The following is a 72,089-nucleotide window of genomic DNA, read 5'->3' on the forward strand; positions in this document are numbered from 1 at the left end:
AGATTTGACCTGAGGAGGGAATACCATACACACTCAATTGGGTATCTTACCCCACACGAAAGAAGGAGGAAGAAGATAAAAAAGGGGGGACGATAGAAGGGAGGGCACATAAGGGAAAGAGGCAATCAAAAGCAAACACTTTTGAAAAGGGACAGGGTCAAGGGAGAAAATTGGATAAAGGGGGATAGGATAGGAAGGAGCAAAATATAGTTAGTCTTTCACAACATGAGTATTGTGGAAGGGTTTTGCATAATGATACACATGTGGCGTATGTTGAATTGCTTGCCTTCTTAGGGAGGGTGGGTGGGGAGGGAAAAGGGGAGAGAATTTGGAACTCAAAGCTTTAAAAGCAGATGTTCAAGAAAAAGTTTTTGCATGCAACTAGGAAATAAGATATACAGGCAATGGGGCATAAACATCTATTTTGCCCTACAAGAGAGTAAGGGAAAAAGGGATAGGTGGAGTGGGGTGACAGAGGGGAGGGCTGACTGGGGAATGAGGCAATCAGAATATATGCCATTTTGGAGTGCGGGGGAGGGTAGAAATGGGGAGAAAATTTGTAATTTAAACTCTTGTGAAAATTAATGCTGAGAACTAAAAATATTAAATAAATAATGAAGCAAAAAAATAAAGTTTGCATACTTTAGAATGTGTATTAAATTTATAAAAACCCTCAAGACCAAAGAAAGGTATTCAAAGAAAATAACAATAATAACTGTACATAAAGGGCAACTAGGAAACGTAGTGAATAGGACACCAAGTTTGGAGTCAAGTAGATCTGAGTTCAAATTTGGCTTCAGGCATTTAATGGCTGTGTGAATCTGAGCAAGTCACTTTACTCCTATTTGCCTCTGTTCTCCATGTATAAAATGCAGATGCACCAGAGAAGGAAATGGCAAGTCACTTCAGTATCTTTGCCCAGAAAACCCCATGGACAAAATTTATGGGATGACATAAAGTCAGCCATGACTAAACAACAACTCTACATAAGCATCTGGACTTGAGATTTTATCAACAACCAAGGTGGAATCTCCCTCCATTAATGTAGATAACAACTGATCCGTAACTTCACCTCTTAGAGGGTTGCCTAGAGCACGGAGAGGTCATAACTTGAACATTTCCACCCATTTGGTATGTACTAGAGGTGGGACATGAACATGGGTTTTTCCTGAATCCAAAGCCAACCTTCTCTATTTACTCCTTTATCTTTCGTGTGTAATTCCATATTTACTAGCCAGGGCAGATCTTTGAGATCTTTCCTGACTTTGTCTTGCCCCCACAGTATTCTTTACTGGAACATTACTGTGCCTGCAATGCCAAAAATGGCCAGTGATTCCACTGGGTATTGAAGGCTTTTGGTCTTTAAGGTGCCTGAAAGGGCAAAATAAAAGTATTAGCAAGAACAGAGATACTAAATCAGGTGATGAGGAATGACCAAAATACATCCTAGGTTGATAATTTTCTTAATTTTGATGGCCTTCAATTTTCTTCTTCTTGCCCTTGTTTTCACCCTGAAACCAGAGGGAAGAGGGAATTCTGCAATCATCCCAAGACCAGTATGCTGCCACACTTGATAAGCTTCATTAGTTTTTAAAAATTTTGACCCCTATTAACTAAGGAACAGTGACTCTTCCAGTTACCCATTAATCACTCACAAAACTAATTAGAATATAGATGTCCTAACACTATTTTCAGCAATTCCTTGTGTTGGAAGGTTAGCATTTGAATTTTGAGGGGTACACTCATTGAAAGAATATGGGTGACAATACTCTGGGCAAGCCATTGAACCTTGCCCCCCTCTTTGTAACCCAGACAGATAGATGGTGGTGCTTCTCTGATAACTATGTATTGCTGTGGATAGACTAGTTGGTGTTAGTTGATCTGTTTATAATGTATGTTTGTAATTTCTGTTTGTATTTTGCCCTAATGTTTGGGGGGCTGATCTTTTCTCCCTGAACTAAGTGAATGATATATGTATGTTTAATTAAAGTGAGATTGTTAACCCCTTAAAGTTGCCTTCCTTAGAAAGGCAGACCAAAGAACCTGTGTTGGCAGCCCTTCTGTGTGATGTTGCTCTTGGCCTTACATAGCCACAGTAGCTGCTAGCTACACTGTTGTTACACAAGGACAAAGCTTGTTGTGATTAGAGAAGCTTTGCTAGCAAGCAATGGCAACTTTTTAAAATAAGAAAAAAAGTGCAAGGAGAGTAGATTTGTTATTTCAGAATTTAAAAAAAATTCTCAAGCTCTATGTGGAGGGGAAGCAAGTAGGGAATGGGTAGGACTGTGTGAGTGCATTAATTCAATCGAACACTCATGATCTCAATGTTGAATTATGGAATTTTTGAGCGGAAAGGATCTTTGTGCTGTTCAATATACGGATTACAAATTTGACAGGATCTGAGGAATTATGATAGAAGCCAATAAATCCACATGTATGACAAATACTGTCATTTTTATTTTGATCAAGCTGCAAGAAAATACACTACAAAATGCTTTTGTTTGTATGTGTGGGGGGTGATCTGTGACAGTTTAAAGGGATATTCATGTTTGAACATGGGGGAAACACTGATGTCATCTAAATCTCCATTTTACAGATGAAGAAACTGAGGCTGAGTGACATGCCCAAGACTGCACAATTAAGTCAGTAACTTAACTGTTGGCAACGGTACACTGAAAACACAGCTAAAGAGGAAGCTGCAGGAGATGAGATTTCAAAAATGCTAGTAAAATATTAAACAGACTAATGGGGCTTGTTACCAAAAAAACTTCAACATCAATTGAATCCTAGCATGCATATTCATACAATACAAAGCTCTGTACCCCTCGAGAGGACAGATCAAGTGGATCTGCTTGCCACTAAGAAGAGGATTCCAGCTCAGGGTGCTCCAGTGGTTCCATCAATGCATGTATTCTCTTCAGTCATGCAGACTGCAACTCATTTAAGCCTCCTTTTCTATTTAACGTAACTCTTGACAATATTTTCTCATATGTTCACCTTAGATCGTCTACTGAAAGTTTCTGTGGGGGCCTTTCTTGTGTTCTTTTGATATCATGAAGATACCAAAGGAGCATGTGGGCTTTCCATTAATTTTGCTTTGCTGTCGCAATGATCATTCATCTCTTCAGTGATAATTCTTCTTTGTTATGTGTTGTAACAGTCGCTATGTCTCTCCACTGCTTTTTGTGTGATTCCCAACTTCGCTTCTATAGAAGCTGTGGCACTCTCTGACTTTCAGTCATATTACACCATCAGGAGAATATCAGTGTCCAAAAGTTGGATTTTGTTTCATAGGGAAAGTTGGAGTTGTTAAAAAGAACTGTGTATTTTCCCAAAAGCAGTCCAACCTGTTCTCATGCAGTTCAACGGGCCCAGCTTATTTTCCATTTTCAGAGTCTGTCCAAGATATGACTAGATACTGGTGGGTAAGCTCTACACAAGCTCAACTTCATGTTATAGTCTGGAGAGCAGGTATTCTTTATCAACTTGGCGTTTTTCTGGGTGGATAATTGGGCCACATATCTAAGTGATTATGGATCTCACTCTACTTTGCATCTGCTGTTCTGCCTTATTTCAACGCAACAGAACAAGCTCATCACTCCCAAACTCATCACCATGCTGTTACCTCAAGCCTTGATTGACACCACCTCCCACAGCTGGAGTAGCACACTCCTCCCAATGCCGTCCTTTATAGAGAGCATAAACTAGACTCTCAATTCATTCTCCTTTGCACCTGCTGCTCTCTCTAGTATCTTTTTTTAAGATAAAGCAATATAATCTCCAAATTGTGCCACTTGACAAAGGCACTTGGTTATATGGACATAACCTTGTGTGTGTGTGTGTGTGTGTGTGTATGTATGTGTGTGTGTGCATGTGCACACACACTAGCCAAAACCTGTTGACCGATCAATAAAAATCACCTATAGTAGGATGATTTCCTATGCTGCGCTCCTAATATGCGCCATATATTTCAGTGAACATATGCATATATTAATCTCCTTTGTACTGTACTGTTGAATTAATGACTAGAGTCTTCTTTTAAATTAGACCTGCCAGTGGAGATAGGAAAACAAATATGCCACCTCAGAGGTGCATTCACTTTGGGCCAATTAGTGGCCAGGCACTCTAAAGACTTAGCTAATAGCAGGAAGTTCCTTTCTGTAGTGGTGATAATCCCTGCATATGGAGTCTTTTTAAAGTTGACTTCTGTAAGTCTGCATCCAAGGTAAGAGGAAGTCAGGCAGTTCTACATAAAAACACAAGACAGGAAACTATCTTGGCCTGCCGTGCTTTTTCTTTCCTTTGTACTAGGAAATTTTCTCTGAAATGCTCTCACAATTCAGGAAGTGCTTTTATCTCCTAACTTTCATCTGCTCTAGACCAACCAGTCTTAATGCCAACATCCAAAAGTTAGGGATGTGACTAAGGGCCACAAATCTTGAAAGTCAAGGCCCTACAATCAGGCTTTGAATCTGACTATACAGTTCCCTCCTTCCTTCCTCACCTCCCTAATTCCTTCTGCCCAGTTCTTCCTTCTTCATTGCCTCCTTTTGGACTTTCCCCTGGTCATAGTGAGCTCAACTTCCAAGGGCCTGGGAGCAGGGCCCAATTTGTCCCTCAGAAGGGCAGGTTTCCCAGGTGAAACAAAGGTAAAAGGAGTTGGCTTCCAAGATTCGCTTTGCTGATGATAAACTGAGAATGATGGCCAAAAAGAAAGCTCAGTGTCCAGCACTACAGGGAAATGCCACACTAACTGCTAGGCCACATTCTCAGAGAACTTCAGAGAAAGGTTATATCTTTCTTCTCTCAAGAGAAAGAAGGTGAGAAGAAATGGGTTAAAAAAGTATTATTTTTTCCATAGAGGAGGTTTTTAAGGAAAATCCCTTAAGCTAAAATCTAAGTACAAAATGTTGACTTTTTTCCTCTCTCTTACTTTTAGTTTTCTTTTAAAAATGGTATCCCTGGAAATATGTTTTATGTGTTTGCACATGTATAACCTATATCATATTGCTTGCCATCTTGGGGAGGGGAGAGAGGAGGAAGGGAAGGAGAAAAATTTGGAACTCTAAATTTTATAAGAAATGAATGTTGGAGATGGTTTTTACATGTAATTGGAAAAAATAAAATACTACCTACATTACAAAAGTGGGCTGCAGGCTTTTTCTATATCCAAGTAACATTTGGATGAGCCTCTTTATGCCTTTATTTCCTCAAACTCACCGAGCTCTTCCGAGCACCTTCTCTGTGACTCCTGATGCCATCCCTGATCCGGATGTTTCAAGAACTAGGTCCATCTTGTTATCCAGGCCTCAAAAAGGGTTAAACCAGTTCAGTGAGAAACTGCCTCCAAAAGCTGCTTTCATCCCTTCCCAACTGAGGGTCCTCTCCCGAGTAAATCTCTTCTTCATTTGTGAGCCTCTCAATGCCTATTTCCTCAGTACAGACGGAACATACCTGGGTCCCAAACATTACTGATGTGAAGGTCCCCATCCATTCAGTAGGGCTCAGGTGGGCTTAGGTGGGAAAGTCTGATTATATCTTTGTTTGTAAGTAGGCCTATAGCCCCTACTTACTAGGTGTTAAGCTAATGGATGTGGGTGTGAAGCCCTCAGGGCCCTAAGGGGTGTTGCTAAAACCAGAGCCAATGGTATATTCTAGTCAATCAGATAACAGATAGAACTGTATAAAAAGAGTTCAGAACTGGGAACAGCAGGATTGGGAGCAGCAGAACTGGGAGCACCTGAGTGGAGAGTGGCAGGATTCAGAAGCAAAGAGCCAGCATCAAGAGAGAGAGAGAGAGAGAGAGAGAGAGAGAGAGAGAGAGAGAAATACGAGGAGCTGAGAGTGCTGAATGAGAGAGAGTTGCAGAGATTAAGGAACTTGAAGTCAAGAGAGCTGCAGGAGAGAGTGCTGAGTGGAAAGTTAGGATTCTTGAGTGATCTTTTTATAGGAAGACCCTAGCATGGAGGGGAAGCTACAGTATGGCTTCATTCTTTGTTATAATATTTTGTTATAATTTCCTTGTTACTATAGTGAGGTGGGCTTATTGGTTTTGGAATATTATTGCTACAATATCAAATTGGGGGCATTGGTCCTTGAATCTGATCCTCTGGAGTCTAAATAAATGTTATACTTCCTCTACCTTCTACCTAGATAACTCCTTATACTTCACGATTCTGAACCACTCAGGCATGTCCATGGCCCTCTCCGAGGTCATGAATTTTGCCTTACTGCTATAGAAGTGAGAAAAAGGGGCTTCTAAGCACAACAGGAGGAGGCAATTCACTACGGAGGGAGGGGCAAAAGAGAGGCATTCTATACAGTCCACGGGAAATGAAATCCCACCACTTGAGGGCACGAAGGGGAATGAGTGCTGTATACGCTGGAAACAGAAGGAAGTACTTCTGGTTACTCTCTGTCACATAGTTATTAACCCAAAGACAGTGATGATCCATCTTTCAATATATCTCTTACATTGTAGTGACCAGCTCTGTCAGGTTTGATGCTACAGCACTTTGGATGCCTGTATGCCACTCGTCCTGGATTCACCTGTAAACTTTTGATGATTTTTGGTGGCATTTCCTTTGGGCACTGTACCTGGATCCAACAGCATAACCTGGAAATGAGAAGCCAGAGCCAGGAAAGCAAGAATCTTGAATGCTATTCCAAAATATGGTTTTTTGATGGAATCAGCATGACAAGGGGGAACACAAAATCTGTCTATAGCAGCTGGGAGATGACAGTGCATGCAATACCAAAGCCATCAGAGATAACCCATATCCTCCCCAGAGAACCCTGTAGAGGAGGAAGGATATAATTCTCTGGGTGGAGGTATTCAGGTTTCCTCTCAATATCTCTGAAGTGCTGGAGTAGAGAAAATATCATAGATTTTTATGTCCATACTTGCATCCAGACTCAAGGGCCGAGAGCGGGAGGGGCCTATTGGGCTTCCAGGCAGCAAAGGCAGTGGCAGCAGCCCTAGTAGCAGCAAGATCAGCCCTCTGTCTAGTTTCAATTCCACATAACAAGATGCCCCTGTACTAGGTACCCCCTGGTGTCTCCCTCCTCCAGCTTCTATTTTCCTGTCTTATTTCATATGTTGTCTTTCCCTTTAGATTGTAAGCTCCCTGAGGGCAGGGGCCATGATGGTCTTTTTCTTTATTAATTGTATATCCAGACTTTGGCACAATGCCTGTCACATAAGAGACACATCATAAATGTTTTTATTTTATTTTATTTGGATTGGACTGAATTGATGAGATTCAGTAATGATTTGGAGCTTGGTCCAAAAAGCAGATTATTGTGTACAAATATAAGCAACTTGAACACCTCTCTACTTAAGTGAAATCCCCCTTTGATTTCAAAATCTATGTTGGGTCTGCTCCGTGATAGTAGCGAATACCTTTGTCAAACATATTTCTCTCTGTTTAATGCCTCACTTGCTATTAATTACTATAGGGCTGGTTGAGGAAAATAATTTGGAATTGTGCCCAAGAAGAGACTAAATTATGCATACCCTCTGTCCCAGAAATACCACTACTAGGCCTTCACCCCAAAGAGATTTTAAAGAGCAACAAAAGATCCATATGTATAAAAATATTTATAATAGCTCTTTTATATCAAAGAACTGGAGGTGGCCCATCAATTGGGAAATGGTTAAAGAAATTGTGGTGTATAAATGTAATGGAATACCACTATGCTATAAGAAATGAATGGAATAGCTTCAGCTAGGTGATACATATGAATTCGTGCAGAGCATAGTGAGCAAAACCAAGAGAACAATTTATATAATTACAACAACATTGTAAATACAAAAAACTTGAAAAGACAGATAACTTCGATGAATCCTATGACCAATCATGATTCTAGGAGAATAATGGTGACGCATGCCACTTACTTTCTGACAAAAAAGTGATAGAATCAAGATGCAAATTGATATGTATATTTTTGTACATAGTCAATAGGGGAAAATATTTTCTTGACTATGCATATTTATTACACCAGTTGTGTTTTACTCTTTTTCTTCTTCCCAATGGGGGATAGGGAGAAAACTGGAAGGAAAATGCTAATTAATTATAAAAATTAAATTAAATTTTAAAATTTTTTAAAAGAACAAGAAGTCTGTTGAACAAGGTTATTTTTTCATATCTTTAATCTTGTATGATTTTGACATTCATGAAAGACACATTATTAAATGAAATTTTTAAGGCAGGGGTTCTTAATTAGGAACTGTTTCAGCAGTCTGGTGAAGCCTGTAAATCTCTTCTCATAAAAATGTTTTTAGATGCACGAAATTAAATACATACTATTACAAAGATAAACAAATGTTATTGAAATAAAAATGTAATGTTTCTAATCCCAGTTCACAGACCACCTGAAATGTGTCCATGGACCTGCGAACCATAGGTTAAGAATTTCTGGTTTAAAATGACTTTTTTCTTCTTAATCATCTCCCTTTTATAGACAACAAAAAATAAATGCACCAATATTTTTAATCTGTACATCTTTTAGGGAGATGTTAGATAGAAGACATATGAAATGCCACATAAAGGCTATTTCTAATATCCTTATCAAGGATGTTTTGGAAGTATAGGTCCAACGTTGTTGTCTTTGCTCCATAAATCCCAGTGAGTTCCTGTTGTAGGTGGGGTAAACTATCAATTCCTTCATTTAGCTCTTAATGCCCTTCACAATCTGCTCCCAACTGATCTCTTCTGCTATATTGTACATCAAACCCTTGCCGACCCCTTCTACAGCTATACAGAAAAATCATCTTTCTTTCCATTTCTCACACATGGCGCTCCCTCTCTTTGCCTTTAAGCTGGTCATCTCCCATTCCCGGCAATAAAATTCTTTCTCACCTCAGCCTCGTGGAATATTTCTTTTCCTTTAAGATTTAGCCAAACACCACCTTCTAAATGAAGTCTTTCTCCATCCTCTCTCTGCTGCTGTCCTCTCTCTTAAACTACCTTGTAGTGAACTATTTTGTATTTGTTACTATTTATCTTATTCATATTTATTCTGTACATAGTTACTGTATATGTATGTATGTGTATACATGCGCTCATGTGCACGCGCACACACACATGCACACACACACACATGCACACACACACGTACATGCACACAGACACTCTCTACTTAAGTGAAATCCCCCTTTGATTTCAAAATCTATGTTGGGTCTCCTCCGTGATAGTAGCGAATACCTTTGTCAAACATATTTCTCTCTGTTTAATGCCTCACTTGCTATTAATTACTATAGGGCTGGTTGAGGAAAATAATTTGGAATTGTGCCCAAGAAGAGACTAAATTATGCATACCCTCTGTCCCAGAAATACCACTACTAGGCCTTCACCCCAAAGAGATTTTAAAGAGCAACAAAAGATCCATATGTATAAAAATATTTATAATAGCTCTTTTATGTCAAAGAACTGGAGGTGGCCCATCAATTGGGAAATGGTTAAAGAAATTGTGGTGTATAAATGTAATGGAATACCACTATGCTATAAGAAATGAATGGAATAGCTTCAGCTAGGTGATACACACACACACATGTTTTTCCTGTTCTACTTACTGCTAGGGATTGTTTTATTCTCTGTATTTATGTTACCAGCACCCAGCAGAGTGTCCAACACAGAGTAAATATTGAATAACAGCTTAAGGATTGACTGCTTGACAGACGATAACCATCAACATTTTACATGCAAATGAAAGTAGGCTTATTAATAACTGCTTACTGGTGTTTATTTAGTCACTGATGAAATGTATATAGTCAGTGTCAATGTCTTTTCCTTCATACATTTCCCATTTATTTTTGGAGGGGGGAAGGCAGGGCAATTGGGGTTAAGTGACTTGCCCAAGGTGACACAGCTAGTAAGTGTCAAGTGTCTGAGGTCAGATTTCCCATTTTTTATTGTAGTCTGACCATAGAATAGACAGCAGATACAGGAATGACTTTCACATCAGGAATGAGCCATTTCCTGTCCATTAAAATACAATCAACTTAATTTTTGTTTTAGCATTTGGTGCTCACAAAGTCAAGTGCCTCCTGATTATTTTCTTAAAGAAAGTTTTTATGAGGTATAGGAATGAGGCTCCGGAATCACATTTTTAAGCATATTTTTTCATGGTCTTTGCCTATGTCCACTGCTTGGCCCATTTGCTTCAAAGTCACTGAGTGTTAAAGTATATGTTGATGTAATTTAAGGGTTTTACCAAGGTGTTCCTAGAATTTCTCAACTTCCTCATCATTTATAATAGGTGTTGGTGCATAAGCTGAAATTATTTTCATGAAGATCTTTTTATAAAGATTTACCATGAACACTGAAATGTGAAATAACCAAATGTTCCATAGAATGAAGATTCTCAGTGATTAGATGAGTGATAGAAGCATTCAGCCTGTGAGCATCCGTCCATTTAGGTGAAACTTTCTTGTCTTCTGGTTTTGCTTATAGTGAAATGGTAGTTCCTCCAGTAATGTGTCATTGGCAAATGACATATATAGTATGCCAATAGCTGTTATTGTTTTTTGTTGGTCTCAAAGTCGTGGTTCTTGGCACTCTCAGGAAAATATAAGCAATTAAAGTACTACAACAATGGAATTGGTTACCTGGGCCCAGGCATTAATGGAAAAATTGCGTAGTAATTTTGCAGAGATGCTACAGCATGAAATGCAGTGCTTGATGAGAGAATGGCTTTTAACTATGGGATTATAAAATTCTAAATATATGCATATATGGTTAGAAAATTTATGATCGAGACCAAACAAAAGATAGAGAGAATCACAGGACATAAAACAGATAATTTTGATTACATGAATTTTAAAAGTTTTGCATAAAAAAAATCAATGCAGCCAAAATTTGAAGGAAAGTAAGAAAAATGGGAGAAAAATTCATAGAAAGTTGTTTCCCAAAAGTCCCAATTTCTTAAATATATAAGGAACTAAGTCGAATTTATATTTTAAAAAAGGCATTTCCCAATCAATAAAAGGTTAAAAGACATAAACAGGCAGTTTTCATAAGAAGAAATCAAAGCTATCAATAGCCATATGAAAAAATCACTAATTAGAGAAATGAAAACTTAAACAACTCTGAGATACCACTTCGCCCCTATCAGATTAGCTAACACGACAGAAAAAGAGAATGACAAAATGACAAGTGCTGGAGAGGACATGGGAAAATAGGATCACAAATGCACTGTTAGTGGAGGGGTGAATTGGTCCAATGATTCTGGAGACAAATTTGGAACTACATCCAAAGGGTTATGACACTGTCCGTACTCTCTGACCCAGCAATACCGCTACTGAATCTGTATCCCAAGGAGAGAGAAGAAAATGAAAAGGAGCTCTCTATATACAATATACTCATGGCAGCTCTTTCTGTGGTGGCAAAGTATTGGAAATTGAGGGGAGGCCCATCAACTGGGTACTGGCTGAACAAGTTGTGGTACATGATTGTGATAGAAAACTACTGTGAAATAAGAAATGACCAGGGGAATGATTTCAGAAAAGTCTGGGAAGACTTATATAAGTTGATACAGAGTGAAGTGGGGAGAAGAAGAGAACATCATACATAGTACAGCAATATTGTAACAACGGTCAACCGTGAAAGACTTAGCTACTCTGATCAATACAATGGTTCAAGACAATTTCAAAGTTTTCCTGACGAAAAAGTGCTGTCCACTTCTAGGGTGAGAATTGATGTGCTCTGAGTGCAGATTGAAGCATACTTTTTTCACTTTCTTTTTCTTTTTTTTCAACATGGCAAATATGGAAATGTTTTACATGGCTTCACATGCATAATGGATATCATATCACTTGCCTTCTCAGTGAGTTGGAGAGGGACCGAAGAGAGAAAAAAGAGAGAGGATTTAGAACTCAGTTTTTTAAAATGGATATTAAGATTAATTAATTCAGTTCTTCAGGGTAAAGGGGGGAAAATTCATGATAAACATACAATTTTAAATTGAATGGACAGCTTAAATTCTTATAATGGATAACCATCCTTAAGACCAAATCTTTGTTTAACTTTAATTTTTAAACAACCAGGTGACACTGCCACACAAGCAACCAATTGAAAATGCAGAAAGTAGAATTTAAAGGAGTCTAAGACTAGTTGCTTATAATATTGTTTGGGTTAATGTTTATCTACTGGAATGTCAATTAAGAACTATACATGCATTTTAAATGTGTTAATGATATGGGATTTCCAACCAAATTGTTGTTTTGATTTAGGTTAATGAATGTTTGACTATAAGGTGAATTATTAAGTAAAGACAAATTCTAATAGTACTTGAATGTTATATTTATGTGGTTGACACAACTGCTACACTTTAGTGGTTTATGTGTGTGTTTTTAAAAACAGGAAAAGAAGGTAGAGAAAGCCAAATGACCAGTAATTTTCCTTAATTGACATTTGAAAGCAACTATAGATTTAAAAGCAGTTGTTAATATTAAACTGTCCTCTGCAACCATGAAGTACACCTTCTCTAATTCCTTTTTCTCTTGGCTCAGTGCTATAACCTCTGCCTTCTACTTTGATAAGGATGTGATCTATGAGGTATGCGACCTAATGAGTCTTCTCATTCCTTAATCCTGAACCACATTAAAAAAATAGTTTTCACCATTCTTGCCTATGCCCAACATGACTTTTAAATCATTAAATATAAAAATCTATGTTAATTTGAAGGGTCTTATCCATGTCTTCATAGAATTTCCCTAATTTCATTCCCCGAAATAAATAGTACATAATCTATGTAGATATATCCCAGCTCTCAAACAGTTAAGCATTTAAGATTCTATTTTTCTTTCTGATAAAATCCATTCTTCAGAAATTTCTTTACTAGCATTTTGAGAATCTCAACTCACATTTTCGAATCTTCTGCTCTGAATCTAGCCCCTTATTTCATGTCTCCTTCTTTCAGCAGGTAATGAAGCTCCTGCCTCTTTCTTTCCTCTCTATTTCCATACCTCACCATTATCCAGATACTGTCTCTTTCAGCTTTCTAAGCCTAAAAAAGACATTAAACTTTAGCTAATTGCCCCCAGAAGAGTAGATTACATTAAGTGAAAGCTTTCTGACACTTAGGGCTGTTTGAACACTATACCAGATTTTTAGGACAAATTGTGGAATCTCCTTTTCTTTGTAACAGGTATTTAGGAAAGCTAGTCTTTTCTTTAGCATTTCCCTGTGTTTTTCTACCCTGAAGGTGGCAACAGAGGAAGAGTACATACAGTTTGTGTGATCTCAGCAGATTAATGGAACCACACATGCCAAATTCTTTTGTCATCTCACTTCAGTGGCACATTTAAAAAAATATATCTGCTTTGTGGAATCAATACTGGACTAAGTTGCAGGGAAGAACACATAGGCATTCCAGGTATGCCAGAGAGATACATACAGCATGGGCAGAAAAGAAAGATCATGGAATGAATTTGTGGGGACACTGAACTAACAGCTTTAGGTGATGGTAGTTACATCAGAGAGACCTAGACTCCAGAGTTCATCTGGCAATTGGCTGAGCAGTAACTTTCTGAATCTAACACTCAGAGTGGGATAACTATTCTTTAGGGAATGATATCCTCCCTGTTCCCTATTTAAGACTACGATTCTGGGTTTGGGATGGGTCTGAAAATGCTCCTTTGCCAATGGCCTTTGGATGGTTAACTTGAAACCGTGAACTGACATCTTAAGGGGAAGATCACATCTTAAGGAGAAAGACTCCTCCTGCTAAGGAGTCCCAAGTTCAGGTCTTGCAAGTAGTGGCAATTCACCAAGTGCATAGCTTCAGTTTTGTAGAATTTTAATTCTCAGTCCATTTGGCAAATATGTTCTAATCTAAAATCTGACCATATATTCCTTTAAGTCACTTAAAGTAAGGAAGGAGGTAAGAATCTTAATGGGAAATGAAGGTAAAGATCATTTTAAAGCAGTGATCAAATCTTATGTGAGAATAACCTTTACGTTTTAAACCCTGGATTGAGCTGAGAGGAACGCAGTCACTGGGAGGCTGGGTGTACTTCTTGGGACTTATTCAGAGATCGAAGCAAGAACCTACATTTGACCATATGTGGAAAGAGGCCTTGGCTAGTTCTACATGACTTAGAAGCTTATTCAGAGACCACGGTCTTGGGAGACACATAGACATTGCTGCTTGCCCACTTGTCTTTTCCTCCTTCTACATTTATGTATGAGATAGGAACTTCTATAGTGAAGAAAACCACTTACCTAGTACCCTTTCAGTTGGAGATTAAAAAGACAGCTCTGACTGGGTTACAACTTTTTTTCTAGGTAAAGAGGGGAAAGTGAGATGACTTTATGGTGCTCCACCAAAGTGTTATAATTCTATGGTCGTGTCTACACAAGAAAAGTGTCAAATGGAAGCCCTGTTCATTTTACTCTTCCTATATTTCTGGCATTCAGCAGTTCTTCACTACTTCTACCACAACCACTCCAGTTCAAATCCTCATATCTCCTCATACAAACAGCTCAAAAATCACCCACTAACCAGTCTTTCCGGCTGCTGTCTAGTCCTTATTAAAATCACCCAAGGAATCCTGAGAGTCAGGATGACAAGGCAGAGCTATCAAGCTGACACTAGTAAGGTTGCTTCTAATAGGAAGAAATCCAATAGAGATAAATATGAAGTCTTGCATTTGGGTACAAAAATAGCAGCTTTGCAATTATAAAATGGTGGGCCCATGGTTAGCCAGCAGTAGTTCTGAAAAAGAATGAAGGGGGTGGGTTTTAGTGGAATGCAAATTTAAGAGCAATCAGTGGTGTGATGGGGTCACAGAAAAAACTAATGCAATCTTGGGTTATATTAGGAGGGACATAGCTTCCCGGAATAGTGAGATAATAGTCTCACTATGCTTTACTCTCATCAGAACTCATGTGGAGAGGCAGCTAGGTGGGGCAGTGAGTAGAGCACTGGCCCTGGAGTCAGGAGGACCTGAGTTCAAATCTGGCCTCAGACACTTGACACATTCACTAGCCGTGTGACTTTGGGCAAGTCACTTAACCCCAATAGCCCTGCTTTCCCCCCTCAAAAAAAAATCCTCATGTGGAGTATCATGTTCAGTTCTCGGTGCCATAGTTTAAGGACATTGAAGAGATGGAGATTTTTCAGAGGACAATCAGGAATGTGAAAGGTCTTGATTCTGTATTTGAGAAGGATCGGCTCAATCCACCAAGCAGTGTAACCCAGAGAAAAGAGGATTCAGGGGGAACACGATGGCTGTGTTAAAGTATCTGAAGGGCTGCTATATGAAGGAGAGGTTAGGTTTGTGCTGTTTGGCCCCAGAAGTCAGAACCAAGAGCAAAGCGTGGGAGTCGCTAAGAGGCTAATTTAGGTTTGACATCAGGAAAGATATTAATTAGAGCCTCTGCCAAGTGGAACGGTTTGCCTTAAGAGGTGGGGACTTCCTACTCCTCTGAGGTTTTTAGGTACAGGACAGGCAGCCATCTGTAGGCACTTTACAACGGGCATTCTTTTCCTACGTGTTTGAACAGGCAGCTGCTGAGGTCTCTCCTGACTCTTAAACTCTGTGATTCTACAATCTTAATGAAATTCTTTGATTGTGGTGGTTTTTTTTCAGTCACGTCCATCTTCATGGCCTCTTTGTTGGCACAGATCTTGGAGAGTTTTGCCATTTCCTTCTCGAGCTCTTTTTACAGACGAGGAAACTGAAGCAAAGAGTGTTAAGCAACTTGCCCAAGGTCACACAGCTAATAAGTGACTGAGGCCAGATTTGAACTCAGATTTCCCTCTCTCCAGGCCTGGCGCTCTATCCACTGTGCCACCTGGCTGCCCCATGTTACTCTTCCAGTAAAAATAGTCTTCAGTCACTTCCAATGTCCAATGAATAAAGTATCAATTGCTTACCCTGGCAGCCAGTTCTGTCTGCAGTATGGCTCCAACCTGTCTTCCCAGCCTTATCTCACACTAATCCCTTCCAGGAACTCTATGTTCTAACTAAACAAGATTATTCTCCACCTCCCATTCACTTCCTGCCCTCTCCCACCTCTCTGCCAATTTTGCCCTCCCTTATCATCTTCATTTTTCTTTCTCAGAGTCTCTACTTCTTTAGAAATATTGTCTTGTTTTCTAAATTTGTGCTATGTTTGAAAAATTCTGTGTTGAGACCTATAATTTCATTCCTAGTATAATGAGGCAGCTAAGTGGTATAGTGGAGAGATCATTGGGCATGGAGATTTGAGTTTAAATCCATTGTCAGACACTTACTAGCTGTGTGACCCAGGGCAAATAAATCACTTAACCTCTGCCTCAGTTTCCTCAGCTGCAAAATGTAGATAATAATAGTCCTTACTTCCCATGATTGTTGTAAAGATCAAATGAGATAATATTTGTAAAGCACTTAGTATAGCTCCTGGTACACAGTAGGTACTTAATAAGTGCTTATTTCCTTCCTTCCTGTAATGAGGGACAGTTCCCACATGGAAAAGGCTGTTGGGTTTCCTTCTAGAACAACATTATGACATGTAATTGAAGTGTCCTGTACCTGATTTGGAGCATGCACAGATATTATATAAATGGTTCTTTTCTGCTAACCACATGATGGAGAGACAGACTGCCTAAGTGGCAGGGACTGGGGTGCATTAAAAAAACCCCACACCAAAAAACCTAACCAGCCAAAGTAAATCTCTTGGCTCTGGATCAATCCTGCCTGGCTAGGTTCTAGTGAGGAGGCAAAAACTAAACTCTGAGCAGAGAGAGAGGATCCAGGACTTGATTTCCCTCCTGGAGTCATGTAGCCCTGTTGTTATTCTGTCTCAGTTGTTTCTATTTGTTCCTGCTTTTAGGCAAAGGAGATTAGAGATAGCCAGGATTGTGTGAGCTTCACAAGATCATATGAGTGAGCTATCAAGAATTCAGGAGCAGAGTCCATTCCGGGGTTTGCTGGAAGCCAGACGGTAAGAAACAAAGTCCTGAGCAACCTGCCCCTCTCAGTCTAAGAGTAGCAGAGATGCCAACTTGTCCAAATATCAGCAATGCAGACTTAGGAAATGAACTCAGTGGGGCAAACGCTAGATAGATACTGAGTTAAGTCTAAGCCCATCCTACCTATGGGCTGAAGGGGTAGATGAAAGTATGTACCCTCAGGTGTTGGGGAGGGAGGAATGTTGCTACTTATGTTCTTGCCAGTCTTCACAATAAACAGCCCTGTGTAAAAGCTAATTGATATTAACTGGTTAGATGGCACTGGGGCACTAAACACTGGTCATTAACAGTGGGAGGCAGGAACAGAATAAGTAGTTAAGGCCATAGGATTAGAGGAAGTCATTCCACTGCTCTCCCTCAAGGGCAATCCCTACTTTGAAGGAGAGATATAGCCAGCCAGACTCTGGAAGAGTGAGTTCAGAGTCTGTCTCGCTACACTAATTATGGTATTGAAAAATTGTGTTTCTCTTTCGTATCATTCTGGAGTATCAAGATATTGGCCGGTGGTCTCTGGGGATATCACAGAACTTTTCATTTGGGGAATTTTAAATCATTTTCCTCTTCAGTAAAATAATTATTCCTAGTGTGCTGAGTTCTCTTTGAGTTTTTATTCATTCTTCCTTCTGTCTTTATGATCCTTTCTTTTGGTTTGCCTATTTGTGAGCTGTGTTTTTCACTTGGGCTTTATCCCACAGGCCTTTAGCCTTTCAGCCTTTCTCTTATATTCCCAGTAGCTTCCTATTGGTTTTCCTTCCAGCCCACCTTCTCCAACTGCATAGACACCTGGGCATCCTTAACAACTTGCTAAGAAATAAGGAGACAGGCCAGGGTCTCATCTAAAGTCAATTCCAGCAGGTCCCGAGTGGTCCCAACTAAGCTGTCGGTTTCCTTTTCTTCCCAGAGAACTCTTTCCCCTCTAAGCTATCTCCTTAGCTCCTTGGATTTATCTCATCATCTCACATCATTATCTTCTGCGTCCAGGAATCTCCATGATAGAAAACTGGGAAATCCTTGACATCGGTTGTATTTCTTGTATCTATCTGTGAATCTCTGGAGCTTTGCCCGTAGTAGGCACTTAATCATTGTCTGTTGAACTGAATTTTCCAGATAACTTAATGCTAAAAATGACTCTCTTAAGGAATTCAGATCCCTTGATTGGTCGATTGATTGTATTCACTGAATTCTTTAAAATATGTCAAATTCTCTTCACGTCTCCTATGTGTTGGCTTGAGAATCTACGTTAGTATTTATAAATCAGGATAACTTAGCTGTTCGGTTATTCTTAGAACAATGTGGCTGTTACCATGTACAATTTTCTCTTGGTTCTGCTCACTTCATTTTTCGTTATTTCATGCGTTTTTCCATGTTTGTCTAAAATCAACCAAGTCATCATTTCTTACAGCACAGTAATATTTCATCACAATCATGTACCACAACTTGTTTAGCCATTCCCCAATTGATGGGCATTCCCTCAATTCCCAGTTCTTTACCACCACAAAGAGAGCTGCTATAAATATTTTAGAAGTTATAGGTTCTTTTCCTCTTCCTGCAGATCAGCTTGGGAAACAGACCCAATTGTTTTGCTGGGTCAAAGAGTATACTGGCATACTGGCCATGATTCCAGATTGCTATAAATACTCAAATCAGTTCTAAGAACCTACATAGGAAGATGCTATCCACCACCAGAGAAAGAACTGAAAAAGAAGTACACATAGTATAGTTTTACATATATTTATAAATCCGCATCAAATGGTGGCCTTCTCTACTGTGGGGTGGGAGGGGAGGCAGTTTAGAACTTAAAATGTAACAAAAACATTAAATAAAAAATAATCTGGGGAAAAATAAAAAGAAAGCATCTGTTAGCTGGTCCAACTTCAACTCATGTATTTCCTGAGTGCTTATTCAATTTAATTCAGCAAATGTTTAAGTAACATGTTAAGTAACTAGTAAACAGCAAGACAGTGGACATTTTCATTGTTGTACTAGGCCCTATGATACACACTCATAAACAAAGAGTGGTAGAAATGGAATGAACATCATTATAGGTGGGCTAGAAGGGCAGAATGACAAGTAAAACCGATAATAATAGCTTATTGCCCTTTTTCTACCAAGGGGCCTAAGCTCTTGGCTCATGTCAATCAGGTTCAGCCATGTAGGAGCTTGATCTTAAAGAGAGGGGATAGGCTTCTCTCCCTGCCCCCCCCAACCTCCTACGCTCCTTTTGGTACAACCCCATAGTTGAACACTAGAGAAATATTTAATCAAAGCTTAGATTTGGCTCTTGCCTAGGATCTCCCCAACAAGGACTTTAAAAGTTTCATCTAAATGTTATTCAATGTACAAGGTAAATTAGGTAAAGGACTGCTATATATTTCCCTAACCAGAAAATAAAAATGTATAAAGCATAAACAGCCCCAGAACCCTCATTAAAAAGACCTAAAAGAAGAAACACCAGATAAAACACTAAAGAGCCCTTAACTAAATGCAGAAATACATGAAGTACTCAACAAAACCCATCACCTTTACTATACTCTGCTAGGGGAAAAGCCTCCCAGAAGACTTATGGGATTAGGGACTATTTCAATCTCACCAAAGTATGGACCATTTTAGCAATAACTTCATCAAGGTCCATATGTCTGCAGGACAGTCAAGTAATCATGTTTCATCATCTTGGTAGTAGTCATCTCTTCAGAGAAGGGCACAGTTGCCAAAAACACCTCTTGCTGCCAACCAGCACTCAAGAATTCCTGACATCCTGAGGTAGCCTCCAAGACTAGAAACAATTATCTTAACAGCACTGTTCCATCATCTGTATTCAGAGAAAGAAACATGAAGTGGAAGAGGCAGTCAGGGATTTGTCGATGAGCATAGGCAGGTGCCCAGGTTCTCTGCCATATGCATGCAGTCTATGCAGCCCATTGCTATAGTGGAGAGAGAAGAGAGATCCCCTCCCTGTCTTTAATGGAAGTCCAAGAGAAGCTGCTTGGATCCCAAGTGATGAACCCAAAGGAAGCAGGGGATGGAGGGTGGGGTGGGAGAAGACACAGAATCACTCTTCTTAAAGTCTAATGAGTAAGAGGGTTTTTCTGCTCAGTTACCAGTCATCTTCAACACAGTTCACCGTGATGGGATCTCAAGGACCAATCAAGAATTCTTGGTTATACAGGTCTTTTTCAATAAGGAACCAGAGTATGTATGTCACTAGGAGTGGACCTACCATAGGACCCAAGAGACTAAGCCACAGATTCATAGGATGGCCTCCATGTGTCCCATTCAAACAGGTGGAGGAATTGGGAAGGGGAGGAGAAAGAATAAAATATAAACCATAATCCTTGTCACTAAGGAACCTAGAATCTTTTCTGATAAGTCAGTCAGTCACTAAATAAAGGCTTATTAAGCAGCTACTTTATGCAGAATACTGGGGAAGGGAAATGAATAAGGATTTATTTAGTACCTCTGATATGCCAGGCACTCCTGCTCACAACAAAGGTAGGTGCTATGACTTTCCCCATTTTACAGTTGAGGAAAATGAGGCAAATAGCTCTTAGTCACACAGTTAGTAAGTGTGAAGTCATATTGAGCTTAGGTCTTCTTGACTTTAGGCCCAACATACTCCATCCATGGCCCACCTAGCACCCTAATTGAACTGTGTTGGTAATGATGCAAGGTTTGGGTATGATATACACTCTGTCCTCATGAAACTTCTGTTAGGAATCTGCTAGCTCAGCTATCCTTGGCAATATATAACTTATCAGCTGACACCCAATTAGCTTCTTGCTATTTGGAATAGATGGCCCAACTTAGATTCAGTCACACCAAAAAATCCTAGAAAGTGGGCTCCAAGACAGACAAAATAATACATAGAGGAGGCAGTTTTCTCCCTTTGAACAGGATAGTACTTTGATTTTAAAGGCAGCTGGTGGCTAAGTAGATAGAGTACTGGGCCTAGAGTCAGGAAGACCTGAGCTCAAATCCAATCTCAGATACTTCCTAGCTGTATGACCTTGGGCAAGTCATTTAACCTCTGATTACCTCACAAAACAGACCCACTGGATCCACTGGAGAAGGAAATGGCAAACCACTCCGGCATCTTTGCCAAGAAAAATCCCAAATGGAGTCACACGGGGTTAGGCTTGACTGAACAACAACATTTTGATTCAAAACTGATTTGTCTCTCTGAAAGGGACATTTGTTTTGTCCTTCAGAGCTGGTAAAGCAAATAATCTCCAGGACAACTTTGCCCCTAGTTCTTAAGAGGGGAGAGCTGAGCAGGCTTGGGTTCTAATAAGAGGCATGGCTTGAAGCAGGTGACCTAACATGAATAGAAGTGGTAGAAGGGGTGTTAAGACACAGGTCCTTTTAAGTTGCTTCTTTTTCCTCACAGCTCCTAATGGCTGAGTAAGAAAGCAGAAATTTCTGGGGATTATTCTCTTGTTCTCTTTTCTACCTAGCAGACAGAACAGAGTATTTCAGTTGTGCTTTTTCTATATTACTCCTTTTCTCCTAAGGACGAAACAGCAGGGAGCATCATAATTCTTGACTTTCCCTGAAGTCGATAGTAGATTGAAGTTTATTCTTGTAAAGGAATGACCATCAGTCATAAGAGGTAAGAGAGTCATGTAGCTTTGTGTCAAGGTAGGCCCAATGAGAATTATTCATTGCCATTCTGTTAGCAGAAATAATTCTCATATTTTTAGAATTACTGTTAAGAATTCTAATTTTGTCATGCAAATTATATGACCCATGTATTTGTATGTGTATGCTGTACTAGGAATGCCCATTTATAGGCTTGATAAGTGTGACTAAATGTCTTTTTAAAGCAAGATTGTCTATTTCTTTAATAGTTCAGTCCACCTAGTTTTCCTTTCAAGAAAATCTCTAGGTGGCAAGAATACTATTTCTTAACAGATTAGAAAGCATGAAGTTTTTCCAGTATCTGCATGTGCCCTCCATCCATCTTTCTGCCAGATTCTTACTGTCTCCAGGAGAGTATATATACTCCAGTGCTCATTATAGATCAGTGGTAGAGATAATTGACAATCTCCGTCTTTGAGCTGGGTGACCAGCTGTAGACATAGATGACTATTATACTCAACGTTTCGTGATAAGTGTGTTGTAGAATTGCTCAGCCATACACTAATGTGTAAGGTTTGAGAATATTGATGCATTTGATAAAAGAATCTATTGGGAAGGAGAGCCAATTTTAAAAAGGAGTTCAAAAGACTATAAATCTCAAGTTAGAAATGACCTCAGTGGTCATTTAGTTCAACCTCTTCGTTTTACAGGTAAGGAAACTGAGCCCCATAGACATTAAGTGACTTGCTCAAGGTCACAAAGGCATTAACAGGCAGAACTGGGATTCAACCTCAGGTCTAGTGATTCCAGGGCAGCTAAGTGGTGCAGTAGATAAGAGTGCCTGGCCTGGAGTCAAAAAGAGCTGAGTTCAAAGCTGGCCTCAGACACTAGGTCTGTGACCCTGGGCAAATCATTTAATCCTGTTTGCCTTAGTTTTCTCATTGGTAAAATGAGTGAAAGAGATGGTAAGCTACCCCAGTATCTTTGCCAAGAAAACCCCAAATGGGATCCCAAAGAACGAGGACTGAACGACCAGCCACTCCAAGATCAACGCTCTTAAGTCCAGAGCTCATTCCACTTCATCACATTGCCGACAAATGGTTAAATCTTCCTAAGATCTCACCAGATCTTCCTAAGAAATCCATGATTAGAAATGACCTTGAGTCACTATAGGAGATTTATAGGAGAACATAGGTAAGAATTTCAAGGAATGAAAGACATGAAAAGGATATGATTTGTGTAATTGTACGAAATCAACTCTTTCGAAATACTAAAATAAAGACATAAAAACAAAATCCACCATACAGAATGAAATGATTGGCATGTCAAGAAAGGTTGGGATATGACACCAAGAAGATGATTTCTTCAGGGAGAAATCAGTATATCTGACAACATGCTAAAGGTGAACATGTTTTGAATGATTTGGAAAGTGTTTTCTTTGTTAAGGGCCCCTTAAGCTGTTTTAGTATGCATATGCACACATTTCCTGTGTAAAACATTTTATGTGTGTGTAAAGGAATATTTAACAGGTTACTTGGGAAAGCTCACATCGATCTCAGTTCAGGAAAATAATCTTCACTGTTAGGGGGCGAAGGCAGGATAAATGGTCTGACTAGCTGACTTCTACCAGTTCTCCACGTTTAAGGGTCCTAGCATTTAATATTCTTTAAGTATTATCCTTTGTTTCTGTGTATGGATAACAATAAAGAAGCAAATAGTTCCAAATACCAGGCTATGCTTTCCTTTTATAGATATGATCCTACAGAAAATCGAAGGAGGTAGTAAAAAATATTTTATACAAAGCAATTACAGGGATGGAGTGAGAGATTGAATGGGTCTTTTTCATCACTGACATGTATGATTCCAGGAAAAAAAACAAGTAAAATGCAAATGAAAGCATATTAAACAACAATCTCTGTGAAACAATGGTTTCTTATCCCCCAAAATATTATATTTAAAAATTGCTAAATGTATCTTTGTTCACTAAGCACTTTAATTAACATCTATAACATGGTGATTATATTATTCACTGTTTAAATGCTTAATTTGCAATCTGGAATCATGGGCATTTTCTGATAAAGACATATTTTCATTTGTTACATTTGTATTTTTAGTGGAAGATAAAAATAAGAAGATGTTTATATGGTAATAGGATACTAGATTCATAATAAACACAAGTTTTGGTTCTTTCCTCTCTCCTTAGGATTTAAAACATAGTAACGCACTATTTAAAAAAACATAAATTGAACTGCTTTTCATGCGGAGAGGTTTGTAGTACTGTACCTGCCATCTGCTGGAAGTATTTGGGAGGTACATTTCCTGAAGAGCCTGTCAACTTCCATAGCTATCAGGTAGAAGGGAATGCTATCAGTGCTCACTGAAAGTCAGGTCACCCATTGACTTTGACTTCCCGGACTATGGCCAAAGAAACTCTCGAGAGTAGATGCCTAAATACAGCACCAAGACGCATACCTTTATTCAATCAGGAGAAGTCCAGCATGAGGATACTTTTCTTGATTGCAGAGAGATATGATGGAAATAATGATTCCTGGAAACTTTTTTAAGGTACCTGAACAAGCTTCAAAAATTCCTTGATGCACTTATCAAAAGGAGTTGTCCATGAAGAAACCTGCTGTGCTTGTTCTTACCTTTATCTGTGCATAGATTTGCTTTTATGGATGTGGGGATGTGTGCGTTTGCGTGTATACATGTACGTATACATATATAGGCTTTACAGAGTTTTTTAAAAAATCGCTTTCACTTCCCAGTACTCCCACCCATTCTCCCCTCCCTTGTGTAAAAGAAGTTCCATTAACAAGCCGACACATTGGATACGTTTGAGGTAAGGTACATTTCATCTCACACCTCATTTCTATCGAACATTTCCATGTTTAGTGGGTCTGTGTGAGTGAAAGACAAACAAGTGTGCGTATGGTAGCACCGGGTAGGATGATCAGAGGCTAAAGTTGAAATATCGAGTTACAAACAACAATGAAATTGTGGTAGGTAGTTCTTTAATTGCAGCCTTATGTGGCTTTATTTAATCTTTCCATACTTATTCTGTTATAGGCCAGAACTGTGGGCTGTCACCCAATGTGTATTTTTCCCAGAAAAGGACAGTTCTACTTCAGAAAGCAAGTCAAGTGAGCTTTTTCTCCTAAAGCATTTTATCAAAAGGCGTCATATCGTTAAGTTAGTTTACATAGTGATGTAATATATAATAATATAACAACCACAACATAAACAATATTTCTTTCCTACTTAAAGGCTCTAAAGGTTATTGTCGTGGCTACTTGGCCCTCAGTTACTTGGGAGATGGTCTTTCAGAGTTGCTGTGGCCAAAGGACCTCTCTATTTGAGACCAAATGGATGATGACTTTGACTTTAGCTGGGCTGGTTCTCAAACAGACATGGAGACTCTCCAGTTTTCCAAAGCTTGCGCTTTCCCCACCCACTGAGAATCTGGGGTCCCTCCCACACCACAGTGAGGTGCTGGAAGCAAGACTTTATTGGAAGAAAAATAATCACAGCGAACATTTATGTACGAGCTTCATTGAGTCTTCTGTATGTATAATTTTTCATAGAAGCTTGATATCCCTCAGCAGTGACAACAAAAATCAAATCAGAAAAAAGAAAGGAGCAAAGTTTGCCCTAAAACTTGAGTCTTTCACTAGAATGAACTAACAACAAACAAGCATGCTCCTTTGTCTTGTTTCTTGATCCAGGCCTGCCCAAACAGGCCTCCACCTTTTTTTACTTTTTTCTTCTTTTATTTTCATATAATCCTAGTCCTTATGCAGACATTTCTTTTTTACTTTGTAATTTACAAAGCACCTTAGATGCTAATTATCTCATTTAATAATGAATCCATAGGCTCCTTCACTTCTGCTATTAAAACACACTCAGGTCTCTTGTTCCTAAGAAACAAAAACATAAAACTTTCCTTGATTTTGCTATTCTTTCCAGACACTGTCAAGCAATCAAGAAGCATTTATTAAGTGCCTCTGTACCCTGAAGTAGCTTACACTTTACTTCTCGGATGAAACATGTTCACAGATAAACAAATGCAGGATATAGACAAAACAAATGCCCATTTAGTGAAGGAATTTGGAACTAAAGAATCAGAAAAGGCCTGTTTTCTTAAAATAATATTTTATTGACAAGGCTTGTTTTTATATCAGCTGCATTTCCCAATGTTTCCCTCCTTCTCCTGATACCAAAGAGTCATTCCTTATAATAAAGAATTAAAAGGAGGGAGGGGAGAAGTATTGACACTAACCAATATATTGAAAACATCTGACAAAATACGTATTGTTACACATGACACTTATTGCCTCTCTCCCACCCCAACCTCCAGGAAGGAGAGTGGTGCCCTTTTATCTCTTCTCGGAGCTCGAGCTTGGGTATTATAATTCACAACAGTCGCTTTGTTGTTATTCTTTCATTTAAATTGTTGTGGTCATAGCATATATTGTTTTTCCTAGTTTTGCTTAGTTCATTTTGCATCACTTCATATAAATCTCCCTATGCTTCTCTGTATTCATCATAGTCATCTTTTCCCACAGCACAGAAATATCCCATTACATGTATGTACCACTGTAACAACAGTGCTACTTGCTGCTACTGTGGCTGTGTAAGGCCAATAACACCAGCGCACAGGAGGGCTGCTCGCACAGGTTCTTTGATCTGCTTTTCTAAGGAAAGCAAGTTAAAGGGGTTTACAATCTCACTTTAATCAAACATACATATATCATTCATTTAATTCAGGGGGATAAGTCAACACCCTGAGCTTCAGAGCAAATACAAACAGAAATTACAAACAGAGAAAATATAAACAGAGCAAATAACACAAATCAACAGACAGGCTTCTAGCTGTCTGACCGAAGCTATACATACATAGTTACCAGAGAGAGAGAAGCACCAACATCTGAGTTTTCAAAGACAGAGGGCTTCTTAATGGCTACCCAGAATTTCCACACCAACACTCTTCCAATGAATGAGCCCCCAAACAAAATGATAATCTTGGAGTATATATACACTTCTTCAGGGTCAGAGCTCTTCACACCTCTCAAGGATTTCACACCTCTTTTGAGCTAACTAGCAAAAAGGTATGGGTCTTCCTACACACAAAGGCAAGACTCAATCAAAGGCACTTGATTGCCTTAGTGCTGAGAAGCACTCCAAAACAAAAGACAGCAAAAAGTCCCACTTTGCTTGCTATTACAACCACATTTGGCTTATCTATTGCTCCATCAATGGCCATCTACTTTGTCAGGCCTATTGGAGAAAATGGCACTCTATCTGAGCCTTGAAGGAAGTGAGGAACTAGGTTTTCCATGAGGTGGCAATGAGAAGGAAGAACGTTCCAGATACAACTTTCTAGCCTGTACAAATGCACAAAAGTAGGCCCGTTTGCTGGCAATGCAGAATATGTGATAGGGAGTACCATAGAAAGGTACCTGAAGACAAATTGTGAGTTTGCATTTGTCTTGGATGTGATAGGGAGCCATAGGAGTTTCTTCAAGAGAAATAACATGATAAGAGCAGCTTAGCAGAGAATGGAATGGTGAAGAAAGAGCCTGGATACAGGGAGGCCCATTAAGGAATCATTGTAACAGTACAATGAAGTAGTAGAAAAGTTCATACCACAATACCTGTTGTCATACTATGGTACTTCAATGTTGATGCTCCTTTAAACATCCTAACCTCCAAGTTCCTCAATCTATCAACTCCCTTGACCTATTTCTGTGCTCTACCTCTGCCACACACTTTTGTTGCTGGGATTTCCCTCAACATTGATATTTTTCTGTGAAATGCCCAAAGGGCTGGTGAACTTGTTTAATATCTGAAATGAGGTGATAGCAGTGGTTATGGAATGAAATAGCAAAACAGAGCTATTTTGAGGAAACGGAGGGAAAACAAAGAGAATTAAATGACTTTCTGAGATTACATAAGTACAAAATAGAAAAGCTAGACTTTGAGCTTTGGTCATCTAATTCTAAACCCAACTCTGGTTTGACTAAACCAAAGCATTAATGATTGGAGAAGAAATAGAGACATCATGTGCACATGCATACATGTTCAAAGATTTTAGCATGGGACTCCTAGAAGAAGCTTTCTGTAATCACTGCCTCTACTTTCTTACCACCTACTTATTTCCCAGTCCTTTGTAATCTCGTTTCTGTCACTAGCACTTAACTGAAATGAATGTCTCCAAGCTCAGCAATGATGGATGCCTTTATTGCTAAACCCAGTATCATTTTAAAAATTCCTTTTTGACCTCTCTGCAGCATTTAACATTGTCAACCACCCTTTGCTTCTGGATTAATTCTCCTCCCTGTGTTTTCATGAAACTTCTCTGTCATCTATTTTCTTCCTACCTATGACTGAACTCATAACTCTTCATAAACTCGCTAAAGACAAAGAGGAATCATTTGCATCTTAAGGACCCTATTTTGCTTTCTAGACTCAAAATGAGCCAACTATTATAACAGGGTTTTACAAATACTAACATGGAACTGTGGTTCACTAACAAGAGTGAAATATTAAATATGAAATATTAAAGAGTCAGTAAAAATTAAAAAGCCACTTAAAATGGATCAGAGGCTTATCTGAGCGGCATCTTCTATTTGGTTTCCACATTTTGAGATGTGAAAGAATTGGCAAATATCCAAAGAAAGGCACTGATTAAAAGAATGGTAAACTAAGCCCATGAGTTAGAGTTGGTATTATTTAAGCTAGAGTGACCAATTCCTTAACTACTTCCAAAAGAAAAGGCATTTACTAACTAGTATGGTGTGGAGTTGGATTAGAGTATGTGTCATAGAGCATGCATTAAGATGCACTGCATTTTTCTAGCCAGTCCTATGCCTTGGCTCTGCCATGAAGCAATTGAGTATTTTAGGACTGAGGACTCTTTATTGGTCCTTGGTTCTGTTACAATGACAAGGGATGCCTCCATCAAGGAGGCTGTCTACTGAGTCAAGGAATCCATATAATGAATGTTGAAGAGAGTGACCCAACCTTCTAGCTCTTTGTCTTTCTCTTCTCCCCTGCCCAGAGAGTTAGAACTCTTTGAGCCTTTCCCTAGGAAGGTAGGTGCCTTCACTGTCCTGGTAGAAAAGGGGAACTTTGAGCACATGACAGCTAACATACATGTGTTGGCTTAGACCAATAGTGTCAAACTCTAATGGAAATTGGGGATACTAAACCAAACATAAAGATCCTTGTGAGACACATTTTGACTTAGAAAACCACAAATTAGCATCATATATACTTTATCGTAATTTTATTAATTTTGTTAAATATTTTCTAATAACATTATAATCTGGTTCAGGCCTCACACAGGGCTGTTGTATGCTGCAATGAGACCTACAGGCTGTATATTTGATACACCTTGTTTAGATATTTCTGAGCCTTGATCTTAAAGCCCTACTGGCCTTTTTGCTATATGTTTCTTTCCTAAGCATAGATGAAAGACCACTGATTCTGAGATAAACACTTTCAGCTGTGGAGAAAATCTTGAGTTTGAGAAATTAGGAGAACCTATGTTGTCTGTAGGTATTGGTGGAATTTTGGGAGAAGACTAAGGATCAATAACTCCAGCCCTTGAAGAAAATAAGCTTTGATAAGAGGAGTACAATGACTGACCTTGATGGCCTGTAAAATAAAGCTCCCCAGTACTTGGAATTGTTTGGATAATGAAGAATCAAAAAATGCTTCAAGTTATGCTATTTTAAGAATCAACCTCAGACTTCTGGGTCACATGACCAATGTGTGGAAAGAACTAGATGTTCTCTCTAATCACTCCAACCTCTCCCAAACAGAAATTATGTACCAAAGATCAAGCAATTTAAGCTGTGTCCATGGTCTAAGATGCTCATAATCCAAAAGAAGATTAGAAAAATATAACCATGAACTGACACACACCCTGAGCTTATCTAGCCCCACCTTCCTACCCTCATGGCAGCAAAACTTCACTATCCAAACAAGGACACAACACATGGGCTTACAACAAAACCCAACCCCAGTCCTTCCTCTTTCTAGTGCCGTGGAGATCGAGGTTCTAGACTGTGGAATTTTGCTGTGGCAAAGATAGATATCTGGCACAAGAGAAACAGTATTTTGTGCTGCAAAAGATGTCTACAGGAGAATGGAAGAACAAAGGGAAAGGGGCAGAACATAGGTCTGGTCTTGAAATAAAACTCAACTTCCCCCTTCCCCATCAGAGTCTCAAAGACCCAAATTTCAGAAATCAAGCCTGTAGCACCAAACATGGCAACTCCCTGCCAGTAGCAGGCCAGAGAACTGAGGAACAGATGTGAGTGGGACAGAACACTGGGATAGGGCCCAGTGTGTATGTGTGTGTGTGTGGCTGGGTGGGTATGGGGAAAGGGAAGCTGCATGGCAGTCCACCAAGCCTGAGGGAAAGAGCTTAGCATCTAGCTGGGACCAATTCTGTGTCTCAAAGTCATTTATGGGTAGAGACCAAGACTGGTGAACCATGAATTGCTCATAGCGAGAAGAGGCTGAGATGCTTTGAGATCCAGCCCTCAAGTAAACAACTACCAAAGGGGAGGGAGTTAGAAAGTGAACAATACAGGAAAAATAAATGGGGGAGGGAGCTGAAATTATCAGAGATCTCAGGAAGAAAAAAACTTGAACATAAACAGATAGATCAAAAGGAAAACATTAACTGAAGAAGGAAAATTTAGCCTCCAGACCTAGTAAATGGGTTCATGCATCTAAGAATACATACTGCAAAACAAAGAAAAACGATCCCAAACTTAATGACACAGAGGACCTGTGAAATTTGAGAATACAGAACTGAGAAATGAGAATTTTGAGAGCAGAAGTTATGGCCTATACAGCAAAAATATGAGCAGAATAGAAAAACTGGAATCTTTGATAGGAAATATCAAAAAGAGAGGGGGGAGAGAGAGCAGGTGGGGAGAGAGAGTGGCAAGGGAGGGGAGGAGAGAAGGGGAGAGAGAGAGATAGAGAGAGAGAGAGAGAGAGAGAGAGAGAGAGAGAGAGAGAGAGAACAACAGACTGTGAATATAAATACGCAGAAATGAATGACAATCTAGAAAAAGAGTAACAAAAAACAATAACATTAAAAGAAAATATGTCACTATCCAAGCAAAACATAATTGTCTAAGACAGGGTACATAGAGACAACCTAGGGATCATAAATCTCCCAGAAGATTATGACAAGAAAACAAAAAACCTTGATACTATAATGAAGGAAATAATACAAGAGAACTGCCCAGAACTTCTGAACACAGAAAATCAGATAACAACTGAAATAATTTATGGATCACCTCCAGAAAAACAAAACAAAACAAGAACCAGGGCTGTAAACTCTAAGACAGTGTTAAATTTAAGAATTCAATCCAGAAACAAGAAGTTCTGCAAATGGTCAAGAGAAAGACATTCAAATACAAAGGAAAGGAAATTTGATTAACACAGGTTTATTCTGTACCCAACAGAAAATGCAAAAGGGAATGGAAAATATGTTCTGAAGAGCTATAGAGTTCACCATCTAGTCAGGATGACCTACCCTGAAAATCCGAGTTGAACCATAAATGAAAAAAGATGGACATTCAATAATAAAGAGGTACTGGAAACATTTTTTAAAAAGAGAACTATATCTGAAGAGATTATTTGCTTCTCAAAACCCCAGACAACAGAAATGCAGGGTGGGGGGTGGGGGTGAACAACTATTATAGCCAAGGACAACAACAATAGGGTGACGGCAGATTGACTAAAAAGAGACTTCTTTCTAAAGGTACACAAGGAGACAGTTGCAAAGGCAGATGTCAAGTGGAGGCAATATTAGAGGCAGGCCTGAGGCATGATGGATAGGACCTGGTGACACTGCCTATAGGTGAAGCAATGTTGTTGTTTCTGTTCTTGTTTTGTGGGACTATAGTACAAAATGGGAGGGTGTATGAAAGGGGAGATGGGAACAAGGTGAACATAGCGGAGGGTGCGATGTATCTGAGAGCAAAAAAGGGCTATCCTTGAGAGGAAAATGACCTCTATGGTCTCAGGAAGAGAAGAGCCCAAAGGAAAGTAGATAAGGAGGGCACGATAAGAATTGAAAAGTTGGGGATGGGAGGTTGGGGAGGAGGGAGGCCTTGCTTTGGTGGTGGAAGGATGTTCCACTGATTAATGCTTCTATAGGTGAAGAGAGATGTTCTGTGTAGGGATATGGGGACTTTGTGCAAGGTGTGGTCTAGGGACAATGCAATAAAAATAGTCATTGGTTCAGGTTTCACAAACAAAAAAATGCAGACCCAAATGGAGACTTAACAACGAAATCCTAAATAATGAGTGGGTTAAAGAACAAATCACAAAAACAATTAAGAGCGAAATAAAAGAAAACAAAAAATGATAAAAACACAAAAAAATTTCTAGGAGACAGCTAAAGTGATCCTGGGGTAGGGGGAATCATATACTTAAAAACACATTAACAAAATAGAAAAAGAGAGGATTAATGAACTGAATATGCATTTAAAAATGAGAAAACCAACAAATAAACAAATCTCTAAAAGAAAAAAAATTAGTGGAGAAATAGGTAAATTGGAAGCAAAAATCCATAAAAATAATAAATAAAATTAAAAGCTGGTTCTTTGAAAAGACTACTAAATTTGATAAAACATTAGCTAATCTAATTAGAAAGAGTGAGAAAAACCAAATCAACAAAATAGCAAATGAGAAAGGTGAAATCACAAAAAAAGCAGAATAAGAAGAGTAATCAGAACATATTATGAAAAGTTGTGTGTAACAAAACCAAGAGTCCAAAAGAAATAGAGGAATAGCTTCAAAATACATAATGCCCAAACTATCAGAGGACCGGGCAGAGATGTTAAATAAGGCAATCTCAGAAAAGGGAATAGATCTAGCTGTAAAGGAGCTATCAAAAGAGGAAAAACAAAACCAAGCAAAACCCTCCCAGTTCTGATGGAAAGACAGCAGAATTCTTTTAAACCTTTAAAGAGCAATTAGTAGCCATATTTCTCTAAATATTCTCAAAAATTTACTGAATGATCCTTCTCTGTCTCCTTTGTTGAATCTTCTTCCTTGTCATTATCACAGAATCAAGGACCAATAAGGTTTCCCCTTGACCCCAAAGTAGAGCCAGGGCACAGGATCAGCCAGAAAAAAGACAATGCATCTCAGTGCATAATAAATGACATGTATTCTAATCCAACCCCATTACAATAGTTAGTCAATGTTGGTGACTTCAACTAAAATTATACCAACCCTAACTCATGGGCCTAGGTTGCTATTCTTTTAATCAGCACCCTTCTTGGGATATTTGCCAATTCCTTCACATGTCAAAATGTGGAAACCAAATAGAATATGGGGCTCAGATAAAATTTAGGGCCTGACCAATTCTAAGTGGATTGAAAGAGTTACCCACGGGCTCTTGAATTCTTGTTTCAAGTGAACAACAGTTCCATGTTAGTTTTTGTAAAACTGTTACAATAATTGTCTCATTTTAAGTCTAGAAAGCTATATAACTCATCTTCCATTCAACCACTAAAGTGATTTGCCTAACATGCAGGTTCGATGATGTCACCTCCCTACCTAAAAAACTCCATGGGCTTCCAATCACTGCCAAAAACAAACCCAAAATGCTCTGTTTGGTATTCAAAGCCTTTCATCACCTAGCTCCCTCCTACCTTTCCAGTCTTCTTACATTTTATTCCCCAAGACATACTCTATACTAGTCTCTTTACTGTTCTGCCAACAATACACTCAATCTTTCAGCTCTCAACATTCCCTGGCTGTCCCCCATGCCTGGAACTCTTTTCTCTGCTCCAAATACTTACCCACTTGGATTCCTTTAAGTCCTAACTAAAATCCCATGTTCTACAGGAAGACTTCCCCAACCCCTCTTAATTCTTGTGCTTTCCCTTTATTAATTATTTCCTACTTGGATGGTGTGTGGTGGCTGACGGAGCACCTGTGTTTTCTTGGTGTTAATTGTTGGGCCATCGCCACACCATCTACACATAGAACCATCCGTTACAGCAAATGGAGAAGTTTTGAATGTTGTGGATAAGTTCACTTACCTGGGTAGTGTACCTTCCAGGGATGTACACATTGATAATGAGGTTGAAGCACACATTGCCAGAGTTAGCTCGGTGTTTGGAAGGCTCTGAAGGAAAGTATGGGAGAAAAGAGGTATTAGCCTGATTACCAGACTGAAGGTCTACAGAGCCATGGTGCTGACCTCATTGTTGTATGCCTGTGAAACCTGGACAGTATACCAGTGCCATGCCAGGAAACTGAATTGCTTCCATTTGAATTGTCTTAGGAAGATTCTGAAGATACCTGGCAGGATAAGATAACAGACACTGAGGTCCTCACTTGAACTAAACTGCCAAGCATTCAAACTCTGCTTCAGAGAGCACAACTCTGATGGGCTGGCCATGTTGTTCAAATGAAAAATGTATGCTTGCCAAAAAGACTGTTTTAAGGAGAACTCGCACAGGGCAAGCATTCACATGGTGGTCAGAAGAAGTGATACAAGGACACTCTCAAGACCTCTCTTAAGAACTTTGGAATTGATTGTGCGACATGGGAGACACTGGCACAGGACCACTGTAATGACAAGCAAAGTGGGACTTTTTGCTGTTTTTCCTTTTGGAATGCTTCTCAGCACTAAGGCAATCAAGTCTTTGATTGAATCAAGAGTCTTTGATTGGAAACAGTATATATACTCTGAGGTTAACATTTGCTTTGGGGCTTACTTATTGGAAGAATGTTCATGTGATTTGGCCAGACGAGACTCTGGGCAGCTATTAAGGAGCCCCCCTGGCTTTGAAAACCCAGATGTTGGTTCTTCTCTTTCTCTCTGGTAACTATGTATGTATTGCTATGGCCAGACAGTTAGAAGCCCTGTCTGCCAAATTGTGTTATTTGCTCTGTTTTTAAATATCTGCTTGCAATTTCTGTTTGTGTTTTCTCTGAAGTTCAGGGTGCTGACTTTTCCCCCAAACTAAGTGAATGATATATGTATGTTTGATTAAAATGAGATTGTAAACCCCTTAAAGTTGCTTTCCTCAGAGAAGCAGATCAAAGAACCTGTGCTAGCAGCCATCCTGTGTGCTTTTGTTGTTGGTCTGTCACCCCCACAACAGCTGCTAGCAGCATTGTTGTTACAACTGCTCAGCATGGTGTTCCCACATCCGAGAAGGTGCCGTGCTTTATGAGCAAAGCATAATTGAAGCAGCTTAAAGGAAACACAGGATGTGCAAATTTAGAGTATCCACCCAAATACTCACATGAACTATTTGTGCCCAGCCTGTGGTCGAGCATTCTGAGCTCGGATTGGTCTGATCAGCCACAAATGGACACAATGAAACTTGACTCTTCCATAGTGATGGTATTTTGGCTCTCTTCGAGAATGAAGGAAAACAGCCAACCAACCATTTCCTACTTATCCTGTATATAGCTTGCTTTGTATCTATTTCTTTGTATGCTATCCACACTGTTAGATTGTAAGCTTCTTGAGGGCAGGTACTGTCTTTTGCCTCTTTTTGTATCCCCAGCACTTACCGCAGTGATAGGAACACGGTAAGTGCTTAATAAATGTTTATTTATTGATTGCTTGAGTACAGTAGAAGAGCAACTGTTAATGCATGATTCTTCAGAGTTGATTAATAACTGGGGCGTTGTAGAAGCAAAAATTCTTAGTTCATATGTAGAGCTGTTTGGGGGTGGGGGTGTTGAAATCTTAAGGTACCTTCCCAGTCCTGAAACTGCACTCAAATATTGTCAAAAATACATTAATGAGCAAACCAATTTCTAAAGAATAATATAAAAGGGAATTAAAGTTACTTTAACTTTTTTTTTTAAATGCAATTTATTTATTTAACATATTTGGTTTTCAGCATTGAAAGAAATTGAAAGAATCCATCGATCGCCTCCTCAAATAGATCCCAAAAAGAAATCTCCTACTTTAACTTTTATTAACCTACCATCTAAATATTTTCCAAATTGGATAAATTTCTTGGGCACCTACTTACATAAAAGGTTGCTATAAACATTGACTGCTAACAGTGAGAAAGTATTAAATTTAATAAGAGATCACATCAAAACTGCCTCTACTTATCAGTCTCCCAAAAGATATTGACTGGTGATTTAATTGATTTTAGTTTGATAGTCAGGATGGACTAGATAACAAAAAAAGGTTTAAAATTCCATTGGCAGTCATTTTTGTACATTTGAATGTATTTGTATATTATGATGAAGAACTGAAACTGTCTGCTAAAAATAGGAACCTTATTCCTATAGATAAAGCAGAACCATAGAAACAAAGGCTATGACTAAAAATACCAATATTTTTATTTTTATTTCTTACTCACCGGTTAAGTTTTCAACATATTAATATTCACTGGTTAGGTTTTTAGCCTGCTGTAATCAGTGTACTGCCATGGTCAAGCACAATCATTGAGGCCTGATGAGGCAGGATGGGCAAGTGTGTAATAGAGTATACTGCAATGACTAGCAAGTTAAAGTCAATCTGAAGTCCTGAAGGCCTAAGTTCAAATCCTGCCTGAGACTCTTATTGGCTGTAAGACTGGCAAGTCATTTAATCTTTTTCTACCTCAGTTTCCTTATTTGTATAAGAGGGATAATAACAATACCTACATCAACGTGGTGTGAAGATCAAATGAGAAAATACACGTAAAATGCTTTACAAATTTTTAAGTACAATGTATATTCTAGGTATTATTATAAGAAAAATTAATTTACTTATTCAGTGCCATACCAGTGAAACTGCCAAAGGAGTACTTTATAAAGAGACAAAAATAACAATAAAATTATTTAAAATGTAGCAAAAGAATCGCAAAGGAAAGATTCAAAAAAAGGAAGTAAGGGTACCTAGGAGGCCCAGATCTCCAACTACAATACAAAGCAGTAATCTCAAAATGATTGGGTAATGGTTATCACTGACTGTCAGAGGGGATAGATAGCTGTGTAGTTAAGATTATGGACCCAATGAAATACTGAAGAACACGGAGAACAGAGGGGTTTGGACTAGCTAGTCTCTGATGCTGTTTGGAGCCCTGGACTTAAGATCCTCTAATCTTCTTATTACTTCAAGCTGTCTCCCCATCTTACGCCTACTTTTCTTAAGGCTTTACTAGAAATATCTTGGGGAAACATATGCCACCTTTTGTATTCTATTCTTTTCCCCTCCTATCGCCATCATGTCTCATAAATGTCAATAATAGTAGATACAGGTATAAAATATTCTAATAAATATTATTTATTAACAGGCTGGGGAATGGGGGGGGGAGATTTGATGGACAATAAAGTTTAGTTTAGCACAAATGAGATTCCTGAACTCTCCATGGCAATGAATTTTAGCTCTTCATGTTCTCTCTGCTTATTTGCAAAGATACTTAAACAATAGATAAGGTTGACTCCTCTATGACTTATTTACTTTTTCAGGTTGTAGAAAGAATGGAGAGGGGAAAAATGATGATTATGATGAAAACAATTTAAAAGCAGAGATTAGGATCCCTACTAATCCAAATTCTCAGCAGCATGATTTCACAGGATAGAAACATGTCCTCCTTGGAACTAAGATCTCTAATTCTGAAGTCCAGGAGGAGACATCTCTGTACCCTACTCCAAGTTAAGTCTAGACAAACCAACATATAGCATCTATGTACTATAGTTCCAGGGGCTTGTTCCTTTCTTTGTTTTTTGCTAGAGTATTTTTCTTTTAGCCAGAGACCCATCAATTCTTCCTGGCAGTATTGTCAGCCGCTTCAATTTGTTAATGATGCAAACAGGGTACTTTACAATATTTGCTTCTATTAGAGTAATTGAACACCTCACTGAGATAGTAAGATAGACCCTATAGAGACATTTCATCCTCTAGCCAAGAATTTTTAGAATAAAGCAAGCACCAGAATTCTATAAAGGAGGAAGTTAAGAAAGATGTATAAAACTAAGCAAAAGAAATTATCTAGAGAAATAGCCTTCCCAAAATATGAGACGAAATAAGAAAAAGGTTAGAACAGCTAGTAATCCTTTCAATCTAGCACTACATAGGACACAGAAACCTTAGATAAGTAAATGATCCAAAGCTGTCAATTATTTTATAAATTTCCATTCTGATATACTAATGAAATTTTTATTTATAAAGAACAAAAATTACGAAAGTTTTATTTATAAATCATTAAATAGGTAGGTAGGAAAGAAGAAAGGAAGGAAGGATGGAAGGCAAGAAGGGAGGGAAGAAGGAAGAAAGAATGAAAGAAAGGAGAGAAGAAGGGAGGGAGGAAGCACCAACTAGGTGCCAGGCACTATTAAAGACATTGTCTCATTAGATCCTCACAACAACCCTAGAAGGGAGGTGCTGGTATTATCCTCATTTTATAGTGGAAGAAACTGAGGCAGACAGAGTGAATTACTTGCCCAGGATCACACAGTAAATATCTGAGGCTGGATTGGAACTCAGGCCTTCATGACTCCAAGCTCAGTACTCTATTCAATGCATCCAGTTGCCTCTATGTAGTTTCTATTGGGAGGGGGTGGGGTGTAAAGATATCTGGACCTGTAAGTTCATTGGTGTAGAGAACTTCTACCACCAATGGAGGACATCTTCTGTCACAGTTTTAGAGAGTTGCCTGAGACACTAAGAAGATTAAATGACTTGCCTATGATCACAACGAGGTGGGCAGGATTTGAACTTGGGTCTTCCAGCCCCCAAGCTTTCCACTAATCCACCATTTCTCTCATGTTAATTAATCAGCTCAATTAATCAGCTGAAAAATGGACAGCCCAGCTCTCAGTTATCTCCCCTGTCTGTGAGCGGATTACCTTCTGCTTTGTGAATTCTCCAAAATTCCCTCCATGAAATTAGATGCATCCCAGAATAGGGGATTTGGGAGCCATTTTCTATGCCCCTGCACAGATTTGTATGCATATGCATGTTTAATTGAATTAAGTCACCACTTTTATTGAATTCCTACTATGTGCAAAGCATTGTGCCAATCCAACCCCCAAAGTACTTATTAAGCATCTTTATAAAAACCATCTGTGTTTGTACATGTTTGCATGCTTAATCCAATTAAATTCATCACATTTATTAAGCTCCAACTATGTGCAAAGTACTGTGTTAAGTTCTGGGGCTACAAAGACAAAATAAAAATGTGGGCTCTGCCCTCCAAGATCTTACTTTCTCCTGGGTTTCTCCTGTGCTTTTCCTGGGCCAGAAATAAATGATTTTCAAAAAATTTTTAGATTGACTGTGCCCACGTTCCCTTTCATTCAGCCAGATTAGCAAGAGCCGACCCCACAGTGAGCCTAACATTTGAAACCATAAGAGTGAAAGAGGTTTTCCTTAGGATTTGCTAACTAGTTCATAGGGCTGTGCAGACTGGAGCTACGGGATATTAAATGAAATCAAAAGCACATCAGACCTAGCAGCATCTTAAGAACCATTAGTGTTCCAGTTAAAAGGGAGCATCTTGTTTCTGAAATATTCATAGCTGGAATCTCCCCCTGCTGCTGAGATTTACATCTCCTCACTATCCGTGATGATTGCCGAATCTCCTCCTTTTCTATTGTAGGAAAAATATTCAGAGATTTATAGGCACCGAGGAGAAGGCAGCAAATTATGACATTCATTATTGGCATCTGCTCTTGTCTGTATCCCCAGGAAATGCAAATATAAACGGCTTCCAATTTTCTACAACTCACTTGCAAAGGAAACTGTTATATGCAGATGAGGCAACTTTTATTTGGACAGAGATAAAATGGAGGAAAATTTGGTCTACTATACTTGACACACCATTTGCATAACTCAGAGTAAGCTGTCACAAAAGGATAATAACAAAAAAAGTCACAAGAATCTTAAGGAAACACATTTGATGATGCACTGGAGGCACCCAGGCTAGTTATAACAGAAACAGGCCTACACACAAGGCATAAGGGCAGGTGCAAGAGTCAAAGACTAAATTGCTATTAACTAATGGAGTTTCCCTTTTCTTAGGTGAGCCTCTTTCCAATAGTAAAAGTCACTCCCTTTCTCCTCCTATGTTGTTCCTGTAGCCCTGCAAATGTTTATCAGCCTTCACTTACTCCTTTGCCAGTCTAGAGCATCACAAAACTAGAAAGGACCTCAGAGATCAACTAGTCCGATTCCCCCTCATTTCACAGGCAAGGAAACTAATGCTCTGGGAGGTTAAACAGCTTGCCAAGGTCACGCAGGCAGTAACAGAGGCAGGATTTGAACCCAGACACTCTGACTCCAGAGCTCTTATTCTTTCCCATAGCACTTCTTCCAGAATGATGTGAACCCAAGTCAACAGCATTTTCTACATCCCTGGGTGGAAATCATCATTCCTTTAAATTACCTCAATCAACAAGCATAGGCTCTGGGCATTCAAAAATCAACCAACAAACAAAAAATGAAATAGTCCCCTCCCCTCAAGGAGCTTCCGCCCAAGTTGGAGAAATGGGAAAAGAGATATTTCCAATAAAAATTTCTTTGTGACTCATTTTCCTTATTCGTTAAATAATGAAATAAAATCTTAAAAAAATTTGACTAGACAAGCTATAAGATCTCTCCCTACTCTGAAATTCTAATTCAGTGGAGTTTTTGAGGGAAAGGGGCCTATTTGTGTTCTGTTTTACATTATGTTATATATCAACAGCAGAGGGTGATGGAGAAATTTAACCTTTCTATTGCATTTTGTAGGTGACCTAAAGTAGTCCATATTTATAGCTTAAACACTTTGAGATCCTTGTATGAAAGGAAAGAGAATAGATAAAATCCTATTGCCTTGATTACTTCATGAAAACGTTTGTGAACACAGGCATTTCCATCAACTGCAGATCGTCCATAGACTGTATTCTATTAAACTCGTTACAATGTCTTCTCCACAACAGACAATTCTGTATAATAAATGATTTATCCAATATCCAGCCAAGCAATAGCCACTCTTTAAAATGAAAACATTTAGTTGCAAACCATTTGAACTTCAGATCGGAAGGGGAAAGGAGAACTGAGCTGAGCTGAGCTGAGATATTCATAGTTCTATTGTTCAGCCATCAAATTGTAATTATATTTCAACTTCTCTCTTCCAACTCCACCTTAAATGTACCATTCAACCCTTTCCAGAAATACTAATCTAAACTTCCAGTCACCCTACCAAAATAATACTAAAAAGGTTCAAGAATTGCAAAGAGTAAAGGTCTGCATACAAAGTACTTTCAAATTTCTCTAACTGGGTTCAGTGAAAGTTTCTTTGTGCTAGTTAATTTACCTTTTACTTGTTAAGTCTTTCAAATTTATAGACTAAGAATACGATTTTTAGCAATGGATTCACTACAACAAAATTTCTCTAGAACAAACAGACCCAGTAAGGCCCTTTCTAATGGGATTATTACTTCTTAAGAGTTTTTGTTTTTATTATTTCTTGGAGTTAGGAGAAAACAGGTTAAATCAATGTTTCTATAATCTAGGCAGAAATCACAACAGCAGATATACCAGCTTACTGTGGGCTAGTGGTAAAAGGATAGATCTCCTTAGCTTAGAGTCAGGAAGACATGAGTTCAAATCTGGCCCCAGATACTTACTAGCTGTGTGACTCTAGCCAAGTCAATTAACCCTATTTGCCTTGGTTCCTAATTTGTAAAATCAGCTGGAAAAGGAAATGGCAAACTGCTTCACTGTCTTTGCCAAGAAAACCCCAAATGGTATGATGAGGAGTCTGACAGAACTGAAAGAACTAAACAACAAAAAATGGGTAAATGGCTATTTATGTAGCAGTCCTTCAAGGATCTCTGAATTTCCCTCCATGTTTTAAAACACCATTCCAAGTTCAATAAGCAGATGTTAGAAAGTATAAAACAAGCTCATCACTCAACAGGAGGCTAGCTGGGGAGATAAGCCTTGCATGCTAAAATCATAGAACAAGAATTTCTCTAGAGCAAAGCCATTGGTACTGGACAGAGGGGAATATATCAAATTAAAGAGGGGCTGTATGATACTGTGTCAAGAACACTGGATCTAGAGATACAGCACATAGGCTCAAATCCTGACTCTGCTACTTACTGCTTCTGCGACACTGGACAAGTCACATGCCTGCTCTGGCCCTCAGTTTCTTTGTTTGTCAAATGAAATGTTTGGCCTTGATGATCTCTAAGGTACCTTCTTGATCTATTAAATGGTGAGCTCTTCAAGAGCAGGGACTGTTTTTTTTTTTTTGTTTTTTTTTTACCTTTCTTTGTACCCTCAGCATTTAGCACAATGCCTGGTACAAAGTAAAAATAGTCACTGACTGATTGATACTAGGGATAGTTTTTAGTGGTACCAGGTATGAAAAGGGGCAGTGATTAACAAATGACCTTTTCAGTGGCCATCCTGGCGTGCTTGGAAATAACCCTTGTCAAGAAAGTAATCTATTCAACCAGAGGTAGTGTCAAACACACCACACTCCCAGAATCAGATTAAAATCTAATTGTGAAATACTTAACAAAATAAACAAAAATACAGATCTATGTTCTCATAGATCATGTTAATGTGTATTCATACACAGCCCTCAAGAACTTGTTTTGTACAGTTTAGTGGCCTCTGTTTCTATTGGACTCTATCACCACTGTTCTAGACTATAAATTCCACGAGGGTATGAATCATGTCTCATCTAAGTTTTCTACATTCCTCCACCATGTAGTACAGTGCTCTGTAGACATTAGGTGCTTAATAAAGGATGGTCATTGACTTTTAATTTGAATTTTAATTTAATTGAATTGAATTTTAATATGGGTGGCCAGAGAGGAAGTAGAGGATAGATCCCTCATCTGCAAAATAATACGGACAGTTCCTTCCTCCCAGCAAAATGTTTTGTAAACTTTAAAGCACCAGGAAGGTGGATGTCACTGAGAAATAACAGGGATGTAAGGGGAAAGTGTGCTCTACAAAATAACATCATTAGGATGTCATACATGACAATATAACAAAATGGAATAGAACGTAACCACCATGAGATAATAATGTAACACCACACAATACCAGTCATCTAATATCAGTGTTATTGTATAATATACTAAATAACAAGTAACAAAAAGTAAGTAGCCGCTAGGAAATTCATCGTTAATTGGACCTGCATTAGGTCACAGAGGAAGCCAGTAAGGCCTTCTTGAGTTTCTTAGGCCTAGCTCTGGACAGAGCTCATAGGGCCGGTTTTCTGCCTGGAAATAGGTCATCATATCATCGTTAAATAAAAGTACCTAGCGGCTCATGGAATTAACCGACACTCTCACTTCCTTGTTAGGAAAGTGCTCGAGAAATCAGATCTACTTTGGTGCCCATACCTTCTAAATCTCTTGAGGAGAGGTCCGAATCTGAGAAGTGAATTCATTTTATCTAAGCATAGCCTGTCAGAACATTTTTTTAAATAAAGACCTGGCCCAATTTCAGAGCTTTCTTTTCATTAGGGCAGGACTGAAAGCAAAGGCCCTGAAAGTGGTTAGAAAAACATGGTGTAATCACTAAGGTACCATTATCCTGTCCCTAGGTAATCATTAGGCATCAGCTTGCCAAAGCGAGGGACAGCAAATTACTCATTTATTGTTAGCTGAGCCGTGCAAAGAAGATTGAAATCTGGACTATTAATGATTTTTTTTCATTTTGTTTGGGAGATTCTGTAGAAAAGTTCACATGTTGCAGCCCAGAGGCTGTCTGTCTGCAGTGCTGTCAGTTAGAAAATAAAACAGAAAGTCACCCCTCCTAAAGAAAGTAAAGCTGGGAAACTCACCAGCTCCACATGAGGCCAGGTCTAAGGGGAAAGTAATGTGGAAATCACCAAGTTCTACACTGAGAGAAGAAGGAAGTAGCCCAGGAGCCCTAATTCTGCAGGTTGTGTTTATTTAAATTTCGTTAATTTTTTTTTAATGAGAGACAATGTAGTGGACAGAGGACTGAACTTGAAATCAGGAGGACCCAAATGCAAGTTCTACCACTGATCCATTGGCTCTGTGACCCTGGGAAAGTCACTTAACAAACTGAGTTGCTGATCTGTAGCCTAGGAGAGATACTCTGCATTAGGAGTTCACTACAGCAATGAAACCACAAGTTGGACCAAGTGAAAAATTTTAATACAGGCCATGGCTTCTTAATCTGGTGTCCTTAAACTTGTTTTTTCAAAAAAAATTTTTATAATTGTATTTCAATATAATTGGCTAGAGGTAGCTGTTAGTACAATGGAAAGAATGCTGGTGTGGGGTCAGGAAATCTGAGTTCAAATCTGGCCTCAGACTTACTAACTGTGTGACCTTGAGTAAGTCACTTAACCTCTCCTTGCCTGAGTTTCCTCCAGTTTAAAATGGAGATAACACTAGCACCCCCCCCTCCTGGAATTGTTCTGAGGCTCAAGTGAGATAATATTTGTAAAGCGCTTAGCACAGCAAGGACCCTAATAAATGCTCATTTCCTCCCTTCCTCCCTCTGTAATTCTGTGCATTTTTATTGTATGCATTTAAAAATGTCATCCTAAGAAGATTCCCCTCATCTTCACTGGACTCCCAAAGGGGTTCAGATTGGGTTTGGAGTCAGAAAGATCCAGGTGGGGATTCCCCACTTAGATACTGTGTGACTAAGCCGGTCAATGAACCTCTATGTGTCACAGGCAAAGCACAGGCATGCTTTGGGGTTGTGCTGGGAATTGTTCACTTGATAGAATCACAGACTCTTTTCCTGTCCCATAATTTTTGGACCTATAACATATTTCATGAGTTAGCTCGCTGATAATTAATAGAAGAAATCCCCTCAACACCAGTTGTTAGTCCTCATTCCTCTCCCTCATGAGTTTGTATTTGTTTTTCATTTACATTTCTGTGTACAGGTTGGAATATAAGCTCCTCAAGAGCAGAGACTCTTTTTCTGTTTTGTTTTTATTAGCATCTGTAGCCTCTGAGCCTAGCACACTATCTGATACACAGTAGGCATTAATAAATGATTTCTAAAACTGAATGGAGAAACAACTTTAAAATAACACTCCAAATCAAATTTTTGGAGTGGCAGAGAGGAGACATTTTTCCAGCCTAGGACAACTTAGGAGGTCTGAAGGAGAGGCCTGTAGCACTAGGATGGACACAGACCTGAAGAAGGATAGGAACACTAGGGGTGGACCTTGGAGGTGGCCAGAACAGCAGCAGCTTTGGGAGCTTTCAGTCCAGATTTGGTAAAAGGGTCAGACTACTAGTCAGAAAGAGATTACACAGGATCCTTTGCGGCACTGGGTAAACCTGGCTCTGACTGGCAACTCTACTATGCATAAACAGTTCTGGATCACAGCTCCACATTGAGAAGGGGCTTGTGATCCATCACAAGGGAGCAGGGGTCCTGGTCACAGTTCCAGGGCCAAGAGGAGCATTAGTATTTCTGGCTGTGAGGGCACAAGGGCCCTTCCTGGATAAAGGCCAGAGCACAGACCGGGGGAGCAGTGACCACACGTCTCTGAGAATAATATCACATGGGAAGCATCAAAAATTTTCAGACCTCCTAGAACTAGCTCTGAAAACAGCAGCATGAAAAAGCCTGAAACTTGGCACAATGCCTCACTACTGTGAGATGAGCAAAGCCCAACTTTAATATAAAAATCAAAGTCGAGAAATAAGCTGTGGAAATGAGCAAACAACAAAAAAGGAACTTGACCATAAAAAGCTAGTAAGGTAGCAAGAAAAACCAAGACATACACTGGGAAGAAGACTACAATGTAAAAACAGTTTCAAGCAGAGCCTCAAAGAAAAATACTAATTGAACTCAAGGTGAGCAAGAATTCCTGGCAGAGTTAAAGAAAGATATATGAGTGGTAAAGGAAAAATTGGGGAAAGAGAGTGATGCAAGAAAATTTTGAAAAGAGAATAGCTTGTTAAAAGAGGAACAAAAAATACTGAAGAAAATATCACCTTAAAACCAGGATTGACCTAATGATAAAAGAAACACAAAAATTCACTGAAGAAAAGAATTGCTTAAACAGAAAAATAGGTGAAATAGAAAAGGAGGTATAAAATCTCACTGAAGAAGATAATTCATTGAAAATTAGAACTCTGCAAGTGGAAGCTAACGACTCCATGAGATTTCAAGAAACAATAAAACACAGTCAAAAGAATGAACAAAATAGAAGAAAATGTAAAACATCTCATTGGGAAAAGAATTTCAGAATTATTGGACCACCTGAAAGCCATGATAAAAAAGAGCCTAGACATCATATTTCAAGAAAGTATAAAAAACTGCCCCAGTATCTTAGATCCAGAGAATAAAATAGAAATTGAAAGAATAAATACTGTTTGCCTCAAAAAAAGAGATCCCAAAATGAAAACTCCCAGAAATGTTATAGCCAATTTCCAGAGCTCCCAAGTCAAGGAGAAAATACTTCAAGTAGCCAGAAAGAAATAATTCAAATATCGTGGAGCCATAGTCAGGATCACACAAGCTTTAGCAGCTTCCATTGGAGGGCTTGGAATATGATATTATAGAGGGTAAAGGAGTTAGGATTAGAATCAAGAATAATCTACCCAGAAAGCATAATCCTTCAGGAGGAAAATACCAACAGATATTTAATGAAACAGAGGACTTCCAAGCATTCCTGATGAAAAGCCCAGAGCTGAATAGAAAATATGACATTCAAACAGATGACTGAAGAAAAGTTTAAAAAGGTAAACATGAAAGAATAATCATGAGACTCCCTAAAACTAGATCATTTACATTCCTATATGGAAAGATGATACATGTAAGCCCAAAGAACTTTATCATTATTAGGGCAGGTAGAAAGAATCTACGTAAAAAAGAAGGCACTGATGTGAGTTGATTATGGTCCTAAAAATACATATATACATACATACGTACATATGTATGTATGAATGAATGAAAAAGGGTTGTGCCAGGAAAAGTGGGAAGGGAGAGGCAGCATGGGGAAAATTTTCTCACATAAAAGAGGGGTACAAGGAACAGCTTTTATAATGGAGCAAGAAATGAGGGGCTGATGGGCAATTTTGAACCTCATTCTCATTGCTATTAGTTTGGAGAGGGAAGAATATATATACACACTCAGCTGGGTAAAGAAATCTATATTACCCAATAGGAAAATATGAGGAAGAGGGGATACATAATATGGGGTAGGGGTGATAAAAGGGAAGGTGGATTAAGTGAGGTAGTGGTCAGAAGCAAAAAAACCTCAAATGGGGTCATGGAGAATTGGATATAAATGAACAACATGTCCTCAAGCCTTAGAAAGATTTTTTTGGGAAAAATTTTGGAAAAATCTTTTTATTTTTATTGTGATTACACTTAAAATGGACATATGATATGTGTCACTGTTAGATTGGTAGATTCTACTAGGCTCTTTCTAAGATTTAACGATATGAAGTCCTTCCTATTTGAAGTCAAAGGGTTCAAATCCCACCTCTTTAATTCTCTGTGTTTCAGGTAACTGTCTAAGATCACCCCGTTGGATAAATGTCTTTTAAGTGTTACACACCCCTCCAGGAGAATTGAGAGTAGAGACATTTTTTTTTTCCATTTTGCCTTCAAACTTTGAACAGAGTTTAGAAAAGCACCTATGCATATAGTAGGATCTTAAGAAATAATAATCAAATTAGATTGGATTGTCTATCTTTACCAAAAGGAGCAAAGTAAACTCATCAGAGCTGATCTGGAGTGATCATAGAAACTATTATTAACAGAATTAACTTTCTGAAAATATACGTAGTCAGCAAGAATAAGGTTTGAAATAATATTGGAGTAGTGAAAAAGGCTAGAAGTCCATAAAACAAGGCTCCCTAACAATTTACAGCAGTTTCTGAGTTTTAACCATGCTAAGGATAACCAGTGAAGGGCAGAGACAGATTTGTTAAAATTCCCTTTGGTTGTTGTCTTTATCACAGTGAAACAGTAGCTTCCGAGATAAACGTTGAATGCCAGGAGAGGAGCACCTGCAGGAAAGAGCCCAATGCTTAGAACAGCGAACCGAGAATCAGAAGGACTGATTACTATTCCAGCCTCTGTCGATGACTGCTTCTTTTCCTCTTAGTCAATTTCCTTAGGCTATTTGGGACTAAATTTCTGCCACAAAATGCAGATAATAATCTTTTCTGTTTGAGACCCATCTATTTCCTTAGGTCTTTTGTCCATGGTCTTAATATAGCAGAATGCCTTCAGGGTTCTTCTGATGAAAAGGATTCTATTAGCCTAAAGGGTCCATAATACTTATATGCAGGTGAAGAATGTTGTATGGCTTGATGAATTCACATTTGTAATGCACCTTTGAAAGTCTTAGATTAAAATAGCGCTAAATCTTGGATGTGACAATTGTGGATAGAAGCCTGGCCCTAGCCTCTGAAAGACAGGGGTTCGTGCACTGCCTTTGACTGATGAGCTTTGCAGTCATTGGCAAGTGACTTAACCTCTCACTACCCTTAGGCCACTCTCTAAAACCAGAAATTGCAGATCATTTGATGATCTCTTAGGTGGAAGGCGTTTCCACACTAGGATTTCCCCACATAGATGAAATCATAGGTCTGCTCCACCTCCCCCATTAAAAAAAATGTCTTGAGTATTATTGAATACATTGATTAGCATTGAATATATTAATGCCTGGAAAATCTACAAATGATAATACGCTTATATAGTCAGATGTCTTAACAGACACCGTCACCTAAAGCATCTTCCCAAAGGAGTCAGTCTTTTATCCATGAACATTTAGCAACAAACTATGTCTGTAGCTTCTGAAATGTCTTAAAAAGATAAATTTCTTTTAAACACAGAAAATATAATACTTTGTAAAGAAGGACAGACACATTGGTTTTGCTGTAGATTTCTTACAATATTCTTAATCCATCAAAATCCACTTTCCTAAAAGGCTTGGCTTAAAAAGAAAGAAAGAAAGAAGGTTATAGTTTCCCCACCCCCAGCCAACCCCCAAGGCTTAGATAACTTTTAATGCCATGTAGACGCCAGACATGTTTTTATGGTATCTAGTTCAGAATGACTATTAAAGTGTGCATTACAGGAGTATAGTACCTTCAATTTACAGTATTTTACCTACTTATACCATTTATAAGGCTCTCTATTGTAACATTATCATTAAGGCTGCTGGCCCTTGGCTGCCAACAACATGATTAAACTCTATTACGGTTACTCTTGTTATAAGATCTTCTCATGATACTTGGTACTCAAAGTGCACGGAGCAGGGTAGGTGGTGTTCTAAAGAGGGTACAATTCACTGAATGGCTGATGTAGCTCTAACTTGGACAAGGAAAAAAATCTAAAAAAGAAACAAGAGAGAAAGATTAGTGTGTGACAGATACCTCAGGGGCTGGATTTTGTAATCTTAATGAGGCATTTTGTTTATTCATTTGATTATCCGTTCATTCATTCATTTATTTATTTTATTGCAGAGAAGAAAATCTAATTGTTAGCTATTTTAGCAGAAGAGAAACTGTTCAAACAGGCCCAGTCATCAGAGTGGAAGTGACAAGAATTGGAAGAGAATGTTTCAAAGTTCTATGCAAATATTTTAAGTAGTGGCGTCAAATCCCCTGCATATTAATTTAGGAGACCACAAATTAACATCATCTATGTGCGGTTACATTCTTATTTATTTTGTGAAGCAAGCCACAAGCTTGACACCTCTGCTTTAAGGAAAAAAAAGGGAGAGAACCCCGCCCCAAGAAATATGACAAACCAACTAATGTCCTCTCCTTCATTAGCTGTGTGATCTTAAGAAAGTCTCTTTACCTCTAGGTTTCCTTACCTGTAAAATAAGATTATTGGACTTGATGATCTCAAAGATTCTTCCCAGCTGTCCAGGTTTGTGATTCCAAGGTGATGATGTTGTAATTTTATTTCAATTAATCATTCAATTACACAACTTGTAAATTTCTTCAGGATGCAGATAGGTTAGACTAGAGACAAACTGGCGATGGTTGGTTATTGTGGGTCACATGACAAACTGGAGTTTGCGCAGCGGCAACCCTATGTTTTTTTTTTTTTTTTTTTTTTTGTTTTTTTTCTGCCCACCTGCCTTGTCTTGCACAAGCCTTAGATAGATAAAGACTTGGGTATTAATATGTAACCACAGAAAAGAAATTTTCTTTGAGTGAAGTTAATTTGTGCAAAGTGGCAACCAAAAAAAAAAAAAACGAATGCAATATTATACCACATCAATAGAAGCATATTGCTAGAGTATGGATGGGAATTTAGGGTCTTGCTGTACTCTGTCCTGGTCAAACCACGAGTGGAAGGGGGCAGAGTCAAGACGGCACAGTAGAAAGAAGCAAAGAATTTCAGCTCCTCTCCATTGCCTCTCCAGACAGTTCTACAAAAGGCACCAGATGGAATTCTGATGGAGAAATTAAAGTCACAGTGACTTTGTCTCAGGTTAGCATAGGGAGACAGAGAGGTCTGCAGATACTAGGGACAGGGTTGGGGCAGGAGCACACTGAACGTGCTCCCAGGAGATGTTATACACTAGCACAAAATGAGGTCCCAGTACCCAGAGTGAGGCACCCTAGACCCACACTAAAGCGCCATGATGGGGAGAAGTGCCAATTGGCAGCTTTGCCACCCACTACCCAGTGCTGGATAATAGATCCAGGTTGGAGCGAAAGGAGGATCTACATCATGAGAGATGTTCTGAGAAAGGAAAAAGTTCAGAAGCCAGCAGCAGCATTGGTGTGGCTCAGACCCCAAGATTAGAGCATGGTCTCATTTCCCAAATCTAGCCCACACTGCAAAGCACAGAATGCAGTCTAAAGGGAAGGCTATGATTCTACCACATTGAACCAGCAGAACTTTCCAGCTGGCTATTAGGAACATAGTGTAGCAGCAGCCTACTCCTGCACAGCCTCAAACCAAGTCAGGAACTTCAAGCAGTCAGATTAGAGGGAAAGCAATCACAGCTTGCCCCTGGATTATGCCTTTGGGAGCACTGAAATCTTGCTGAGTCTTCAACCTGTCCCTGAGATCCTAGAATAACATAACACTCAATCCTTCAAGAAAGCAGGACCATGTCCTCCAGACATGTGGCAGATCCCAGCCCTAACATTAAGATTCAAGTCGGAAAGTACACTAGAAGAATGGGCAAACAAAATAAAATCTCTACCATCATGAGCTATTATAATGCCAGGGAAGCTCAAGACACAAATACAGAAGAGAATTATTCCAAAACATGTAGAAGCAAAGGTTCAGAGAAAAGCATAGCTTGGGCACAAACTCAACTGGAATCACTAGAAAACATAAAACTAGACCTCTTTTAAAAAGCATTAAATTTTTTTTCATAACTGGAATGAGAGTACATGAAGAACAAATTGGAAAAGAAATGAGAGCTATGAAAGAAAGAAGTGGAAAGGGAATTAACAACTTGGCACATGAAGTACAAAACCATGCCCAGACAACAAACTACTTGAAAATTCAAATGAACCAAATAGAAACCAATGATTTTGTGATGCTACAAGAAATATTAAAACAAAATCAAACAACTGAAAAAATGGAAGGAAATGTAAATTGTTTCATAGCAAAAACAACTGTCCTCAGAAATAGATCAAGGAGAAAAAAAATTTAAGACTATCTGAACACCACGAGCTGAAAAAAGAGCCCAGACATCCTACTTTAAGAAATCTTAAAAGAAATTGTTATAATTTCTCAGAACTAGAAGGCAAAGTGGAAATATGAAAAATGTATTGGTTACCTCCTGAAAGAAACCCCAAAACAAAAACTCCCAGGAATATCACAGCAAATATCCAGAGCTTCCAGGTTAAATAAAAAAAGAAAAAACACTGGAAAGCAGCCAGAAAGAAAGCATTCAAATACTGAGGAGCCACAGGCCAGATCACACATGATGTACCAGCCACCACTATAAAACAGTGGAAAACCTGGAATATGACATTCCAGAAGACAAAGGATGTCTTATAATAAAGAATAACTTTTCCAGCAGAATTGGATATAATACCACAGGGGGAAATGAACCTTTATTAAATTAGAAGACTTACAAGCATTCTTGAAGAAAAGACAAGAACTTTGGTGAAACTGAAGTTCAAATACATGAGTGAAAAGAAGCTTAGAAAGGTTAACATGAATGACCAATGATAAAAAAAAACTAAACAAAGATAAATTGCTTACATTCAAATGTGGGGAGATGATACATGTACCCCCTCTGAACCTTATCATCATCTGGATCCATAGAAGTAAAATTAGATAATGTCTGGGAGTGGTTCTGTTATGTCTTGATTTTACGAATAGAATGAAAAGAAAGGGGAACACATGGGAACCTGGGGGAAAGGGAAAGGAAGGTTAAGAGAAATTATCTCAGGTAATCAGGGTGTCCAAGTAGACAGCTAGACAAACAAGGAGGAAGAGGTGTGTGTGTTGGGGGGAGAAGTAGCTGACACTTGAACCTCATTCTTATCTGAACTCACCAAAAGAAGGAAGAACACGCACACACACACACACACACACACACCAGAGTTGGGTATAAAATCCATTTCAAACAATAGGAAAACTAGAGGGAAAAGGGAGATGGGGGAAGGGAAGGGAGATTAAGGGAAGGATTATTCCTCAGCAAACAAACCCTGGGGATGTAATAAGTATTTATAACTCTTTTTGAGATGGAAATATAAGGGAGTGCCTATGACTGGAGGGAAGGAAATAGATGAAGAAGTTATAGTATATAAATGTGATGGAATACTACTGTGCCAAACTCTTATCAGCGTAATGTCCAATTGGGATTTTAGAGGACTAATAATGAACCATTCCACCCAGCTCCTGACAGAGAGGTGAAGGACTCAGAGAGCAAAATGAGACAATTTTTGGGATGTTGCCAATGTGGACATTTGTTTAGATTGACTCCATGTGTTTGAGTTTTGTTTTTTTCTAAGGTTCTCAGTTCAGGGGGATTGGGGGGAATAAGAGAAGTTGGATCTTGGTTGATTAAAACAAATCAAATATTTTTTTAAAACCACATCTGGAGTATCGTGTACAGTTCTGGGTGCCACATTTTAGGAAGATCACTAGAGAAATGATAATGCTGCTAATAATAACTAGCATTTATGTGGCACTTTAATACGTGCACAGAACTTCACAGAGATCTGATTTTCAGCTTCACAACAAATTTGGGAGGTAGATGCTATCATTACTGCTTTTTGGCCACAATGCTAAGGGGACTTGAACTGTGCCATAAGAGGGTTAACCGAACAAACTAAGGCTTTTAACCTGAAGAAGAGAAGCTTTAGCGCTGTCATGTGAACAAGGGAAGAGACTAATTTTGAATCATCCCAAAGAGCAGAGGTATGAGAAACAAGTGCAAGTTAAGGAGAAGCTGGTTTCAGCATAATATGAGGAAAAACTTCCAATCAATTAATTGGGCCGGTCCAAAAGCAGAATGGGATTCATTGAGCCTTCCATCTCTATAGATCTTCAAGCAGACACTCGATGATCATTTGTCAATGTATAGAAGGGGAAGCAAATTAGGGCCCAGACAAACAACTGTTAAGACAGTCTGTTGTTGTTGAGTCATTTCAGTTGTTTCTTACTCTTTGGGACCCCATTTGAGGTTTCCTTGGCAAAGATATTGGGGTACTTTGCCATTTCCTTCTTCAGCTCATTTTACAGATGAGGAAATGGAGGCAAACAGGGTTAAACAACTTGCCCAGGGTCAAACAGCTAGTAAGTGTCCAAGGCCAGATTTGAACTCATGACGATGAATCTTCATTATTCCACGCCCAGTGTTCTGTCCACTGTACCTGTATCCACAGGAATACGCACAGTGAATTCAGAGGTGACCTCAGAGTCAGGAATAACAGGAATTAATAATACTTATTATTACAACATTCCTGCAGCACTTTAAAGTCTGTAAAGTCCTTTATATCAGTCATCTCATTTTAGCTTCAAAACAGTCCTGTGAGGTACGTGCTGCTATTCACTATTCCTAGTCCAGAAAGACCTGGGTTCAAGTCCTTCCTCCAACATATATTGGCTGGATGAACCTGGGCAAGTACTTTAATCTCTTTTTGTTTGAGGAAACTCTCTAAAATTATAAGTTGCAGGAAAGGTGCCAGTTTGCCTCAGTAGAAGAAGTTCCTCACTGGAAGTTCCTTTTACTAATGAAATCATAGATCTGATCCAAATATTACAGCCTCTTACTTAAAAAAATACTTTGTACACAGTACAGATGTAATCTACATATGTAGGTCTATTCTTGCATGGGTCTCACAGGGTTCCTCACCTTTTTTTAATTTGTTAATTTATTTGTTTTTAGTTTTCAGCATTCACTTCCATAAGTTTTAAATTTTCTCTCCCTCCCCACTCCTTCCTCCCCAAGATGGCCTGCAATCTGATACAGGCTCTACATATACATTCTTATTAAAGATATTTTCACATTAGTCATGTTGTATAGAAGAATTATAACAAATGGGAGAAATCATGAGAAGCCAAACAAAACAAAAAGAGAAAAGAAAAGAGTCTGTTTTGCTCTGCATTCAGACTCCATAGTTCTTTCTCTGGATGTGGTTGGTATTTTCCATCACGAGTCCTTTGGAATTATTTTAGGTCCTTGTGTTGCTGAGAAGAGCTAAGTCTACCAAAATCAGTCATCTCACACTGTGGCTGTTACTGTGTACAATGTTCTCCTGGTTCTGCTCTCTTCACTCAGCATCAATTCATAAAAGTCTCTCCAGGTTTTTCTGGTCTGCCTGCTCATCATTTCTTATAGCACAATAGTATTCCATTACATTCATATACCACCGTTGTTCAGCCATTCTCCAATTTCCAATTCTTGTCCACCACAAAGAGAGCCGCTATAAATATTTTTGTACTTGTGGGCCCCTTCCCCATTTTTGTGATCTCTTTGGGATACAGACCTAGTGTTGCTGGGTCAATAGGTGTGCACATTTTTATAGCCCTTCGGGCCTAGTTCCAGATTGCTCTCCAGAATGGTTGGATGAGCTCACAGCTCCACCAACAATGCCTTAGTGTTCCCACTTTCCCACATTTTCTCCAACATTTATCGTTTTCCTGTTTTGTCATGTTAGCCAATCTGATCAGTGTAAGATAGTACCTCAGAGTTGTTTTGATTTGCATCTCTAATCAATAGTGATTTAGAGTATTTTTTTCATATGACTATAGAAAGCTTTAATTTCTTCCTCTTAAAACTGCCTGTTCACATCCTTTGACCATTTATCAATTGGGAGAATAATTTGTATTCTTGTAAATTTAACTCAGTTCTCTATATATTTTAGAAATGAGACCTTTGTCAGAGACATTAGTTGTAAAAATTCTTTCCCAGTTTTCTGCTTCCTTCCTAATCTTGGTTGCAATGGCTTTGTTTGTGCAAAAAACTTTTCAATTTAATGTAATCAAAATTATCCATTTTGCCTTTCATAATGTTCTCTATCTCTTGTTGAGTCATGAATATTCTCTTCCCCATAAATCTGACAGGCAAACCATTCCTTGCCCCCCAAATTTGTTTATAATACCATCCTTTGTATCTAAGTTGTGTACTCATTCGGACGTTATTTTGAAATACAGTGTCAGATGTTGGTCTGTGCCCAGTTTCTGCCGTACTATTTCTGGTTTTCCCAGCAGTTTTTGTCAAATAGTGAGTTCTTATCCCAGAAGCTGGAGTCTTTGGGTTTACCAAGCAGTGGATTGTTATAATCATTGACTACTGTGTCTTATGTACCTAACCTATCCCACTGATCCACCCCTCTATGTCTTAGCCAGCACCAAGCAGTTTTGATGATTGCTGCTTTACAATACAGCTTAAGATCTGGTAAGGCTAGGCCGCCTTCCCTAGCATTTCTTTTCATTAATTCCCTTGATATTTTGGACCTTTTGTTCTTCCAGATGAATTTTGTTATTATTTTATCCAGCTCTGCAAAATAATTCTTGGTAGTTTGATTGGTATGGCACTAAGTACATTAATTTAGGTAGAATCATCATTTTTATTATATTAGCTCGGCCTACCCATGAGCAACTGATGTTTTTTCAATTATTTCAATCTGACTTTATTTATGTGAAAAGTGTTGTAATTGTGTCATATAGTTCCTGGGTTTGTTTTGGCACATAGACTTCCAAATATTTTATAATGTTTACAGTAACTTTAAATGGAATTTCTCTTTCTCTTGCTGTTGGGGGTTTCTCATCTTATATATACATAGAAGATGGGGCCTTTATCCAATGAGGCCTTTTGCAAAGTCCAAGAATATGAAAGGTAAGCAAAGTTTTACAGTATAGTACTCTTAATGAGGTACAGACATTTGATGTCTCTATTTGTGTTCTCCTACAGACACTTTTATATTTGTGATTACCTCAGCAATAAATGTAACATATCTTTACATAGATATCTGTTGATATAGATATGTTATATCATATATACGTAATTACAGAAAATAGTTTGCATATGTGTGTGCTTGTGTTAATGTGTATGTGTCTGTAATATGGGGAGGGAAATAACATTCAGTCTGCTATATTGAGGACTGAAGATCATACCAAAGATTGTGGGTGAAGATGGATCTATGCCCTGCTCCCACTATGATACCTTTTTAAAGTATATGAGTGACCAGAAGCTCTTTGTTGTCCCAATTGCTTTCATTTAATGGGTGCCATATTGAAGATGACTAGCAACTAGGCAGGAAGACTTTCCACACAGTAATGTTAAAAGTAGAACCAACTCCTGCTTTCATTCTCTTTTCCTCTTTTGAACGCATGAATTAGGACCCTGCCTGCTCTCCCTCGGACTTCTAATGGGGAGTCAAGGGAGAATATCTCTCTCTTCCCTCTTTCCCACCAACTGTGATGGCTATGCACATTGGCAACGAGTGAGTGTGCTACCTGAGATTGGATCTCAAGTCTCTAGCTGTCCCTTCTGCCTTGTGTCTCTTTCCTTGAGCACAGATGACCATAAAGTGATCCCAAGATGGATATTTCCAGCCTTGGCAACTACCTTGTGAACCTGAGATATCTGCAGTCATTGAAAGGTTGGGGTACTGAGAGCAAGAGCTGTCCTTGGCCAATGTGCCCCTTGTCAGAGGAGATGGTATCCAACAGAAGTGTAGGCATGAGGACCTAGTTGACCAGGAGATATGCACCTTGAATGAATTGCTCAGACAATGTAGGTCTAGGGAGAAAGTGAAATGATCATCACCACTCCCAGTCTCTGAGGAGTTTTTCCTACCTCCCAGATGTTAATTGACTTGCCCAGGGTCATATAGCTCATAAAACTCAGAGGCCCAGGAAGACCCAGGTTTTCCTGGCTCTGAAATCAGCTCTCTATCATAACATGCTCCCACACACAATATACAAGCATACACACATACATATATAAATGTATATTGCCTCATTTAAAAAAATAAGCATAGATCCAAGACCTTGTATGTGTTCAGTTGTTTCAGTCATGTTCAACTCTTCATGACCCCATTTGGGTTTTTTTGGAGAAGATACTAAATTGGTTTGTCATGTCCTTCTCCAGCTCATTTTACAAATGAAGAAATTGAGGCAAACAGGGTTAAGTGACTTGCCCAGAGTCACAGAGATAGTAAATATCTGAGGCCATATTTGAACTCAGGAAGACGAGTCTTCCTGATTCCAGGCCCAGCACCCTATCCACTGAGCCACCTAGATGCCCTAAGACCCTGTATAGCAGACATCAAATAAAGACAAGAATAGTCTATATATCATTAAGAGAGCTATATTATATATTTTTCTTACTTTTTACAATCTTGATCTTTGTAAACGGCCTCACTGTGCAAAGCATCATCTTTTAGACATACGCACAGGTATATATACATATGTGTATATATACATATATATGTATCTATATATATAGTATGTGTGTTTATATATATATATATATACGTATATATATAATTTAACATTCATGTTCTGTGAGAACCATGAAGAAAGACACACACACACACACACACACACATAGAGAGGTTTTGTGTGTGTGCCTATAACAGTTCAGGATGTGTCTATGTATATACCGATATGTAGTAGATACACACACACACACACATATATATACATATATATGACATATATACACGTGTGTGTATTTCTATTATATATATATATGTATCTCAAAAGACAGCCAACCCACTCACAAATCTGCCCAATCCCAATGAACTAAGATTCACAAGACTCCAAAAACAAGAACTTAGAAGTATACATATAGCTCAGTCTTCTCAACAAAAGAAGATTAAAGGAAATAACTTGTTTCCAATTTGATATGCTGCTTCAATCTATGGACATTGTACTATATGTCAGCAAAGCATTACCTTGGCCTAGAAGACATGCCAACTAGGAAATTAAACTACCACATATAACGGTAGCAGAGAGGCAAAGGTAGCCAGAAGCATCCGACCCTTACTAGGATCAGTGGGCAGCAAAAAGTATTTTTTCCAAGGAATTTCAGGATACAAGTTAAACCAAGGACACATAGCTATGTGCATTGTATTTCTACAATACTGTGTCATTCTGCAGCAATTTTTGAAGGTGGGAGGGAATGATTACTCTAGTGACCTCAGCAGAGCTTTGCATATGGTTTCCTCATTTTGTCTAAGCATCATTAACTAGACTTTTGCCACCTGAACACAATCAGAGATGTTGGCAATGGGCATGACTGTTCTGCCCTCTGTTGGGCTAGAAAACTCTTGAAGTTCTTTCTCATTGTGAGATTGTATGCTGTAGGAAGGGAACTTCATTCTGTTTTCTTGCCAAAGGGAGGAGGAAAATTCTAGGAGCGTGACAGCTCGGAATGAAAAGAGGCAGAGAAAATTTGGGCACGAATGACTCCAGAGATTATCTCTGTCACACATAATGTGACAACCATTTTTGAGGGGTTTATTATGTGTCCAGCACTGATCTTGGCCACAGAGATAAACAAACATTAAAAAACACCCAGTACTTTGCCTCATAGATTTTATATTCTATTGATAAAAAAGTCAGAGAAGGAGAGAGCTAAGAATGAGCTGGTTTATCTCCATTTACATTTCACTAAAAACCCTGATTATCTTGGAAGACATCTTGTAACTCGGCAACTTTTCCTTTTTGATTTATTATTTTAAACACCTGTCAGTTTTCCTTAAGTTAGAAGAAGGAAAAACTCTTGACTAAACTAAATAAGGGTTGTTTTCTTATTTCTGAGACATCAGGGTAGGGGAGAAATTGGAAACCTCTCCTCTGCCTTTCTTAGGGGATATGGGTGAAAGGAAAGCAGGTGGAAGAAAGGGCGATGGCAGTGATACCAAGGGAGCAGCAGGTTAAGACTTGTAGGGGAGAAGAAAGTAGAGCATGGGGGTCCTGAACTGGAACATTCTCTCCAAGCTTTTAACGTTGGCAGGGACCCTGATGTTACACCACAGACTATGAGATCATCATGTTCTAAGCGTATGTGCGTAAGCTAACTGAACAACTGAGCAACCTGGTGGTGCTTATGTATATTGACACACGTATGCACACATACTCTCTGAGACTGAGATTTGTTCAAAATTTACATAATAACATAGAAGGTCCAGAACCTCACTTTACTTTTTCCCTGATAGTTAAAAAGCGAATGTGGGACTCAGGTATAGAGGCAACTTCTATGTGTATATACATCATATAAATATATATATATATATATATAAAATATATATGCATAGCCATATTTGTGTGAATATGTATGTATATAGATACATATACATATACATACACACACACATATATGTATTATGTATGTATCAGCTAGATGGAGCAGTGGATAGAGTACTCGACTTAGAATCAGGAAGACTCATCTTCCTGAGTTCAAATCTGGCATCAGACACGTAGTATCTGTTTGATCCTGGGCAAGTCACATAACCCTGTTTGCCTCAGTTTCTTCATTAGTAAAATGAGGTAGAAATGGCCAACCACTCCTGTATCTTTGCCAAGTAAACCCCAAACGGGGTAACAAAGAGTCGAACACGATTGAAACAGATTCAACAGCATACATAATATATAAACATACATTATCTCTTTCGAACCTCACAACAACTTTGTGAGCTAAGTCTTTATCCACATATTACAGATGAGGAAACTGAGGCTCAATGTGGTTAAATGATTTACCCACAGATCTTAGGTAATAAGTGTCAGAGATGAAATCTGAATCCAAATCTTCCTGACTCTGAGATTAAAACTTAGTCTATTTTAAACATTCCATGATATGATCCACTCCAAAAAAAAGAATGAATAGAGAGAAAGCACACATAAAGCTCCTATTCCAATGAGTGGTTTCATTGTAATCTAGACCACTTAGTTGTAATTTGGGTACCAGGAGTGGTCTGAATAGTGAAAATCTTCATCCTGGGCTTCAGAAAGATAACTGTTGTTTGAGGTTACTCTGACTTCCAGTCAAATTCATTGCACCCTTGAACTGTCACCCTTTACCTTGCCCATAGCTAGTGTCTTTGAATGGTGTGCGTAGATGATACGTTATCCACAGTCTTTCTCATATCTCCTCTTCAGGCTTGCTTGTTGCCTCCAGTACTAGTCCTCTGCTTATCATGCCAAAAATTTGCCTGCTAATGACTCACTGCCTTAGCTCTTTGCTTTCTGTCCTTTCTCTCTATTTAAAGTCCGTTTCTGACATCATCTTCTATCTGCCATCGAACTGGAGAGATCTGAACTAGAGTGTAATACAGACGAAAATACTTTGTTTCAATGATAATGACCTATATTATCCACCTTTCCTTGGTAGGTGTGTAACTTGGAGACAGTTGTGGTACCTGCTCCCAAGAAACAATGAATTGGAAGGTAAGAAGACACATCTAAACATAAAGACAGCTACCAGAAACAAATCCAAAGAATAAATGAGACAGTCACTTTGACTTTCTTTCCTTTTTCGTGGAACTAGAATGGAGTGGAGACACAGGTCACCTCACATCTTTTTCTAGAGACTCACAGGCAGTTAGAATTTCTCTGACACTGGGGGAAGAACAGAGGAAGTGGTTAAAGCTAAAAACTCTCCCATTTAACTGTTCTATTCTTCTGTCTCTCAGACGTATGCTATAAGGAAAAGAACATGAATGTGGGACAGTATGAATGAATCACACTTGTTAAACTCAGCAAGGCATTGAATACTGGTCAATTTTACTGACTTTGTAGAGAAAAAAAGAAGAAGCAGGGGACCTTGAATAAGGACTCCAAGGTGCTACAACTAACTACCTCATTTCTTTATTTTGTAATCCTGTCTACACTCATTATCACTGTCCAACACCACTAACGGGGATATAAGTGGGAAAGCTGGGTTGGAGGGCATGTTTTTCTTCATGAGTTTAGTCTTTAATGCAGCATATCCACACCCCTCAAGTCTCTGCATCCTTGTTTTGTTCCTGAATGACTGAGATTTATCCTCACTTGCAATCTTGCCCCTACCTTATTCCCATGCGAATTAGGATAGCTTTTTTCTTAAAAGGTCTCGAAGCCATCCTCCAATTTTAACTGGCTCAGGAGAGTACAGGCTTGGAGCATTGACATCCTGAGTACAAAACAACCACAACAAACTTGAGGCACTGTCTGATGCTTTGCTGGCAGTCAACCATAGGCAAATCAGAAGCAAGAGAGCCTCACTCAGCTGAATCAACTCAAGATGTCCTCAATGCAAATCTTTGTGTAAGATCCTTCTTCTGCCATCACTAATCAATCTCCTTTTATAATCATTCAATAATCAGTGGATGTCTCATTTCATTGCAGTATTGGATTTAAACTCTTAAAGGAGATAGCCTGGGTGGGGGCCTATTAGACCATCCCAATTCTAGGCTCAGCAAGCACTCTCTTCTACACTTATTGGGCAAATGTCCTATGTCCCATTCACTTTAGATTTCACTCTCTTCTATGAGGTTGCATAGCAATGTAGATAAAATGCTGAATTCAAGGTTAGGAAGACTTGGGTTCAAATCCCACCTCCTGGACCTTAGTAGTCATACCCTAGAGGACAAGCCATTTAACTGCTTTGAGTCTCAGCTTTCTCATCTGTTATAGGGGATAAGTACTTAGCTTATAGGCTTGGTGTGAGGCCCAAATGAGATAGTGTAAAAGACAATGGTTTTTAAATTTAAAGTGCTATGTAAATTTCAGCTGTTTTTATTATGTGACAAGGGAGCCATATATCATATAAACTATTCTCAGCAATTGTTTTGCCAGGGATTTTAATGAAAATGTCCTTTGCATTTTGGGGATGAGAGCTGAGAGTCAAGACATGGGAGTAAAAATCTAGCCATCCCTCACCTCCTCTTGGAAAAGGAAGGAAGGATGAAAGGAAAACCAGACAGTACAGTACAGTGGAGAGCTCTCTGAATAAGAAATCAAGGAGACCTTGTTTCAAGCTCCAACTCTGTCAATAACTTGATGGGTGGTTTTGAGTATGTTGCTTAATTTCTCTAGGCTTTCATTTCCTCATCTGTAAATGATAGGGTTGGACTAATAGATTTCCAAAGGTCATTACTGAGCTACCATTCTTTGTTTCTCAATGGTTACATAGCCCCTGTGAATTTGCCCAAGTCATTGTATCTATCTGGGCCTCAGTTTCTTAATTTTTTAATTAAATTTTATCTTTTGTAAGAATAAGGATTTTTAAATGAAATTGTGAACTTCTGTTATATATGGTTTGAAATTACATATTAAATTTAGCATGAGAGTAATAAAAGCTCTCTTTATGTTCCCTTTGAAACTTTATTTTGCTTTCTTCTATATATTTCTGATGTTTTGTTGATGCTTTCTCTTTATTTTCTCCTTTTTTGTTTTATCATTGTCACTACCCATCAGTCCTTCTCCCCCTACAACCCACCCACACAGACATGAGCACACACACATGTGCACGCACACACACACACACACACACACACATACTCTGGGCCTTAACTTTCTCACCTGCAAAGTAAAATGGTTGAACTAGAGGTTCTTTCAGGTCCTTTTAACACTAGCATATTTGCTCTCTAGGAGGGCAAAAGTCATCTATCTCTTGAATTCCTTAATGTAATTTAAATGTTTAGCTAATTTAGGAAATCAAATGTTCTCCACTATGGAATAATCAAAGTTATCTCTGTGTTAAGTCATTGTAACAACAATGTTTCTTGCAGCTACTGTGAAGGTATAAGGCCAATAACACCAGCACACAGGAGGGCTGCTAGCACAGGTTCTTTGATCTTATTTTCTAAAGAAAGCAACTTTAAGGAATCAAAAATCTTACTTTAATTGAAGATACATGTATCATTCACTTAGTTCAGGGGAAAAAGTCACCACTCTGAACTTCAGAGCACATATAAACAGAAATTACAAACAAAGAAAATAACACAAGACAGGCTTCTAACTGTCTGACCATAGCAATACATACATAGTTACCAGAGACAGAAGCACCAACATCTGGGTTTTCAAAACCAGGGGGCTCCTTAAAGGCTACCCAGAGTCTTTTCTGGCCAAATCACACAAACCCTCTTCCAATGAGTGAGCCTCCAAAGCAAAATGCTAACTTCAGAGTATATATACCCTTCTTCAGGGTCAGAGGGCATCATACCCACGTGACTCAAACTCATGTAACTTACCCTTTCTTGTGACTTAAGCAGGTCATCAAAGACTCTTGATTCAATCAAAGATTCTTGATTCAAACAAAGGCAAGACTCAATCAAAGGCACTTGATTGCCTCAGTGCTAAGAAGCACTCTAAAATAAAAAAAACAGCAAAAAGTCCCACTTTGCTTGCCATTACAATCATTCACTGAGAATAGGTAGTTATAACTATATAAACAGACTAGTAGAATTTGAGGTGCAGAGAAATCCAGGCTAAAAATTCAGATCAATCATTCAAAGGTAAAATTACTTTCGCAAAAAAAAAGTAGGGGGGTTCGAGTGTGTGTATGTTTTTCCTCATAAGACTATGATTTCATTACTGTAAGGATCTATTCATGAGAAACTGCTTTGGTCAATGTAGATCAGCACCTTCTCTGTAGCTTACAGTCTTAGAACTAAGTGACATGTCTAGGGTCATGATGTCAAGAGGTTTTAGAGATGTGACTTGAACCCATGTTGCCCTCATTCTGAGGACAGCTCTCTGTCCACTGCACTACCTGCTTCTCAAAAGAGTCAGTAGTACTGCAAAAATATCACAGCCTAAGTATCAGCCCTAGAAAATAAAAGTAATTGAGCCAATTTACCCACATTTTGGCACAAGTGATTTGCTCAAGTCACACAGGTATAAGTATCCAAGACCAGATTCAAGTTTCTTTACTCCAAGTCCAATCCTCTAATCATTAGGCCATCTAGTTAATGGAGAAGGTATTTTTTCCTACATGTGCCTTTATTCTTCATTGAAGATAATTTCTTTGTATAAGATTGTTGGTGTTAGTCTTTTGTTTTTGAAGAGGACCAATGACATTACAAGGGTGATGTCTTTACTTTTGCGTGAACTGGATGTAAGTGAGGCAGAGTTGCACGAAATCATCTGCCTCACTCTTTTCCTGAGTCATCTAAGTCTAGTGGCAGGACAAAAGTCAAGATGACTGACAATAGCCAGGGACACAGTGGATGACCTTGGCGTCTTTGATGTCTGACTGAGCTCTAAGTGCTTCACAGAACCTGCTTCAGCTGCCTTCATGGCTGTTGGGACAAATTGTTCTCATCCTCCCATTCTGCTGGTGGACGTCTTCATGGGAGGTAACTTGTGCCTACTGGCTACTGTTAGAGTGAAACTCACTAGTGGGAGTCTCCTGGACCCACAGGGGGACCCTAGAACCTAGGGTTACTGGTGTAGAGGATTATGTTAGACTTTTTCAGAATTCTGTTTACATCTTTTACTTCTTTCTTGTTTTAACTTCCTCTTATATGGATCTAAGTCTAATGTATCTGTTTGTAACAGATACATTGATGGACTTGGAGTCAAGATGACCTGGGTTTAAGTCTGACCTTTGGCACTTACTAGTTTTGTGAACATGAAAAAGTCATTCAACTTCACTAGGCCTCAGTTTCCTCATTTTTAAAATTAAATTTAAAATTAGGGAATTGGGAACTGATTCAAATGTGTAAGAATAAATGTCATTCCTCAATAGATAAATAGTCAAAGGATATGAACAAGCAACCCTTAAGAGAAGAAACTCCTGGTGGAGGTCCACCTGGTGGGAGGAATTAAGTGGTGCATCAGAGTAGGAGTGCAGAGCCTGCTTTGCCCTGCTTGGATCTGGGTTGCGGTAGTGGTTGGTGGTTCTTGGGGGAAGAGGAGCATTGCTGTGGCAGAGCTTGCTATGTAGAAGTAGCTCTGAAAACAGCAGTACAGCCCCTAAAGCTTGGGACAAAGTACTCTCTACTCTACAAGCAGTCACACCCTGACAAAAAAATCAAGGTTCAAATAGTTGGCTGGAAACATGAACAGGCAGCACAAACGGACTCAGATTCAGAATCACACTTTAGAATCTTTCTTTGGTGAAAAAGAAGAGCAATACATACAGCCAGATCAAAAGCCTCCAAGAAAAATATGAATTGGGCTCAGGCCATAGAAGAGCTCAAAAAGGATTTGGAAAAGCAAGTTAGAGAAGTAGAGGAAAAATTGGGAAGAGAAATTAGAGTAATGCAAGAAAATCATGAAAAACAAGTCAATGACTTGCTAAAGGAGACCCCCCAAAATACTGAAGAAAATAATACCTTAAAAATAGACTAACTCAAATAGCAAAAGAGCTCCAAAAAGCCCATGAGGAGAAGAATGCCTTGAAAAGCAGAATTACCCAAATGGAAAAGGAAGTCCAAAAGACCACTGAAGAAAATACTACCTTAAAAATTAGATTGGATCAAGTGGAAGCTAGTGACTTGATGAGAAATCAAGATATTATAAAACAGAACCAAAGGAATGAAAAAAATGGAAGACGATGTGAAATATCTCATTGGAAATACCACTGACCTGGAAAATAGATCCAGGATAGATAATTTAATAATTATTGCACTACCTGAAAGCCATGATCAAAAAAGAGCCTAGATATCATCTTTCAAGAAATTATCAAGGAGAACTGCCCTGATATTCTAGAACCAGATGGTAAAATAGAAAATGAAAGAATCCACCGATGACCTCCTGAAAAAGATCCCAAAAAGAAAACTCCTAGGAATATTGTTGCCAAATTCCAGAGCTCCCAAATCAAAGAGAAAACACTGCAAGCAGCCAGAAAGAAACAACCTGAGTATTGTGGAAACACAATCAGGATAATATAAGATCTAGCAGCTTCTACATTAAGGGATTGAAGGGCTTGGAATATGATATTCTGGTGGTCAAAGGGGCTAGGATCAAAGCCAAGAGTCACCTACCCAGCAAAACTGAGTATCATGCTCCAAGGCAAAATATGGATTTTCAATAAAATAGAGGACTTTCAAGCTTTCTTGAAGAAAAGACCAGAGTTGAATAGAAAATTTGACTTTCAAACACAAGAATCAAGAGAAGCATGAAAAGGTAAACAAGAAAGAGAAATCATAAGGGGCTTACTAAGGTGAAACTGCTTTGTTTACATTCCTACATGGAAAGATGATGTGTATAATTCATGAGACCTTTCTCAGTATTAGGGTAGTTGAAGGGAACATACATATATATATATATATACATATATATATATATATATATATATACATATATATATATATATATGTATATATATATATATATATATATATAGACAGAGGGCACAGGGTGAGTTGAATATGAAGGGATAATATCTAAAAAAATCAAATTAAGGGATGAGAGAGGAATATATTGAGAGAGGAAGAAAGGGAGAGATAGAATGGAGTAAATTATCTTACATAAAAGTGGCAAGAAAAAGCAGTTCTTTGGAAGGGAAGAGGGGGCAGATGTGGGGGAATGAGTAAATCTTGCTCTCACCAGATTTGACTTGAGGAGGGAATAACATACACACTCAATTAGGTATCTTACAGCACATGAAAGTGGGGTAAGGGAATAAAAAAGGGGGGGATGATAGAAGGGAAGGCAGATGGGGGAAGAAGTAATCAAAAGCAAACACTTTTGAATAGGAACAGGGTCAAGGGAGAAAATTGAATAAAGGGGGATAGGATAGGATGGAGGGAAACATAGTTAGTCTTTTACAACATGAGTATTGTGGAAGTGTTTTACATAATGATACATGTGTGGCCTATGTTGAATTGCTTGCCTTAGGGAGAGTGGGTGGGGAGGGAACTATGGAGAGAATTGGAAATCAAAGTTTTAAAAGCAGTTGTTTTTGTATGCAACTGGGAAATAAGATATACAGGCAATGGGGCATAGAAATCTATCTTGCCCTACAAGAAAGTAAGGGGAAAGGAAATAATGGGGGAGTGGGGTGACAGAAGGGAGGGCAGACTGGGAAACGGGGCAATCAGAATATATGCCATATTGGAGTGGGGGCAGTGTAAAAACGGGGAGAAAATTTATAACTCAAAATCTTGTGGAAATCAATGCTGAAACTAAAAAATATTAAATAATAAAATATGGAATTAAAAAAATATAAAAAAGAAAAAAAAGAATGGCCAAATTGGTATTTAAAAAAAGGAAAGTGACAAATGTTGGAAAGACTGTGGGAAAAAAGGCACATTAATGCCTGGTGGAGTGATGAATTGTTCCAGCCATTCTGGAAAGCCATAAGGAACTACTCCCCCAAAGTTGCTAAGTTGTACATACTTCTTGATACTCCTCTAGGGGCCGATACTTCAGAAGACATCAAAAAAAGAGGAAAAGGACTCAAACTCTTATAAAAAATATTTATGACAGTTTTTTTTTTTCATCATGACTAACAACTGAAAAAGAAGAGAGGGTCCATCATTTGGCAAATTTGAACACATTGTGGTTTTTTTTTAATGTAATGGAATACTATTGTGCTTTAAGAGATGTTGAAAGGGACAATTTCAGAGAAACCTGAGAAGACTTGTATGAAGTAATATGAAGTGAACACAACCAAGGGAATAATTATTAAAATGAATCACTTTGAAAGATCTCAGAACTCTGATCAACACAATAACTAAACATGATTCGAGAGGTGTGATAATGAAGAAAACTACCCACCTCCTAACAGCGAGACTCAATATGCAGAATGAGACTTATTCCACATATATAGACATAGATAGATAGATAGATGATAGGTAGATAGATGATAGATGCTAGTTAGATAGGTAGAGAGATAGATGATAGATGATAGGTAGATAGATGGATAGATGATAGATAGATAGATAGATGATAGATAGATAGATGCTAGATAGACTCTAGATAGGTAGAGAGATAGATGATAGATAGATAGATAGATAGATAGATAGGTAGATAGATGATAGATGCTAGATAGATAGGTAGAGAGATAGATTATAGGTAGATAGATGATAGATGGATAGATAGATAGATGCTAGATAGATAGATAGATAGATAGATAGATAGATAGATAGATGATAGATAGATAGGTAGATAATCTTTCCTTGATTATGCATATTAGTTCCAAGCATTTTGTTCTTTTTTTTTTTCTTTTGGGGAAGAGAGAGGAACACAGAAAGGTGAGGAGAGAAAATTAATGCATGCTATTTGAAAAAAAATGATTAAAAATAAAATAAAGGAGTTGGAGTAAATGGCCTGTAAGGATCCTTCCAAGCTATAGATCCATGATCCAATGTTTATCACTGATAATTACTATGGAAAGGTCATTTATAATGTATTTAGATTTTTCAGCTTTTGAAACATATGTATGTTTAATATTGGTATTTTTTCAATCTTTGTTGCTTTTAAACAAAATGTAGCTTCTCAGCTTCTGTTGAGCCTATCTAAACTACTATAGTCTTGGTCTGAGATTATGACAACACTCTTGCTTTTCTTAGATTCAATAAAGACGTAATAAATTCAACTTCCAAGCAATATTCTGTATGATTTCCTAAAATATGACAGTAAGACAACTTGCTTCTCATATTTTTTTTCTGGAAGGCCATGATTCTTAGATTCCCTCTTAGAGTTTCTATTTTCCTGCTTTATTGTTTTTGAATCCAGATATTTCACACTTTAAATTTAGTTCTCATTTGTCTTTCTTCTAATTCTTATTTTAGTGTTACATTTTAAGGCTTCATCTCCATTTGTTTTCAAGTTATCTATTACTTTGCTAAGGTTTTCCAGCTTCTCTTCTGAGCTATCTAATTTCTTTTTGAGTTTTCATCAACATCTCCAACTTTATTCTTTAACTTTTTTAGTATTAGTAATTTAGTAATTTAGTATTTAGAATTTAGTAATTCTCCAGAGTTTTGTGGTTATTCCATTCTCTTCTCTGAGATTCTAACTGTAATGATTGTAGACCAAGTCTTTCTCATCTGTAGATTTCTCCTGGTATTCTCTTACCTCATGGTATTTTTTCACTGTGTTCATTATTTTTTTCTTCCTCATTTCTTGGGTTTGTACATTAGATTTAGAATTGATTGAGGCCTTGAGAGGTCATTTAGTTAATTCTCTTACTTTATAGATGAAGACATTGGGGATTAGAGAGATTAAGTGATTTTCCTAAGGCAGTGATATTCTAAATAACTGTTTAACAACTGACTCTCCAAAAAATGTTCACAGGACAGCACTTTTAAGTTTAATCTGCATTGTTACTGTTTTCTCTATCATTTTCTTAAGTCCAGACAACCAACCAAACAATAAATCAAGCCCTGAATTGTAGCATTTCCAAGGTGTAAATGCTCACTGGAAAATTTAATTAATAGCTCCTATAAGCAGTTCTAGCTGGCTCCAGCAATGTTCCTGACTTAATGCAGCACAAGTACAGAGTCATAATTTGGACCTAGGCTACCTGACCCCCAACAAAGCACACTTCCTACTATACTCCATTTGCTCATTCTCTCTGCTGTTTCCCCCCTCTTCTGGTATTTTCTTGAAGGGATCACCTTTTTTTCCTTTCCCAATGGAGGAATTTTCATATGACATTATGGATCCAGGAAAAAAATTATGGGATTGTCAAAGTTAGCATTGACATGATTTCTTTCTATATATTTGGAAATTGTGATACATGCATAGTAATAGTTGACATTTATATAGCACTTTAAAGTTTGCAAAATGCTTTATATTTGTTATCTCATGCGAGCCTCACGAAAACCCTTTTGGGTAGGTATAATTCTCGTTTTTCAGATAAGGAAACTAAGCCACAGAATTTAAGTGACTTGTTACCTGACTATTAAGTCTTGGAGGTGGAATTAACAGCTAAGTCTCTCCTGTCTTCAAGTCTAGTGTTCTTTGTACCATATTATGCTGCATTTCAAAACCTTTCTCATATACAAGATATTATTTATTCAGTGGACACAAGGTATGTTTGTCTATTTGTTATATTGAATTATAGTAGATTTTTGTTGGACCTAAATAAAGATGAAAATGAAATATCTGGTGTGCATATAGATTTATGGATGCCTTGAAAAAACTCCTTGGTCTTGCTATGGGTCCTTGGCCAGAAGGATTATACTGAGGATCTCTAATGTCAATTCACCTATTATTCTTTCTAAAACCAACATAGGAGATGGTAGAAGATGGAAAGGGGGCAGGGAAAAGGAATGCCCTCAGTTGAGCCAGTCTCTAATGCAATCATAATTTATTTTAAAGTCTCTTTTAAGTCAAAATCCCATGATCCCAGATACCTGGGAGATGTCCCTTTAAGAGTAAGAGGGGATAGTGGTCATTCAAAGTTATCAAAAGTTTCCTGCTTGAGTGTATAAGAACCTCCTCAATTCTTGCAGAGCCTGAATTCAGGTCACCTGACTCCTGCATATATCTAGTCTAGATTTGTACCTTAGAACCTCAGTCCCCTTCTTGCTGGACCTTATTTTCACAACAGCTTTGCAAAAGTTCCCCTTCCAGTATTTTCCCCACCTACAACAGGTGGAGTGGACTGGACAGTAGCCAGATCCTTTTTCAAGTAGCTCTCTGCTGCCCTCTGCTGGCTGGTCAAAAAACCCATTAAATTCATGAATCACTTACTTTCCAAAACATTCTCTAATCACCAGGCTTCATTAGGATATTTCCCTGAGCTGCCACTGTACCCTACCATCCCTCCTTAATTGGATTGTTTGTCATTGATCCTGTGTGTCTCAGAAGAATGGGAGGGGGCGGGGGTAGAACTCCATCATCTCAGGCGGGGAAATGGATCCTGAGGTTAGCTCATGAAGAGGCTGTCACTTTGAGTGTGCAGATTATCTAACCCAGATCTGCGCAACGTATGGTCTGTGGTCCCCTTGTAGCCCACCAAAGGATTTTGGGTAGCCTGCAAAAAATGTAGAGGATGTAAAAGAAATAAAGATGTAACAAGTGCTTTGTCCCTGCTCTGCTTAACCTGCCTTCCACTAATCACTTTTGTGCCCGTCCTTTAACTTGGCAAGTGGATTGCCACTGTGCACTCTCTCCTGTTTGTCACGTGACCCATGGCAACCAAACATTGTTAGTCTGTCTCTAGTCTGAGAGGAGCAATTTTGTGATAAATAAAAATTTTAAGAAATAAGTTTATTTAATTGATATTAATTGAAATTTCCCTTTTTTAAATATGGTTCATTTGCAAAATAGCTTAATCATTAATTATACCTTTACTTGGAAAGTGAGCCACTAAAAACCTATCTGCAGCCTGAAAAAGTTTAGCCTATTTTAGTTTTGGCCCCTATCTACTGCCAAGTTGTGCATGTCTGCTCTAACCTATTAACTGCTAGGATCATCGAATCACAAATAAGCTCTTGGAAGTGTCTCTGAGAAAGTTGAAAGGGCACTACAACTTATTAAAATATCTTTGCATATTGTTGAGTATATCAATCTAAAGTATTAGTTGTGATACATTTTTAGAAATTATTGCCATAAATATTTTATTAATTTGTGCAAACATGTTTATCACTGTAAGTAATTTGCACTTATATGTAGTGGAGTATTGTGTGTGTGTGTTTTTCTTTATTTTTATAATCATATTAAACATGTTTCCATATTAGTCATGTTGTGAAAGAAGAATCAGAACAAAAGGGAAAAACCACCAGAAAGAAAAAGAGAAAACAGTACGCTTCCATCTATATTCAGACTCCATAGTTCTTTCTCCGGATGTGAATAACATTTCCTGTCATGAATATTTTGGAATTGTCTTAGAAGATCATTGTATTGCTGAGAAAAGACAAGTCTATCAAAGTTGGTCATCACACAATGTTGCTGTTATGTGTACGACGCCTTCCTGGTTCTGCTCGCTTCACTCAGCATCAGTTCATGGAAGTCTTTCCAGGTTTTTCTGAAATCTACCTGCTCATCACTTCTGAGAGCACAGTAGTTTTCCATTACATTCATATACCACAACTTGTTCAGCCATTCCCCAATGGATAGGCATCCCCTCAATTTCCAAAATTTGCCACCGCACAAAGAGCTGCTATACGTATTTTTGTACATGTCTGTCCTTTTCCTTTTTTATGATCTCTTTGGGATACAGACCTAGTAGTGGTATTGCTGGATTAAAGCTTATGAACAATTTTGTAGCCCTTTGGGCATAGTTCCAAATTGCTCTCCAGAATGGTTG

The 72,089-nt window shown here is 38.5% G+C and overlaps 1 pseudogene; it reads right to left on the reverse strand.

The window, feature by feature from the left end:
* Positions 1 to 5,309: 5,309 nt before the first annotated feature.
* LOC118830224 lies at positions 5,310 to 6,885 on the reverse strand (annotated as a pseudogene).
* Between the last annotated feature and the right edge of the window lie 65,204 nt (positions 6,886 to 72,089).

This window comes from Trichosurus vulpecula, chromosome 8 (assembly GCF_011100635.1).
Source record: "Trichosurus vulpecula isolate mTriVul1 chromosome 8, mTriVul1.pri, whole genome shotgun sequence".
NCBI classification, from domain to species: Eukaryota; Metazoa; Chordata; class Mammalia; order Diprotodontia; family Phalangeridae; genus Trichosurus; species Trichosurus vulpecula.